At 41.8% G+C, this 71,166-nt stretch overlaps 4 protein-coding genes across 16 annotated transcripts; 2 read left to right on the top strand and 2 right to left on the bottom strand.

The window, feature by feature from the left end:
- Positions 1 to 1,677: 1,677 nt before the first annotated feature.
- LOC108047860 (sodium/calcium exchanger 3) lies at positions 1,678 to 37,274 on the bottom strand. 8 transcript variants are annotated; one of them, XM_017128248.2, is made up of 11 exons: positions 36,569 to 37,274; positions 21,544 to 23,732; positions 7,437 to 7,528; positions 6,093 to 6,131; positions 4,873 to 4,902; positions 4,089 to 4,237; positions 3,466 to 3,565; positions 3,281 to 3,403; positions 3,066 to 3,224; positions 2,830 to 3,001; positions 1,678 to 2,364 (listed from the first exon to the last, which is right to left on the bottom strand). In XM_017128248.2, exons 2-11 carry the CDS (start codon positions 23,400 to 23,402, stop codon positions 2,160 to 2,162), a joined length of 2,928 nt encoding a protein of 975 aa, XP_016983737.1. In that variant the 5' UTR covers positions 23,403 to 23,732; positions 36,569 to 37,274; the 3' UTR covers positions 1,678 to 2,159. The 8 variants fall into 8 exon arrangements, with proteins under 8 accessions (XP_016983737.1, XP_016983740.1, XP_016983738.1 ...); XM_017128251.2 differs by having other exon boundaries at positions 37,216 to 37,234; XM_017128249.2 differs by lacking the exon at positions 36,569 to 37,274 and adding an exon at positions 29,701 to 29,981.
- LOC108047862 (membrane-bound alkaline phosphatase) lies at positions 8,688 to 10,457 on the top strand. The gene is made up of 2 exons (XM_017128256.2): positions 8,688 to 9,917; positions 10,006 to 10,457. The coding sequence occupies exons 1-2, from the start codon at positions 8,688 to 8,690 to the stop codon at positions 10,342 to 10,344; spliced, it is 1,569 nt and encodes a 522-aa protein (XP_016983745.2). The 3' UTR covers positions 10,345 to 10,457.
- LOC108047835 lies at positions 28,347 to 29,302 on the top strand. The gene has a single exon (XM_017128196.2). It carries the CDS (start codon positions 28,550 to 28,552, stop codon positions 29,300 to 29,302), a length of 753 nt encoding a protein of 250 aa, XP_016983685.2. The 5' UTR covers positions 28,347 to 28,549.
- A 2,147-nt stretch (positions 37,275 to 39,421) lies between the features above and the next one.
- On the bottom strand, positions 39,422 to 68,129 carry LOC108047852 (sodium/potassium-transporting ATPase subunit alpha). 6 transcript variants are annotated; one of them, XM_017128216.2, is made up of 10 exons: positions 68,031 to 68,129; positions 53,718 to 53,798; positions 52,241 to 52,372; positions 51,910 to 52,176; positions 50,061 to 51,842; positions 49,420 to 49,635; positions 47,544 to 47,638; positions 42,706 to 42,880; positions 41,889 to 42,121; positions 39,422 to 41,819 (listed from the first exon to the last, which is right to left on the bottom strand). In XM_017128216.2, the coding sequence occupies exons 1-10, from the start codon at positions 68,052 to 68,054 to the stop codon at positions 41,699 to 41,701; spliced, it is 3,126 nt and encodes a 1,041-aa protein (XP_016983705.1). In that variant the 5' UTR covers positions 68,055 to 68,129; the 3' UTR covers positions 39,422 to 41,698. The 6 variants fall into 6 exon arrangements, with proteins under 6 accessions (XP_016983705.1, XP_016983706.1, XP_016983704.1 ...); XM_017128217.2 differs by lacking the exon at positions 47,544 to 47,638 and adding an exon at positions 45,066 to 45,160; XM_017128215.2 differs by lacking the exon at positions 47,544 to 47,638 and adding an exon at positions 48,837 to 48,931 and having other exon boundaries at positions 68,031 to 68,128.
- Between the last annotated feature and the right edge of the window lie 3,037 nt (positions 68,130 to 71,166).

Raw genomic sequence — 71,166 nt, 5'->3', positions numbered from 1 at the left:
GTATTCGATCTATACGATTATTTGCATACTTTATCGGTTTAGTTCTTGAATACATTTAAATGGGCCTCTGGATGTACGAGTATATGTTTGTTGTTTATTTGGTTTTTGGGTAAAATCACATTCATAAGTATACATTTAAAAATGCAGGTATAATTTGAATTCGAAAAAACACGATAACAAACAGCAAATGATTAATATTGTACAATACACATACATATTAACTGTTTGGTTTGCCCATCAAAACATACAGATTCGAATCCTATCCTATCAACTATCGTACATCTATAGAACTGAATTTCAAATTGATCAGGCCAATCAAAAACTATAAAAACCATAAGGTAAATAAGGGAAAAGTGGAACCAATAAGTTGATAAAAAAAACTGCTCACGCTTTTTATCCAGTTACGCTTTCTACTCCTAGTTCTTTAGAAGTACCTACATCCTAAGTCGGAAGCACTTTAATCGTTTTATTTGCCCTTGCCATTATAGATAATCGTCTATGGGTAATTGGTTGTATGTCTGGTTATCCTCTGTATCGTATTGTTTCATGCACTGCCCCCGTCACTTCTATTTCGTTCACTATTCGCTTTATTCCTACGCTCCGCGGTAATATATTGATTTCCTTGCCATGGATATATTAGTATGGCTACAAGCTTACCCTGACCCCTGGTCGATTTCTTCGAATCGTTTGTTAACTGCATTAATATTTCTTGACTGTTCTTGACTGCTTGAATCCATCAAAAACTTAGGCATACTCTGATATCGTCTTAATTTCGGCTTAAAAAGGGAAATAAAAAGACATTAATTGAAATAAATTTAAAATGAAATTTAATGATAATATCTAGCAGTAAACATTGACAATATAATTAAATACATTATTTATTCATATTTGTATATTTATTCAATTGTTTCATATGTCGTATATGTATGCGGTAATTAATTATCAATTACGTCTAAATTTGGCGCAGTTTTCTCAACGAGTTCCCCGAAAAGTTGTGTGACCCCAAATATATAATACAAATTTATGCATGTGGCTATAAATATTATTAGGCTGTTCCTCTTCCATTAATTTGCTAGAATTTTGCTATATGAAAAATAGTACAACATTATACAAAAAATATGTAGCTGCTCATTACATTTGGATTACAATCAATTTTAGTTATTTTCGGTATTGTTTTGGTGTTTGTCTTAATATCCAGTTTTTCTACTTCGATCACTGCCAGCGACGTAAGCGAATAGAAAGTCTTTTGTAAGTAAATTGATTAGTGCTCTCTTGAAGTTCTCGTAGTGATGGTCTTTCTTGCTAATCTCTAGTAAGTAGTACCGCCATTTGCTTGGTCAGAGTTAATGAAAATGTTACTAGTTGGACTTGTGTCGATAGTGTGAAGTGACTAGAACTAGTTGTCGAGGAGGCTCCTATTTGTTAATAGTAGTTGTAGTAGTATTTGTAGTAGATGGCTAAGAGGGATTGCGTTTCTTGTTGGCTAAAACCTTTAGATTTTTCCTAAAACTTACACATGTATTAAATTAACAATGGTATTCGGCAGATGGAGAGACAATATCGAATTTGGAATGCGGGACCCAATGGAAACTCTATTTCAAGTCCCAGCCGATCCCGAATTTCCACTTTGTTTTTTGGGGTGGAGTAAGTACAGCATTAACAAACAACAACAGTGACTTAAGTTGTACACAGAATGATATAATAAATATAATCGTATTTTAGAAGGTAAATTAAGTATATATGGCGTAACAATAAATGATCTCGTTACAGTTACAAGATTGCTGAGCCGTGGCAGCCTTTCTGTATTTACAATTTATATATGAATAGAGACAATAATAGTAAAAATGGTTTTTGTATATAAGCCTCACTTAAACCTAGTTAAACATTAAAATTTTACTTTTAGTATTAACATAAATTTTACACAAGAAATATTTATATATAGCGCAGAGCACATTTCATATATATAAATAAATTTCATAAGTTTACATATAAAAACTGCATCTACAGCATCTTTCGACAGCTTCATAATATCGGTTAGCTCTTCTGTCTTCTGTCCTCCGTATTCTCGTCTAACTTTACGGACTCTGCCAAAAATCCAACGCCAATGCGAATAACAAAGCCAACGGCAAAGTCAAATCAATGATGCAGTTGCTGGCACCTTAGACCACGATGACGTCGTAGGCCTCCAGAATGCAGATAACCACATAGAAGACCCAGAGGAAAACCAAAATCGCTGCGCTGATATATTTGGAGACCTTCGGGCCGCCCAGTTCGGCGCCAATGCCCTTGTGCCAGCGCCGGAACATAATGATGAAGATGGCAATCAGGGCCTCACCGCAGAAGAGTGCCACGGCAAATCCAATCCTTAAAGAAAATAATAATTAGAACGAGTTATGTATAAGATATGAGTCAAAATTCTACAAATCTTACAAGGTGATAATACTAAGTAATAAATAATACAAATATATATAGTTTCAGTATAACTAGATAAGAAATAATATACTTGCAGCATTTCTATTCGAGTAGTTAAAATGTTTAGTTTTAAAAAGTGACACCAAATTAATAACAAAATTACTTATTTAGATTAATAGTAATAACAATATGAAACCCTGGTCTAGTGACGCGACTATCAAATAATCGTTATGCCTTATATAAAAAACAATTATGCCCCTCTTGTAAGTATATTATTTACCACTAGTAGTGGGTATACAAATTGAAACGTTTTAAAATTAATTGTCTATCTAAACGAGAGAATAATAAAAAGCTTTAAAAATCATTTCAAGTCTAAGCAATGTTCTAAGGACTTATTGGTATGAATGGGCTACTTACGTTCCCGGCTCCACGAAGAAGGCATTGCCATGGGAGCTGTGGTAGACGGCGGCAATGGTCCAGGCCAGGCCGATTCCCAGAAACACGTTGACCGCATTGCTGCCCGTGACATTGCCGATACAATTATCGGCGCCCTCGTCGTGCTTGGCCGCAATCATGCTGGCGAAAGTGTCTGAAGGGCAGAGGGAGTCCGGTGTTTGAGATGGATACTTCGACCGGCGTTTCGAATCACTCACCTGGTATGCTGGTGCCCAGGGCGACAAAAAGAATGGCCGTTACCGAGTCCTTGATGTTGAGGGCGCAGCCGAAATAGGAGGCGGCATCTCCGATGATGGCCGTGATGACGCCAATCACGAATATGGATACCACAAAGGTCACATAGCCGCCGCAAATGTCTGTGGGCGAGAATGTGATAAGAGATTGGCCACCGAGGACTCCAAGGGGTGCTTACCTGTGGGCGGCACAAATGCAAAGAGAACCTTCCAGAAGAGGCAGACGAAGTGGCTCACATAGCTGAAGCAGCTGGGCACCTCCTCCTCCGCATCATCGTCGTTATCGAACTCACTTTCCTCGGCTGCAAGTGTTTGTTTGCATAGAAAGGGCTATCTTGAAATTGAAAAAATTAAGCAAGTCTACCTGGGATAACGGTGAGGGCATCTTTAAACTGTTCCTTCCAGGACGAAGTGCCAAGGACGGCAGAAACGTTCGCTTTGGCCACCAGTTTGTCCACTGTAGCCTGTTGAATTTAAAAATACCAAATGATAAGAAATTTAAGTAGGTGAAAATCACATCAGTTTCACAACTCTTGAAAAACTATAAAAACCGCTTGGAAACGGCAATGTCAAAAAAACCGTAATGACTACTAACTTTTTCCTGCTCATATTGCATTACGTATACGCCACCGACAGACAACGAATTCAAGCTTATAAAACACACACAGACAGGGTCACAGACGGAGAGTAAACAGAGCACTTAAAGTGTCATTTGGAGATTTGCACACAATTAGGTGCTTATTTGGCTTACACCTGAGCGGTTGACGGTAACTCGATCTGGCGCGTGGATAAAGATGGCTTTCCAACTGGGAATCATTAGGGGTGTGAATGTCTCGCCCACGCATTCACTTAGCTAAATGTAAATGTGTGCTGGGGGATTTGGACTTGTTGTTTCGGTCGTCAAGTGAATGGAATTGCTTTTCATTAACATTGTAAAACTATTTGCGGATGTATCCGGTGTCGAAGGCAATCAAAGCGATTACTTACCTTGAATTCCTGGCTCTCGCGGATGCGCACGATCGCGGTGGTCAGCTCTCCATTTCTTGGCTTGCTCAGCAGCAGGATGCGATCCAGTTCGGTCAGGTCCTGAACTGCCTTTTTTTCGACCTCCTTGATTTTGGCTGCCATTTCATCGTCTTATAAGGGAGTAAACACTGAATTAGTTATCCGTTTCGATGGCGAGTTAAATAACACCGTGTTGCATGCAGCCACACCCCCACAAACAAAGTATCTCGTAATTACATGGTATTATAAAGTATAACTAGACAGACATAGGGTGTGTGTTGGCATACAAACGAAATGGTGATAGGAAATAGATTCAGAACAGAGATTAAAGCAGTGATTCGCACTAAAATATATACTTGGACTGAAACAGAAACTAAAGCACACATACGCCCCCAATTAGTGGGACACTAATTAGAAGCATATGGTGATAATAGGATGCGGGCTTCATTTGAAAAGGGGAAGTCAACCAAAGAGGGGAAAAGCGGAAACAAATCGAAACTCATTGAAATGCCAAGGCATCGCCTTTAAAGCCAATCCTCTTATTGGAATACATTTCAATTTAAAGCTTTTCGGCTTGAACCAGCAACTTTAATGAGCTTGCAAAATGTTTATGGTAAAGTGCCATCAGGATGCAATTGAGTGGAAAATGGAAATAGATAAACTGCATATTAGACAGACAGATACAAAGGCAGGGACAGAGCACAGAAGAACCAGGCATGCATAAGGTCACAGATTGACATTAGGTCCCCCGATATTGATGACTCACGAGTGGGATCTCCGGAGTGTTCGTGTTTTTCTATAGACATCGACAACCGACATTCGACAATCGACAACATGACAAGTACGTGGATGGGGTGGTTGGGGGTAGAGTTCAGAGAATCGTTGTTAAATGGTCTCAAACATGTTGGATATTGCTTCAACAATCACTTTCTAAATATTCAGTTAACGAATATGCGATGCCTACAATGACTGTGGTGATTTGTCTTTGAACCTTGCTACATTTTGGATGTTCTTTAGTCGGGTTATTACATTTAGCTTTGGTTTTTAATTCTTGTTTTTTTTATTTTAATCCAGAGGATCAAAGCACGCACACATATAGATACTTGACAGCAGAACAACACAGAACTGAATACATCGACAATGTCTTAAGTTAAATCAGAAGCCGTTCACGATTAAATTATATATTGCCTTACGTCTAGAACACACAGATAATACACGGTAAGTGGTAATAAAAAAAAAAGAGGAAAAGAGGAAACACAAATTACGGAAAAACAAAAGCCAAGTATCAGGTACTCATCAGCGTTTACGTTTATTACTTACAAATCGATTTGGCGATGCAGAGGCATGTTTGAGTAATACCGATGATATCGGAACGGTGCGAGATCGGGTGTTCGAGTTCGAGCAGCAAGTCGGGGCACAGGCACACAACAATGTGGGAGGAGCGGGCACAAGCGCGTTTTACAAATGTCCGCCGAGCATAGAGATAACCAAAATATTACCAAAAACTGTGACCCTGGTCTAACTTTATTTCAATTGAAGACGAAACCCGATTCGCTTGCTTGCTCTGGGAATTGCTTGGTTTTGCTTTTTTTCTTTTCTGTTTTTCTTACTTTACAGGAAGCTTGAAGCTTGCATTTATCAAGTGCGTGGCTGCTGCGTCGAAAAAAGCGCAATTGTTCGGGATAAATGCAGATGCAGTTGCACACACACACACATATACGCAACGCCTAAACATTTAGATACAGATACGGATACGGATACGACACTAAAACGCACATTTAGCTGATATTATGTATACGACATGTGGGTTAATGGCCAATCGAATTAACAAAACAATAAGACACATGAAATGATAATGCCGACCGCTTGCTTTCATCTTTCTCCATCGTTCTCATTTTGTGGCATATTCACTATTAACTGAACACTTGAAATGGTCGATCGATCGCGCAATATGCAAATATATGGCAAAGACAGATGTTTACATACCAAAAAATCGATTGAAAAATGATTCCTTATTAGTGTCATCTGCGTGAGGATTGAACGTGTGTCATTTGGCAATTACGGAGGCAAGTGGATCGATTGGATTAGAGAGACAAGTATGGACAATGGTGGTGTTAAGTCTAGTTTATGTTATGGCCACAAGCAAATGTCGATGGTTAGTACTTGGGATCTGGGTGCACAGTGCTGTGGGTGGTTGAGGACATGGTGGTGCTGGGGGACATGGAAGGGGAGGATCTGATAGCTAATCTTTCTCGGTGGGCTAGGACTAGCATTCGACATGGGGTTACAGAAATGGGAGTGAGCTACGCTAATGGCTAACTTCCATGAAGAATCACATACAGAACATAAAACCTTTCTGTTCATCGCCAGTAAATAAATACCCATAGTACATACAGAAAAGGAATGGGAAATAAATATTTAACAAAAAACATTAACAGGAAATGGTATCATATCTAAGGTGGGAGCATACACAACACCTAAGCGAAATACGCAATTAAATTATGTTTATTGCTTATTCTCGTGGAATGGCAGATTTGGGTTCAACCAAAAAAGGGAAAGAATAAAATGAATTTGCACTTTTTTGCCCGCAATTTCCGCACTCGGTGAAGGAAATAAATGGAGCAGAAACTAAATGTTACTGTCAAGAAACCCAAAACCCGAAAGTGTTGGCCAATCGCAATTGGACTCTCACTTTTCCCATTTTCCGTTTCACGTTTCAGCGCTTGGCGCTTCCACGCTCTACGCTTTCGTGTTCAATTAAAATAAAATTAATTAATGCACAATTCATGGCTTACGGTAGTGAGTGGAATCTAGAAGCATAAAGAACACAAATTAAAAGACCAAAAAGTATAAAAGAACCCATGAGTCGATAGGATGCGAAAAGACATACGAAACCAAATAACAATTTTTATCAAATCAAATTGGAATTTCCAATTTACAAAGTTTTCATGTTTCGGGTTTTTTCTCAGCTGGCCTTTTCCACCTGTTTGTAATATTTTTGGGGTCAAAGCGAAAGAGTCATAAGGGTACAAGGGATATTTTTGGGTGTGGAATGGTGGGGGGGAGGGGGGAGATTGGGTTTTAAGTTGGAGTGCTGAATTTCCCCAAAGTGTTGGTGTCCCGGGTGTGTCGCAGGCTGAACTTCTGACCAGGACAGAGATACGAGTGTGTGCCATCTTCGGTGCACTGCTAGCCGGGCTGCTTCACGTAATTTGGTTAGCATTTTCAGTTGGGTTTCGGGTGGTATTCATGGGTCTTTTGGGTTTTCGGGGTGGGGTTTTGGTTTCGGGTTCTGGTGCTGGTCACTGCCGCAGTGTGGCCAAAACTCACCTGGCGCCAAACGAGGTTCTCCGATGTGCACCTTGAAGCTGACGTCCTTCTCATAGCTGCTCTCCTCCAGGATATACAGATCGATGAATTTCCTGCAAGGGATTAGGACGCAGGGATTAGTGCTTAGCCAGGACATAAAAATGGGCGTGGTTTTGTCGGGTGTGAAGTGTGTAATCGACTGCATATAAGCCAAGAGCCTTCGGCTGTTTGATTAATGCTCTTTACCTTGGGTAAATGGTCGCAATCTTGACACTCGAAACGGAGCTCCGAATTTATTAGGCAGCATTAAGTGCGCAGCTTTCTGCTGCGACATTGCCACCTTGTCCCGCCCAATTATTCCCAATGCTGGGATGGTGTGTTGTGTAAATAAAAAAATATTACGTATACGCCCGGTGGGCCTTGTGAGAACATAAATATTTGCATTATTCATGTGTGCTGTAGTAGATACTTGTGACTCAAGTGGCTCAAATTATAATTGCTTCAAAGAATTTATTATTTTTAGCCATGAAATCGGTATTTTGGTTTGCTTTCAATGCGAATGCCCAAACATTAATTGGCCACAGCAATAGCGATAAGTTTAAGTGGGCAAACACGATGGTAAAAACTTTAAGATTTGCGTATTTAACCGTTTCAGCTTAGCTGACTACCACTCACAATCTTTTGGCTAATTTTCTCGCTGCCAAGTGCAAACCAAGGTCAGCACTCGCCCGCCGGCTCAACTTTAACCTTTCCCGCGGTTGGCAGCTGCCTTTCTTCCATTCCAATGCCTTTGCATTTCTCAGCTTGATATTAAAAAGGAAAACCACGGGGCGAAAAACAGTCACCTGTTTATGACCCGCTTTTTATGGCAGAAAATAAATGTGAAATGTGGCCCACCCCCCGCCCTAACTGGTTATACTGCCCATCAACTCATTCACGTGCCTCCGCCAGATTTTCCATCCTGATTACGTGATGGCCAATGGCTTTCCCGGCCATTTCATTGGAACTCGGTCCGCAACAAGTCTCACTACTCACGTGCCCGACTATTATTCGAATCCCACCAAACCCCCGTACAATAAATCTATAAAATTTGTCGCTGGCCATTGTAAATAAAAGCATGCTTGGGACTAAGGGAATTAGTTGGCGTATTAGATTTGATGCGATTTGGAATTTACGTCTCCGCCTTATCGTATCTTATCGCAATCGATTCGACCGAATCTTTCGATAGGCCGAAGTCGGAGTAACCGCCAACCAGGGTCAGTCTTGAGCAAGATGTTCCGCAGGTTGAACGCACTTCTGATCGCCATTGCCCTGCTGGCCCCACCCATTTGGTCGGCCCCGGAATGTGGCCGTAATGAGGAGCAGTGTAAGGAGCACAGGATGCATCCGGATATGCCGGAGCCGGAGTTGAATGGACGGGCATTCCGAGTGGTTGAGGGCGAGGAGACCAGCGCCTACTGGCGCGAACAGGGCGTTCAGTTTGTCCAGAAGAAGCTGGCCACCGAGTTGAACAAACGCCAGGCCAAGAACGTGATTCTCTTCCTGGGTGACGGCATGGGTGTGACCACCACCTCGACGGCTCGAAATCTTCTGGGTGGCGAGGAGAAGACCCTCTCCTTCGAGAACTTTCCCTATACGGGTTTCTCGAAAACCTATTCCGTGGATAAGACTGTTCCGGACTCGGCCTGCACGGCCACCGCTTACTTGTGTGGCGTGAAAGGTCAGGAGGGCACCATCGGCGTCAATGGGCAGGTGCCCCGAACCGACTGCAAGGTCATGCTGGACGAGAGCACCCACGTCGACTCCATTGCCAAGTGGGCCATGGAGGCGGGCAAATGGGCGGGTCTGGTGACCACCACCCGCGTGACCCACGCCTCGCCCTCCGGCGTCTACGCCCACATTGCGGAGCGGGACTGGGAAAACGATGCGGAGGTGACCAGCGACTGCGGAGCCAACTCTGGAATCCAGGACATTGCCTACCAGTTGTCCCGCGGCGAGGTGGGCAGCAAACTCAAGGTCATCATGGGCGGCGGACGCAAGAACTTTGTGGACTCCAGCCTGGAATCGTGGGGTAAACGTACCGACGGTCTGAATCTCCTCGACGAGTTCAAGGCGGCCAGCGAAAGGAATGTCTATGTGACCACCGCCGAGGAGCTGGCGTCTGTGGATGTGACCAAGACCGATCGCCTGCTGGGTCTCTTCAACGACGACCATCTGCAGTACCTGATGGAGACCACGGCGGAGAGTAGCCAGCCCACGCTGGAGCAGATGACCCGCAAGGCCATCGAGTACATGAGCCAGAGCGACCAGGGCTACTTCCTCTTCATCGAGGGCGGTCGCATCGACCAGGCCCACCACATCAACCAGGCGCGGATGGCTCTGAATGAGACCATTGAGTTCTCCAAGGCCATTGCCGCCGCCCAGGAGCTGACCAGCGAGGACGACACCCTACTGGTGGTCACCGCCGACCACTCGCATGTGTTCACTTACGCCGGATACTCGGTAAGTGCGGAAGTTTCATTAAAATATGAAATATCGCCCCTTTGTTAAATGAATTTTAAGTAATACAATTACTTTCCTTTATTGTTAGTACCGTGGTTCGGATATATTCGGAATGGCCCCAGTAAATGGACAGGATGGTCTGCCCTATACAGTCCTGAGCTACGCCAACGGACCGAGTTACGAGAACTTCTATGACGAGAAGACAAAGGAGCGCATCGATCCCACCACCGTGGTGACTGGTGCCCACGATGATGAGTTTCCCTCGGGAGTGCCAATCGACATGGACTCCCACGGTGGCGATGATGTGCCCGTCTATGCCCTGGGTCCCTGGGCGCACCTGTTCACCGGAGTCTACGAGCAGAGCACCATCCCCAGCCTGATGGCCTACGCATCCTGTTTGGGCGCGGGCCAGACCATGTGCAAGTAGGATGCCATGCCGCCTCGCCATAACAATTAAGTTTGAAGCTCATTAAATATAGCCAGCGAACGGCATTTGCATTCGCCTGCACTCGAGTTTATTATGCGAACGCAAACTGCAAATTGAATTAAAGTGAGTTTGCAGGGAAATTCTTAACTGGGTTACTCTGCCCCGAGTTTGCCGTTTCGCGGTGGTGGTGGCGGGGATTGACTTCCCATCATCGCCCTCGTAATTCACAGTTTGAAACTCATCAGGGCTTTGAAGTGAGAGTTGCTCCTTGCCCGACTTCTTGGCTCTGGCATTGTTGGGTTCCCTTGCGTGCGCACGCCAAAAGTTTGGAACCCATGCAAAAGTGCAAATGGGCACGTTTTAGCTCGTGCTGCGGAGCGATTAGGGAGATTAGCGGGCAGACTCCGTGTATTGCGAGTTTTGTAATTGCATATTTGCAATCCCAATTTTCCATACGCCATCAAAGGGTAATTAAAACCATTAAAAGACATGCGTCATCGCCGGGCTGACTAATTTGAAAAATTGCACGCAAATTGCCTGCTGAAAAGGGTTCCAATAACTTTATGCCGTGCGAGAACGAGAGCGTTTCCACCTCTATTTCCGATTCGATTGCACGCCAAATTATATCCGCCGCCCAACGAATGGATGTGTGTGTGGCGAAGACCTCATTTCCCCCATATGACAGCTATTAAACCAACAACGGCAAAGCGCCAACCTCAAAACAAGAACCCCCCCCACCAGTCGCTTACCCTGACATTCAATGCTAATTCTCTTGTATTGCCTATGCCTGAACCACTTCCGCCGTTTGATTTCAATGGCAACGACCATGTCGTTGTCGCCCTTTGTTAACCATACCCATAACCCATACCCACACCCGTTCCTAATCCATTCGAGGGGGTATGTAATGGGTCTATTGATTTTGCAAAACTAGCAAGTGAGCTTCTGACCAGAAGCAGACAAGTGGGCCCACGCTGTGGCCACCGAAAGCGACATGGTCAAAGAGCAGCTGTCGTGGGCTCAACCAGAAGGCCGGACGACTTGGCCAGCGGTCGTGGTTGTGGTCGTGGTCGATCTGGTCTGGACTGGATTGCCAACAAGTGTTCGAGAAGGTTCTTACCACAGAAAAGATAATTTGCAGTGGCCGATACACTGGGTGGGGGACATAGAAGTTTCAACCCTCCCCACTTAAATACGAAGTCCAATTCGGAAATTAATGTGCTCAAAAGAACTCTCCTAGTCTGCATAATCTTTTAATTAAAGATTTTTTGATGCAAGTTTAACTTTCAGCAAGAGTAGTGCCAAAATATATCTCTACCTCTCATGATTTTAATCTAAATTAATTACAGCACTGACTAGACTCTTAATAGCGAATTTGTCACAATAAAATAAAAAAAGATTTCCACCAAAAACTTTTACGACTTAGCAAAAAGTTAAAATTTGTTTCGTATACTTATGTTTTCAGCTGAAACCCAAACACTAGCTTTAATCATAATAAAAATGTTTAAAATACTCGAGAGAACTAGGCAATGGTTTCGAGCCATCAGGAAAGTGTGGAAAAAGTTGGACAAAGGGGGAGCGACTCACATTCCCACTTGGCCAAGACAAAAATCAGACAATTTGGTTAGATAAGCCTTGTAAGCCGACGATTACAGTCCGCACCTCCGCATTCCGGATCTGTTTCAGCTTCCGGCAGCTGCCGCATGTCCCACACACAACGACAACGTCCAGTAGCGTCTCAACTGATTGATGCCACAGCTCAGGCTAATAATCCGTCCGAGAGGTCCTGCCCCTCGTGCCTGCCACTCCGATTTCACAGCTCCTGCTAAGCGCCTCAATTACCTGCCCACTGGCTCCTGGCTCATCGGCATGCAAACCCACTGTTGTGTTGTCCCCCCATCCAATCCCATCCCCAGGAATACCCGTATGGTCAGGCACACATAATAGCATTACTTAGTCAACGCAAGGGCGAGGCCACCCCTCAGAAAACTGGGAATCGAAAAGGGAAATGGCGGTGGCGGTTGCGGAGTGGGGTGGTAAAACTTGTGCTTGAAAATAAAATTAAAGAAAAATACAGCAATTTGCATAGCAATGAGCGGTGCACAAGTTCCAAGCCGAAAAGGGCGGTGAGGGGACTGCCTTTGGGCGGGACTAACCATTGCATTGGCTAACTTTTACCTTTGGTTGGCTGTGTATCCTATCTGCCCACTTGGCAATTCCAGCTGAGCCACCCAAAAGAATCATCCACCCAGCGGGGAAACGTCGCTTTTGGTTGGAAGTTTTTGCGAATGACGTTGCGACTGCATATCATATTATTGGGGACGCAGTGTGGCTTTTGAGGTTTTGAATTTTAAATTCCCATTCAAGGTGAAATGTCTAAGTCACCTGGGTGCGGAATTCATTTCACCTCCACCACCGGTCACACTGAGCGAAATTAAAAAAGGCTCAGAGAAAGGTGACCGAGCGGAAAAGCCTTGGCAGCCAAACTATCCAGTGGTGTTGATTGCAATATGCATCCATTAGATTGCCAGCGTCCGGCCAGTCGGTCAATTAATAATGCCCTCTCGATAATTATTAATGTGTTTGCCAGGCGTCGTTTTAATGGAATTTCCAGGAAGAACTGCAGGATGTGCGGGTGGAAATTCGACAAGAAATTTCAGCGTCAGATTGATTGCCACTTCGGGGAATTCAATTAAGAGCGACTGCCGGTCGTCCTTGAGTTGTCGTCCATTCCAAATTAAAGGGGAATTAAATGACCATAAATTGTTTGGCACGTAGAAATTATCGCCAATCTGTTTGAAGTTGAATAAATGCGGATATTCCCTAGAGTTTTTCTTTTCAACAGGTGGACTCTGCGGTCAGTTGTGGTGAGCTCAAATTGAATGCGCCTTAATTGATTTTAATATTACAAATCGTAAAAAATTGTATGCTTAATAATTTTATGTACCATTAATACTCTAGTTAAAAGATATATAAAACCAAACCAACATATATATTTTCATTAATAACAAGTGGTCATTAATATGTAACTGGTAACTTAAAACTTATTTTTTATGGAATTAAAAGTTTCAGATTTCATATAATTTCGTTATAGACCATGGGATTTTAAGTTTAAAACAAACAAGAATTAATAAATTTCGGGAAAACAGAACATTGTTTTACGAAAATCAAAATGGGTATTCAAGTTACTTGGTAATGACAATCACTGAATTTTGCTCAAGCCTCTTGGCCATTAATTCAATAATTTTGCATATCAAACATGCATACTTAATGTCCGTGTGGCCTAAAGTGGCGTGCCACTGCATGTGAGGTATCAAGTGCAGATTGGATGGCAGCAAGGGCCGGCAGAGGGCAGAGGGCAAAGGTCAAGGGTGTTAATTTAATAAATTGAAAACTGAAAACGAAAAAGTGGCTATTCTTCGAAAGTCCATCAGAGGGTCATAGTTGTTGTTTCAGCGATCTATCAAGCTGTCAAATATTGACGAAGTAACGAGATTCATTAAAAATTTATCGAAATTTTCTGAGTTGCCTGAAATGTTGTCCGTTGGTTTAGTGCCCCAGTTCAGCAGGATTGCGAGAGTCCGTAATGACTTCTATGGACTTTAGACTGGCAGTAAAATTGAGCCGTAATTTGGCGAGTCTATCAAAACGTCAAGATTCACTGACTTGCGCAAACATTTCATTGAAACCAAGCTGGTTTACCTTTAAACTTTCTCTATTCTCCTCAAAAAGTAGATTAATTAGTAGAATGTTCTAATTTATTTTAATTATTTCCTGGGATTATATATACATATAAGCTCAATCCAAAATATTTCCGTCATTTTAAAACCTCAACAGAAATGTCTTTTAAATTGCTAAAAACAGGTCTTATCTGTGGTTTGTCACATGAAACGCAAAGGGGTGATCTAAACGTTCCGATAGCGACAAATTGAATGCATGTTCGACAAGTGAGCGTGACCGGAGTGCAGAACAAAGAGTTGCCTTCTGCCTTTGAGCGGGTGTCGCTGCAAAGACAACAAATTACACTTGTTGAGGCGCGAAATTAACAACAACACACTATCTCTGGGCCGACAATCGGATCCGGTAAATAATAACCCACCAGCTAAATGCGGGCCAGTCGAGCCATGTCACATGCAGGCGGTGTGGGTGGTGCTGGGTGGTGGAGGGTGGTGTGGTCCCAGGGGGAGGTAAATGGTTGAAGGTAAAAGGTTGGGGATACCCAGCGGTGTAGTCACGTTTCGTATGTCCTGGTTGGAGAACTAAATAATTCCATGTTGCGCTTCTTTGTTCTCAACTTAAACTAAACGGTTTTCAGCTGCACCGAGAAAAAATGCCGAGGAATTTCAAAAGTAACATAGTTCAAAAATAAATTGGTATTTATTTATTTTAATCTTTAATGTCAGGTAATTTAATTTAAACACAAACATCGTGTTCAGTTATTCATACTTATTTAAACTATCTTCTATGCAAAACAAATGTGAAAATAAGTTAACAAAATTTAATTTATTTATATAACTAATGGATTAAGCAATTTTAAGTTAAAGAAAATACAGTTTTTATGTAAAGCTTTAAAGTAACCAAAATGTACAAAACAAATGTACATGGAAAAAAAATAAACAATTTATAAAAAAGAATGGACTTTCCAACTTTCTCGTTATTTAATTGAATCAATCTCGGAAATGGTCTCCAGTAAAATCACAAATTAATTCTGTGGTTGTTGTTTCCCCCGTTTTTTCCTTTTTACAAGGATCTGAAGAAATTGCGGCTGACCATGACAAAAGTTTCCACACAGTAAATAAACGTGAGATGTTTTTCTGGAATTTTAGATTACCGTTTAATTGGCCACAGCCCCCCAGGTTTTTTCCCCCATTGTCGGCACGTGTGGTCGTGCCCAGATCTGGCTGTAAAACCACTGAGCAAACTCGCATTTCGTATTTATTTTTTTTATGTTTTTGTTTAGACAATTTCGTTTTTCTGTTGGCGCTGCCATGTCGTATGAGTAATAGTTCATTCATTAAAAGGCCGTAAAAATACAGAGCTCGGGGGAAAATATTCGGCGGAAATGTCGGAAAATGAAAGAGACCAATTCACGTCGCGTTGACCGTCGTAATCACCTACTTATTGAGTTGTAATTGCAAAAGTTGGAGTAATTGCTGAACTGAACTGAGCATTCGCCAGCCAAAAAGCCCAAGGATCCCTATTCATTAGCTTCCTGACTTTGTGTGGCCACAGGACGTTGGAAACTTTTTTCATTCGCCTGGGCGAACGCAAAACAAAGACGACCACTCAAGGAACAATTAATTAAAAAGAAGCTAGCAAATTCCTGATAACGAAGGAAACCCGATTCTTTTGTTGGGAAACTCTCGGGAAATGAATTGAATGCAAATCGAGTGGAAGCCAACAAATCCCTCAATCAAATTTGAAAAGCTCGAATAAAGTGATGTGCAGGCAATGGTTTTATTGCAGCGCATTTTCATCGAAACAGAGTACATAAATATATTTTCCAATTCATTATTCAATGCGATGGTATATACATACATATGAATATTAACTATCTAAGTACTTCTTGCATTCCAGCATATTTTTAATGGCAAAATAAATATACATAATGATTAAAAATGTCATATTTTAACTTAACATTAGTTTTTACTTTTACAAAAGGCTAAGCATTTTAAATGATTAAAGCTTTTGGATTTGAGTTCAATGTAATGAAATGATCTTTCTTCCTTTGTAGGCAACGCTTCTTTTACATTCTTTTCATAATTAAAACAAATGTATTTCCCTACCCATCACTGGTAATAAGTTGCACTTGGAAAGGAGCAGCGTTAATTGAGTTCTTCCCGAAAAGATACTCCTTTTAAAGGTTGTCGGGTAATTTTTAATGACCCCTCGGTGCTTGTGACTCATAATTAGCTGCGAGTCGGGTCACTTTGGGTCCTTACCTTGCCTTTCTCTTACCCAATTTCCCCGCAATTTCCTTGGTTTTCCTGCCGTGAGTCACACTGTGGTAACGTTTTAATGAAGAAGCCAACGAGAAAGAGATCAAAGTGCCTGTAAACAAAACTCGCTACCGTTTCTGACATGTGTGGGTGAGTATCTGCGGTTTGGCGCCTCTGCGTTTGTTTGAGTGGGAGGCGGGGGTGTGACCTTTGACATAGCTGGGTGCTTTGTGCGCTTTTATCATTTGTCAAAGCTGCTCTGTCACTTTCAGCTGGCTGCCGGTTTATTGAGTTGTAAGTTGACATACATAAATCAGCCGCAAACTGAGATGTCGCAAACTGAGATGCCACAAACACAGTGCCTTCTATGCACCTGTTTCACTTGACATTGGCAAATGTAAAGCTTCAGAATCGATAATCAAGATTTACAAAAATATATTTCTTACTCGAAAGTATTTTAATTGTGCTCTAAAATAAAAGGGCGGTAACCTGGCATTTGGCAAGAATAAACATCTTATAATTGACGCTGCCGAAAGTACTTAAGCCAGCGAAATTGCTTTCCAAATTTAATGCTGCTTCAGCAGCACTTTTGCTTATTAGAAAACTTTCCCTAGGTGCGAGATGGTTTCATTCAATTTGTGTTGCAATTACAGGAGCAAATCGCAATTTTATTACTTTTACTTGGCAGTTCAACGAGTTTTAAAGAGCCCTAAATCGAACTCAGAGCCGTTGGCAAGGTGAGTGGTTAGCTTGGGAAACCAGGACCTCCTTTTTGGGGTAACCGTAAACCTAAACCCCTTTGAGCAACAGATGCCGGCAGTTCCCGAGAGGATGTTCATCTCGGTGCCAGCACCAATGGTGATGATTAAGTTCGCCAGCCCTTGTTTTTCCTGTTGATGTCATAATAATAATAACAACAAGCAGAAGTAACCAAAATAAAGGGACCTGATGAACCAGGGAAACAGGGGCGAACCCAGAAAGAACAGTTCATGCTAACGACATCCAGATAAACATGAGATGCCCCAGAATCAGCGGCAACAACAGCACAAACAACCGATTGACATTGGCTAGGAGGAGCGGACGGACAATTTGCCGCCTGTTGCCGACCGTCTGTAATTTATATACCGTTCCAAGAACTGGGACCCCAGCTCAGCCCCAAAGCAAATTGAATCGCAAATAAGAAACTTTGGCCTACCATCGCAATCGGTCCGATCGAATTGTAGATACCCCTTGTGTAATCCACAGGAATGTAACTCGACTTGGAAAATTATGTAAGCCGTAAATAACTTTGTGTGTTTGTGGGCGGTTTAAAAGGCACACAAACTCAACCCAAATCCTGTGTTTGTTCTTTGTCCTATCAGTAAGTGGCGCAGTGCTGCCATCTTAGATATTTTACAGTCAAATGTGGATATATAATAATATATTCTCTATTTAAATTGCAGGCCATTAATACTCTATTAAACATTTTTTGTTTTTGTAGTAATTAGCATGATTAGAAAGACAAATTCAAAGCAAGTTTTAGACTACTGAAGTTGACTACTACTATTTATCAATGCAAGAGAGGTATTCTTCAAATGTATCTATTCATTGTTACTAACTTTGTTCTTAAAATTAAAAAATAATATTTGTTATATTTTGACTGAATTTTAGATGTTATAGATTTCAGTAAACAAGAATAAAATGTGTTTTAGGGCTAAAGCCTTTGTTTTTACTATTAATACATTGCTGAGCATATTTAAAGTAGCATATCTAATGTTTGCGACCCAACTCTGGCATCACTGTCCAGTAATATTCCCACAAGGAATTGGCTCCTTGCGGATCGGGTTCTCAGGTTGGCAGACTCCTGACAACCGAGTCGGGATTCAGGGAGTAGTGCCTGAGTGCCTTGCAAACGGGCTTACTGGAGGCCATTGCGGTTGTGTGCTCCTCTTCACGCTCACATGGATGGGAAACGGCTGGCAGTTAGGCAGCTTGCCGCAAAACAGATACGGGGATGGATGTATGGGAGGATGGGAGGATGGACCAGGACAAGCACTTGGAGGCAGACTCCGCTTACTTGTCAGTCAGTTAAGCAGCTGGCCTGTTCCGGGAAATTCCCCGCCGGCCACAGGAAATGCTACACGGAAAGTGAAAGCAAAAGCCGCACGCACACCACGATGATATCTTGTAAGTTGGTTGGATTTCACAAATACTTCGTCGGAAATAGCATAAATTTCAATTTTAGATTATGTGTGCTTAATAAAATATTTGCTCTTATCTGTACTTTTTCTCTCCGGTGCTTTTTGCATATTTTATGCTTGACTTTTATGTGCTCAAAGCTTCCAATTTGCGGTGCTCACACGGGATTGTCTATGAAAACCTGGACAAGTCGGGGGAAACGGAATGTCTTTAAGGCGCCCAAAAGAGAATCTTATATTTGCCAGTCTCTCTCTTTCTAAGTTCCTCTCTAGGGAACAGCATTTAGGCCATGTGGCAAGCCACCTAAATTGTGGCTAATTAACAAATGCCAGGCACAGTAAAGTTGCTGAAAAACCTGTCTGGTTTAACTAATGGAAACGTTGCTCCTCCCCGTGGGGCTTATCTTAAATGCGGCCCAGAAAAGTAGGCTATGGATTTTGGCCTCTTTTTAATTCACGTAGCACGCTGCAAGAGTCGGTTATTTAAGGTCCTATAACTCAATCCGAATGTGCCCACTCCGGCCCCAGCAGATTATACAAATTTATGCATCAGTGTTGGCATTTTGTAGCCCAACCGCTCAGCCCACTTCTTTTTCTCTTTATATTTTTTGCCAGTTTCGTTGAGGAATTTTATGGCATTACCGACTACTGCTGCTGGTGCTGTTTTTTATGACGGCATGACTACATGGCTGCTGCTGTTGCGCATTTCCGCCATATCTATATGTGAGTGGCAGAGGCGGGTTTTGATTTTCATTAAAGAGAAGAGCGCAGAAAGTGGTTGCCACAGCCGCACGCATCGACTTCAAAGTGGATTTGCCAGCAATTTTATTTTGCTCACCGCTTTCTTATATTTTCTTTTCTCGTGTCTCCTTAAAGAGGCCACTCTTTAAGAGCCATTTAAAAATACATCAAAACTCGCTTAATTGTGGTAGCTAGTTTATGGCATTTCCGTCGGGGGACAGGGCCAAGATGCCCCCGAGATCGTCATCGATGTGTGGGAGTAGGGCCGTGGTTACTTGGCTGGCAGTTCGCCAGCGAAACTGGCAACATTAAAACAAACATTATTACCAACGGCACCGCAAGGCATTCAACTTGAGTGGCTGTAAATGCCACAAAAGGCCTGCAAGGATCGCTACGGACGTGCACTTACTCAGCGGAGAGGCAGGAAATTTATTCGGGCACTGGCGACAATGAAACGTTTCAAAAGTTGGCAAATAATTGCGAGACAAATAGGGCAAAGGCAGCAAAGGCAGCAATTGCATCCATCCGGACGGAACACAAACATTAAAAAGTATTCCAACTGTCGTGGCAAATGGGTGAACGGCTTAAGCACTGACTTAACGAGCACTTTGGGAGCGTTTCACCCGGACACATCGCCATCGCCATTGCCATCGCATTGCCATGGCACGACATCTTCACATGCCGCAAGTTGCCACTTTATTCCTGTAAGTTTTCCCCCGTTGACGTTCACGCCGGCAGCCCAACAACAACGTGCCGTCCTCTAATTGCCCGCTCCGCTTTCGTTACCACTTAATAATGCAGAAATCCTCAAAAATTCATGTTATGTCTGTGGCGACGTGTTTGAAACAATTTTACGCGAAACTGCCTTGGGGAGTCACAAAAAAACCAGGGCGGGTCGCCCATTAATGAGGCTTTGTGCAGTGGAGTCTCAGGAATAATATACAGACAAAATTCCCAGAAAAACTGCTTACATTATAAACAACATTTAATACAGTGGCATTGAAATGTCTTCTAAAATAAAGAATATCTTTTATTGCTTGTATCGCAATATGACGCTTTCAGTTGATATTGTAGATCTGGCTGGTATTCATAATTAATTTTGTTATTATATTTGTCTGTACTATATGCGGTTAATAACATTATACTTAATATAAAGGAACCTGGTTTCTCTTTTTTTCTCCCAGTGTAAGAGGTCCTGTCTATGCGCTAATTAAGTCAGTAAGTAAATCATGATTAGTGCCCATCAAATTGAAGCCATTTCCCAGATTTTCGACCGCCTAATTCCCGGCATATGCTGGGCATTTTCTCGGGCCATAAATCATCTTAAAAAGCCGGCCTATAACCGGGCCAACCACACCCCTTATATACATATATGTGGCCACGTTGCGTGTCGCCCGACATTTCGGACATGGCCATGAAAGCCACAAAAACATATGCAAACGCAGTTAACTGAGTGCGGCTGTCGTCTGCCAAATGTTTGTCAAAATGAATAAATTTTGCAAAATTAATTACAGCCAGCCTTGTTTCGAGCTGTTCTCGCCGGCAGGGTGTTAATGTCTGGAAGGGATGTCTGGATGTCTGTTGTCGCCGAGCACGCGGCCAGAAAAATTGGGCCACGGGCACCCAGCAGGATATACCCACACACACACGCTTGGCCATAATGGATTTGCGGTGGGAGTTGGGGGTCAGGTGCTGCTCGGGAAAAGAAGCCAATGCGATGACTACGCAGAGTTTGCCATTTTTCAGAGTGGCACACAAAAACCCCGCTCCCGGCCACTGCCACTGCCATCTGGCAGCTGGTGTGGCAATTAAAAGTCCCAATTATTCCAACTTTAATCGATTCGCAGCGCTCTGCCTCACGCACATACCGCCTATCTATTCCCAAAACGGAAATTGCGAGTTTTGCTGAAATACTCCGTCGGGAGTCGCACATTGCGTGACATCGGGCGTCGGTATATATCGCCGGAATCGGGGGGACGGAGCAAAGTCCCGGGACTTTGGGCATGCATGTGTAGGAACAACTTAACCCGCTGTTTCCCAGGTTTAGACTTATGTAGGTCAAACGAAATATTCAAACACGAAAGAAACTTTAGTTTACAAGTTCCCCATACGACACAGCTATACAATCTCATTGCTTAGTTCTAATAAACGGATAAGTATTTGCTGGATTTATCTTTCCCTTGTATCGCTGCTTTAAATCAGGCTATGAAAATCAAGATAATATATATTTAACATTTAATCTGAAATATTTAAGGGAATGCATGTAATGACAGTTTTGGTAGCTTAACTGGCTGGTGCAGTAAGTAAATGACGTGGTAAAGGGTTAATTAAAAAGAGAAACTCACTCAGATTCATTGTTTTCGAAGATGAGTTCGCCGCGTGTCTCCTCGTAGTCCTTGGAGTCCTTGGCCGTCTCGTTCTCCGTCCAGTAGGGCACGATAACGGTGCCGCGGGCGCCGGAGTAGCGCATTACCTTCAGCTCAAATTTGCCAACGGACTCGGTGATCTCGAAGACCGAGTCCGTGAAGGCAAAGATGCCCGCGTGGTCGTCGTCCAGGATCATGACGGTGGCTATCATCGGCACGGCCAGCTTGACGCCCTCCGAAGGATTGAAGAGTCGGATGTAGAAGCACTCGTCCTCCTCGAAGACGTCGTCGTCGATCACCTCGATGCGGAAGCGCTGCTCGTCGACGCCCGGCGGGAAGCTGAGCAGGCCCTTGCGGCCCACGAAATCGGTTCCGGCGGAGGCGGTCCCATCCTGCGTCTCGTACTCGACGCTCGCGTACGTGGAGATGTCGCCGCGCCGCACCACCCGCACCTCGAACTCGCCGCAGTTCTCCATGACGGTGTAGTGGCCCGGCTCGAAGTACATCCGGATGGGATCGTCCGTCTCCTCATCGTCGCCGGCGTGCAGCTGGGCCTTCACCTCGGTGAGATCGCTGTGGGCACGTTCCTGGATCTTGCGCATCAGGTTGCCGCTGCCGACCATCTTGCGAGTGGCCTGGATGCGGTAGAAGGCGCGCGACTTGCTGCTCCGCGCCAGCACCTGCTCCTGGGCCATCATCTCCAGCTGCTCGAGATCGGCGTCGGGGTACTTCTGGCGCAGCTCCGTCAGCACAGTGATGTACTCGCGACGGGCCTCGTCGAAGGCCTCGGCGTCGTTGCCGCGCGCAGATGTGACCATCGGGTGTTTGGGGCCCTTCTCCGCATCCATTTCCACCTGGTCGTGCTCGCCGGCCACCACGGTGCCGCGCTTGTTCACCCGGTAGTTCTTGTCCATGTACTTGTAGACCAGCATCCGCCGCTCGGCGATGTATGCCCACAGCACGGTCAGCGGGAAGAAGAGCAGAGTCACGATCGCCTCCCATACCTGGATCACGCCTGGCGTGAACACGGACAGGATGAGCCACAGCCACACGTAGGCGAAGATCGAGAAGAGGGCGGTCACGAAGAAGACGCGCAGGTGCCGGATCCGGCGCACCTCGCCCGCCGGTATCCAGATCATGCACACGGCGATGATCATGAAGAGGTTGTAGGCGGCGGATCCCACGATGGTGCCCGGTCCCAGATCGCCGCTCTCAAAGTCCTTCGCGTATATCTCGATCACCGAGAGCAGGATCTCGGGGGCACTCGATCCGAGGGCCATCAGCGTGAGATTGGCCACCGTCTCGTTCCAGATGCGCACGTGCATCACCTGCTTAACGTTGTTGGGTCCCTTCACCACCACCGCCCGTTCGATGGACGTGATGGCCTCGATGGCGGCCATGAAGCGGTCCGCAATGATGGACACGCCCACAAACAGGTAGATTAGCAGGACGAAGTAGACAAAGCCGCGGATGAGTCGGTCGCCCATGGATATGTTGTACTCCGGCGTCCACACGGGCAGGACCAGACCGACGCTGCACTTGCGCAGCTCCTCCTTGTCCGGTGCGTCCACATTGCTCTTCATCAGCTGGCTTAGGTCGTCCTCCATTTGGGAGGGCGCCCCCTCCTCGCCCTCCTCGCCGTGCACCACCTGCCTCAGTCGCCGGCTGAGGAAGTGGCCATCCTGGCTGAGATTACTACTGCCCAGGGCGGGGGAGGTGCCATTGAGGTACGCCCGCCGCGCCTCGCTCTCCTGGACTTTGGCCAGCGACTGGGCGGTGGCGTACACAAAGATCACTAGTAGTGCGCAGGTGAAGATCGACTTGAGGAGCAACTGCATGGCTGGTGGTTACTGGTTATCCTTGTTCTGGAAGTGATTGGGTGGACACACTGCCCTCTCCTCTTGGTCTGTCTCTGGAAGCTTTGTTGCGTTCGATTTGGCTGTGATTTGTGCTGCTAGTTGCTAGTTTGATAATTGCTGGTTGCTGGTTTGCTGGATGCTGCTGCAGATGCAATTGGTGTTGCTGCTGGGAGTGTTGCTAGTTGCTAGTTGCCAGTTGCTAGTTGCCGCTGTCGCCCGGTGCTAATGATGGTGACTATGACGTGGGACCGCGAGAAGGCATTCTCGCAATGGCACGTTCAACACTCTGGCGCAGTTGGGCCGCTGCACCTGCGGAGAGGGAAGGGGAGAGGAATGGGAAGAGCGTTAGTTAGTTGACTTGCGTCCATTACGAGTGCGAGTGCAAGTGCGGTTCCTATTCTTGGGCGCCTATTTCGGGTGCATTGCATCACGAGTGTGTCGCCAAGCACAATGCCACTGCGAAGGTTGCGAAAGCCCGCAAATAGTCGCTAGAACTGCCCGCCCAGATCGCCACACGGGTGTCATGGATATGCATCAGCAGTAGGGTGGTTCAATGGATTGACAAAGAAATTTGGAAAACAAAACCATACAATATTAAATGGCATAATTTATTTATTTCGAACTAACGATTTTTCTATTCCCATATTTTCCACAGTTCCAAGAATACCTAGATGGGTTAATCACCACAAATTAACCTCACAAAAAGTTTCTAATAAAAATAAAACCAGGAATAATTTAGATTCCAATTTTCTAAATTACAATTCGACATATTTTTGCAATTCCCCTATAGCAACTCAAAAAACCACACCATCCATTTTCCTGGTTAGTCACGAAATAATATTGCCAAAAGTTGAGCAATGCCCTTATACCAATAAACAAAAACTACCTTACACCAATCACGCAATAATTTCAACAAAAATGTATTGCTTTCTCTATCATTTTAAAAATGTTTGAGAAATGATGACTACACTAATGCAGATATGTAAGCCAAAAACTTCATTAAGTTGGTAGATTGGCATGCTCTTATATTGACAAAAGCATTTCCTAAAAATGCTGGAAATTAAATTTAAATTCAGTCCGTATTTCCCCCTGTGTGGAGGTGGGCGTTTGGGGATGCAGCTTTTCTTTGAGCTTTGCCAGGCAGTCGTTCAGCTGTTTTGTGTATTTACACGAAAACGAAATTAAATGCGTAAATAGACAGCATAAAACATAAACAAAAGTGCAACTATAAATTTACCAGAGCAGACGGAAAACTAGAGGCAAACAAAATTCATTTTCTGAGAAAATGAGAAAGCCAACGTTGAGATGAAATTCGGCTGCAGAAAGTTTGTTTCAAATTGAATTGTAAACCCACGGAGAGAAAAATAAACCGAAATGGGCGTGCTTGAACTAGGTCGATAATATATAAATATGTACATAATTCTCCAATGTCAATAACGGGAACTAAAAGCGGAACCAAAAACATTAACGTCGGACGGCAACAAAAAGCCAACAAGTGATTGACAAGACAAATACAAGATAAATGCAGGGAATAAAGCAATGGGAATGCGAGGGAACTGCACACATGCAGATAAAAACTGTTGACAACTGGCAAAAACAGAGGGGCTAAAGACATGGGGACCCAACTTTGAAAACTGCAAACAACACCAAGTCAAGAAAAGCTCTGCACCGAAAAATATGGAACTCCATAAAACAAAGTACATTAACATTAAAAAGAAAAACATTTCTTGAGTAAGAGAGTCTTCTTAATTATTAGAATAAAATTAATGAGACAATATTGTTATTAATTCGTATAATAAAGAAGCATTTCCTGTCAAATAACTCCCTGATTCCAATCAACATATGCATAAGTACAAAGCACTATAATTTCAGTAGACTGTCCAATTATTCAATATTTGTTTAATTGATTTAATGTTTGCTTGGGGTAATGAATATTAATTATCCATCATATATTATGTTTGTCCAAGCCGATTCTTTATATTTACAGTAGTTATAGTTAATTATTTTTCTTCAGTGTTTCACAGAACTGAATTTATTCTGTATTTGGCATTCCTTAGAGCTTAGAAACTGACACTAGAAACCTGTCGTTCACAGTTCGACGAGTTAAACTTTCTGCTTAAACGTTTGCATTCAGACTTCTGGCGTATTTATAGTCGAGTTTTTTTTTTAATATGCACATTTGGATCACCAGCACACACATTCGGATGGCACAACACTTTGGCACTGGCTTCGAAATCCAATAAATCAATATGCCCCATGGTTTATGGCGAAGGGGCTAAGATAATCATCAACGTTTGCATTAATTTAGCAATTACAAAAAGAGCCGACAGCAGCGCCAATGTAGATAGATAGACAAAGAGCGGGACAGGCTGATGCCGAGCGAGGGAGATGGAAGGCAGCTGGGAAATGGGGGGAGAAAGCGGAGAAAGTAAATGAAGATGAGACAGGCGGACGCCCCTGGGAGCACCGAACATATGCTGGGCAAGCGTTCCCATTTCTCTTCTCCGCCATCCGTTTTCCATTCCAGCGGTAAATTGCATTTGGCCATTATTGGAAAATGGTTGCACGTCGGGTTAAGAGATTGCAAATTAATTAAAAAGCTTTGCCCCCGGGGCAAAAAAAAAATATGTAGCTCCCACGTTGCTTACACTGCTGCTCTGCTTATTATATTTATCGAACTGATTTTTCAGCCAGCCTTTGAACTCGTTAGTAACCGTAAAACTAAAATAAACGCGGATTTTTAAATTTAGCACAAACAAAAAATAATATAATCGTCTGGCGATCGAACGCGCCGCGTTTCACCAAGGACTGCGACTGTGAATGCGACTGAGCGAATATGAAAGAGTATGAACGTGGGAACGGGAATAGAAATACAGACAGAGAAACAATCTAACATTTCTTTATTTATTTATTAAACTGCGAAAAGGATTTTATAATTTTGAAATAATATTTTTAATATGATTAGGTAAAGATTTAAAACACGAATCAATTTTGGGCTTTGTAAATGTGTAAATGTATAAAAAAAATTTAAAAGTGAAAGATAGCTGACACCAAATCAGATTACATTTTTAAATCGAAAATCTCAGGATGGGTTCAATTGGTTATCAATTCTTTAAACTCTATCTAAGGGCAGTTTGTCTGAAATCTTTGGGTTGTCGTGTATTTTGATCAGAATTTATCTAAATTTCTTCGAATGTTTTTAATAAATATTGATATGCATTGTTCTCTGTGTAAAAATGGGAAATAGATGAGTGAGCCAAACGAACGAATGGCATATTGTTTACGTTGCGCTGGCGCTGTTACGTTGGAACAACTCGCTTACATACGTTTTTCGACGCGTTGAAGTCGATCCAATTTTTCGGTTTGGTCCCAAGTTCAAGGATCATTCCCATTCGAAATCGTCTAGTAAATCAAAAACACAACGACTAATTGGCTGTATAGTAATTCCCCGTACAGATGTTTCTATGTGTAACCCGAAAAGTTCGGCTATTTGTCGGCTGGCACTGATTTGGGATTTCATTTTTTTCCGATTCGAAATCGCACTTGGCAGCCTGCGCACGACTAAACCCACCGCCAGATTCCCCATATTACCACCTGTCTGTCTGCCTCTGCTTTTTCTCTTTATCTGTCGGTATTTCTCTGTCATGTCTCTGTCCCCGGTTCATAATTATTTGGTGTGCACGGCTTTTGCTTTTGTTCTGTGCTCGGTGTTTTTTCGGTTTTTGCCAGCCACCAACGATGGGAAATCGGGGGAGCTCAGGCACTATGGCAAAAAATGGGGTGGAAAAGAGCTATCATCCCAGATTTGTTGTATTCTGAATGGTACCCACTAAATAGAATTCATTTTTCTCCAAGAACATAAAAATGTATTTACAAACATTGAGTAAATATTTTTTTTAGCCCATAATGCGTGCTCATTTAAACATATAAAAGCTATCGTTTGTTTACCAGTTCCCCTTCTGACTGAGTACTTTTTATTTGCCATTACTTACATAGAAGAAAAAATCAAATCTTAATTCAATTTGATTCAGACTAACATATCAAGAAGGAAAACTTTCGATTTCAATTCTTTTCAAGAGTATACGATGAATTTTAATAATAAATTTTAATTCATATTGTTGGACTATAGTATATAATATGAAGTAACCTTCAACAAGAAAAGTGATTGAGTTATGTATTTTTAAGTATCACATGAATGTGACAGTTCCCCATATTTATTATAAACCATTTGCTCTGCCCTGCGCTCTCTATCGTCTGACTCTCAACTTTTCACTCTTTGCCCGATAATTTTGATTTCTTTTTTTTCTGGTTTTTTTTATTATTGTCTGTGCTCTTCTGCTAAGTTTAACAAAATGCAAGCAATCATTTTGGTAGCTATGCAATAGCTGTGCTAATTTTGTTTGACCCTGTGGTTCTTCATTTCGAAAACACTTTCATCGCGAACAAAAGATGCTTGCATAGACATAGAACCAATATGCCGGGCAGACTTGTGGGGATTAGCGAAACTTATGTGGGTATATGCTAGGTGGCCACACATAATTTATTCGCATATTTTCTGTCTCCCAGCTAAGCGGCTTTCCGTGCGCATTTCATTTCGATTCCACCCACGCCACGTCCTGAAGACACAGATGTGATCAAACTACTAGCACAACTAATGCAAATATACAATTGTAACATTTCAGGTGTACGATTTAAAGTGTAATAAAATTATCATTTTGATGGTCATTTCATTCACTCAACCTGGTTGATTTAGCTAAGATTGTAGAAATAATTATTATCATGCTTTGGCGATAGACTTTTTCATAGTCAAGAGCTCTTTGGCTATATTTACAAATAAATCTAATCTCAAACACAACTCGTCATTCGTCATTCAAAATTCGAAGCAGCTTGACGCACTTTATCTTTTCTTCCGAGTATTTAAAGTACAAATTATTATAAAACCTTAGAAGGATTGCTTTCGTTCAAATAAATATTTGGATTAATATTTGATCTAAAACAAAGAGATATTTAAACACAAAAAAAATAATACATTTCTGCGTTTCCCTTAAATTTTGTAATATTGTCGTTTTGTGTAACTAACCTTAACTGTCTGACTGCTTTTTACACTTGCCAACATAACTCTAGAAATGCTGACCTGCTGTATGGAAACGTGCGAGTTCAACAACTTGATCACTTCTGATCAGAGTGTTCAGTGCTGGTTATGCGACAAACATGCCCATTTCAAGTGTGCTGGACTATCTGATCGTGTCCTAGGCTTAATCGAAATGAAAAATGGGCTCAAATGGTCCTGTAAGGACTGCAGAATGATTAAATCTGAAATGGGAACTTTTATTCGTCAAACACGTATGGAAATAAATGAGCTCTTTAGAGAATTTCGAGTCGTTCATGATAAGTGTTTGAAGCTGGAATCAGCCTTTTCATCTATTAAGATGCTTAGTGATCCTGCATTTGGAGAAGTACCGTGTGCAAACAAAAGTATTTGTGATGGGAATCCCATTACTAAAAGGGTGTCATTGGATATAAGCCAGAATGTTCCTGCCACTTTGCCGGTCTCCTCAGTGAAAAAAAAGCCCCATGCTGCTTTACCTATACCAGAAATCCTAACTGCGGTTCCTCCGATGAAGGCTGTGTTCGTATCTAGACTTATACCCTCAACTACTGAAGATGCCCTTAAACATTACGTAGTTAGCAAACTTTCTCATCCCGATTCAGATGACATCCATATCAGAAAAATTTATAACAAGCAAAGGCGAAAGATCTCATCGTTTAAAATCCTTTTACCTGATCCGCTATATAGCCAGATATTAAGTCCTGATTTTTGGCCTGAACATATCGTTGTCCACGAGTTCATAAACAAAAATGATGTTAATACCAAATAACTTTTAAACCAGTCGATGTAAGCATGGACATATCTTTTGCAATTGTAAATAAATTTCATAAATTAAAAATTAAAAAAATATATTTACAAACAAGAATTACGTTTTTACTTAGTCAATGCAGATTAAATAACTATAAGTGCACAATGGTGAGTAAATTTAATCACTATGCTTGCTAAATATCAAATCATTGGACATTAATACGCTACACGCCATAAGTTATACAATAAATAGATAAAGTCTTGGAAGTCGCAAGAAATTTGTAACTTTGTACAAAATGATTCTATTTCCTGGTTCTATTTTCTCGACCGTCTCTGTAAATAGTCTTAGACATCTCATTCACGACTCAATCATACATAAGTGAGTGGGACGCTGTGGGATTTGTGTCCAGGGATACTCACTCCGGGATGGGATTGACGCTGCGGCTGGTGGGGATGGGTACACAGGACTCAGGAGTCGGGACTCGATGGCAAACGGAACGCTGGAGACTCAAGAGTGGATAGTGGAACGCCCTGCAGTTCGCCTCAGTGGTGACAACTCATAGTTTCTCCCGCCCGTCGGTTGCCTGGGTGGGTGGCCTTCGCTCGCTTCCTGGCAAGCAACTGAGCCGCCGCTCAGCCAGGTGCGCAGTACTGCTGGGAACTGGGGTCCGGTTTCGGTCCTTTCGGTGTTTGACTCTTGGGGAAATCGTTAGCTCTGTCTCGATTTTGATTTTCATGAAGTATAAATCAGAGCATTCGCACTCGCATTCGGATCGCGTGTCGTCTAATCAAATCGCCACTTTGGCAGCCGCAGATATCACCTGGCCCTCCCCTCTCCCCCTGTTGCGATCATTCGTATATATACTAGTAAATATGACGCACGAAGAGGCCTTAGATACTGCAACTCGATAGGGAGATATACAATAGTGGGTCCGAACAACTGATGATAAGTCGGGGCAATTACGTTTGTGCGACCACACCTGATAGCTGCCCTACATCTTGATATTCTCGCTTTCTGGTTTGCTGTGTTATACGATCCAGTTTAAATAAGGCCTGCCCGATAGCTATTATCACGTCATAGACTTAAAGATACTATCCGCAATTGTGTAATCAACCATTGGCCAACTGTTAGAAGCAAGCAGATAATGAGACACAATAAGCTCCTCGTTAAGTGCTTGGAAAAATAGCTATGTGGCCCCAACAAGGTAACTGAATTAAATATTTAGCAAAAGCAAAGGGTAGCCACAACATGCAAACGCATGAATAGCAGAGAAAAACCTGACACTTTTACCGAGATTTAAAGTCCTTGGGTAAAATCTGCCAGTAAACGTTTCGGCACACTCTACTTAAGCCATAAATCGCTTTCCACAAACCCCCTTTGAACGGCGGTGATTCCATTTCACTGGCAGATAAGGATCGCTGTAGTTTATTATATCCTTTGTGGGGGCTTTGTTTCAGGGACTAGATTTGTCAGGCTTCCGTGACAGAGGTATTTAGATTCGTTATGCTAACAAGCGAATGTCTGACAGGTTTCGGTGTTCAGTGTTCGGTGTTCGGTGTTCGAATCCAGGGACGTCAAATGACATGTTTAATACGGGACCGAGTGGGAACAGTTGGCGATGTCAGCATATTTTATCCACAACCCCCCCCACCCGGTTATTGGCGACATTTTGATATTGTCCTTGTTGCTGTAGCTGCGACGTTATAACAACAAGTTTGATGACGGTCGTTATTCGAATCGTCGATTTGAAATGCCTTCTTGTCACAAAACTTGCGAGTGGAGTGGTGTGGTGTTTTGTATGTGTGAGTGGGTCCTTATCTGGTGCGAATGTGTGTGTGTGACTGTGCAGATGTGTATCATTTTGTGTTGACAGTTGAACGGCCACGCCCCCTCCGCCCTTAATTTTCACGCCTGTTGTGTGTTGTCAGAGCGTAAACTGTTTATTATTTAACAATATCCTTTTTTCATGTCTGTCGCCCTAAGAATGTGTGAGTTTTGAGCATTCTTATTTATTTATATCTGTATTTCTCACTTCTACAAGGATACGCACACAAAGAATAAAGCTCTGGGTAAAGATTTAAATAGTAAAGCGTTAAGCGAAAGTTACGATTACAATTATTAATATTTTATTTTATCATATTCCACTACATTCTCCTAATGTTGCATTTCGATTTATTGAAGTACAAAATATTATTTTATTAATTCAATTAATAAAACCTTAGTATTCACTAAGAGTTCTTTATATTACTACGTTATTTGTTTATCTGCACGACTTTCTGAAAGTATTTGGGCGTGTGCCTGCCCCTTGACTGCGGAATGGACGCAACAAGCAGCGAATTATCGTATCACCGGAAACTGGCTTTCAGCCAGCCTGCCTGAAAGTAGACTACACATTCCCGGGCGTTTGAGTTTGTGGGCGACGGATAGATGCCTGCTGGCCTGTCAATTATGCGTTTCCATATCTGCCTTGGTGGACTCACATCACTGGTCAATGGCAATCAGGCAGCGCAATCAAGGCCAGTATCGCATCCATCGCATCGCACCACATCGCGAGCAGCAATCAACTATGGCTGGCATTGACATTGATTTGATTTTCAAATGGAACTTAAATGTCAGCATACCACAGAGGATGCCATTCGCCAGGGTACTGCACTATAAAATGGCACTGAGCTTCAGAGCAAATACCAGCAGTAAAGGTCATTAGGGGACTTTCTGCTATCTGCAGATATACTGCTTGAAAAACAACTCGAGGACCTTGCCTTTGTATACATTAGTCACGTCTCGCTTTGACTAATAGTATTTTCTTGTAGGACATCCTTTGTCCCGAACAACATGCAGTCATCTAGCTAAAGTTAATGCTAGTTGTCAAGCAAATACACACAGTTATATTTTTATCAGTACAGCGAGTCTGAGCAAAAAAATGCTATCATAAATAATAATTAACAGTGCTTTCCAAACAAGCCCCCAGGCCATTAAGTTCCAAAATATATGGGCATGTTATACTATACAAACTACTTGCCGTAGTTTTCTGTATTGCTTTTTAAGTTTAAAACAATATTCTGTGAGATAAGTACATAGCTCGCGAACAGTGTCAAATAGTCGAGATTTCGTGCACGATATTATCACTTCTGGCCATGATTTACGGACTAGAGCAAAAACAGATGGAGTTGGCAGTATGAACATAGGAGAAGTGGGGGAAATGGAGTTTGGGGACAGCAGCTGCGTGCCGCATAAATATATGCGTGTGTATGTCGCAAGGCTGCTATTGATTTTCCAGCCCCAAACCAGTTTTCTCTCTAAGCGGGGGTTGCTGAATGCGGAGAAGTCGGGTCCCGACATGCCAAAGTTGGTTTAGATAGCGTTGTTAAAGTTGAGCGCCATTGCCATATCAAGTGGGCGAGTGGCAAAAACTATTTGCTGCGGTTGGGTTTCCGCAGGGGTTTTCCCAACTCAACAAACTCCCACACCCACCGCCTGGAAAAACTTTAACTGAAACAAGAATGCCAATTGTGTTTGCCAAAGAGTTGCGACTGGACTCGACAATTTGCCGTGTGTGTCAGCAGCAGGTTCCGCTGCTCCTCAATGATGGCTGATTGATGGTTGACCAGATGTTTGCCCAGGGGCGGCAAAAAACTGGCAATCGGTCAGTGCATCAATCAATCTTTCAATGAATGAAAACGCTGACGCAGAGCTTGATTAAGCCGTGACCAATCAGCAAAGCAAACATTTTGCCAAGTGATTTTAGCTTTTTTTCTCTGCCCCAACGTTTGCCGCTGGTTTGTGGGACGTTTTCGCCTCATAGGCGATAAACACTGTACATCTCTTGCCATTGTCATGTAATTTGTATGTTCGCCTTGGCATGAAAACGGCAACGATATTACGGGCTGCCTCAAAATCGCTGGGAAAAATCACATTATCCCAGAGCCATCACCATCATCATCGTCCTCGCCGTTATCATCGTAATAATCATTGTGGCAGACTTCCCGGCCGGAGCAACAGTTTCGGCCCACAAACAAATTGTTATGCTCCGCCTTGGAAATCCATTAGAGGCGGCAAACAGAGCCAAAATGGCGCCCCCTAGCTTACTAAATAGTATACTGAGCAAAATCTATTTAGGAAATAAGTTCGTTCAAAAATTTATTTCAATAGTTTTTAATTTTAAACATAGTAATTATTTTAATTTATTACATGAAAGCACGGATTATAATTATCATCCTTAAAACATTTTATAAAAATTGTTGAAAAAAATAGTTTTTGGGAGTTAATACATATATATATATATCAAACTTTGTTCAACTGTTCTCTTAAAACCATAAGAAGATTGCGATATTTTTAAGGCTTATTTGCTTAATAAAATTAAATAGATACAAGTTTCAGTTAATTTTACTTTAAAGAGATTTCCTGCAATTAATTTTATTTTCCAGTGTATACATGTAGTTTTGGCCCGAAACGAATAGGGTCAGGGGGCAAGGCTTTGGCAGGGGCAGAGACAGGAAAAGGACCTCAATGAATGGGGAAAATTGAAATGGAAATTAAGTTCGAACGGGGCCAGATGAAGATTCCCCTGGCATGTGTGTTATCCGGCTTGTATCTCTGAGATACTCCCCTACACTTTTAAATTATTCACCTTAACGCACCTGATTATGCCCTTTGCCTCCCTGGCCCTTGATAAATATTGCAGACACGCGTCACTTCGACTTAATTAAAACCAGAATGTGAGTTCGAGCTAATGTGACAAGGATTAAGTACTACCCAATGTGAAGAGTTAATTGAAAACATTTCAATTTCAATTCTTGGCAATTTATTTCGACAACCAAATCCACACACACACACACATGCACGAGTGTGTTTGTTAAGCGGAAAATTATCATTTCCTTGGTCTTTGTTCGCACAGTCAATGAAACTCGACCATCTGAAAGGACGGGGAAAAAGAAATGAAAGGTTTTCACTTTGGTTTCCGTGCTGACACAATGCCGACATTTCTATGTGTACGTGCTGCGAATGTGTGTGTGCTTAGGTGCGTGACAACGGTAATTTAGATATCCCAATATCTTGTTCTTTTCGCGCGTCTTTTGTTTTGCCACAAAAGCTGACTTAAGGCTCGCCTGTCAACGCCACAGCCGCCATTTTGTGATTCCGCCCTTTCCCATCCCTCTTTCCGCTGTTTTTCCGTTATTTATTGCCTCTGCCTTTCTCTCGTTCTTTTTGATTTTTTGTCATCTTTATGGAGTTTTTATCTCTTTTAATTTATATATTCTCCGCCGTTACCATCATGGCAGTCACAATTTAATTGCCGCTCTCGGTTTATGAAGAAGCAAACTGGGGAATCAAGTCCTTCGCGTATTTTTCCCAGGATGCTGCTTGCATTTTATGCTCGACTTGGCTGGCTTAGAAATAAGCCTTATTTCAGCATTTCTCTACATTTTTTATGGCTCGCTGGCCCTAATCAAATTGCCTGCAGATCTGGCCATCTCGACGGCTTACGGGGCGTATGCGCAATTTGATGCCACATACACGGTAAATCTAGCAGGAAAATATGAAGAGGGAAGCGTGCTTTTTTTAGCCCCATAGCTGGCGATTTTTTACTGTCAGACGTATGATTAACTCTGCTGCAGCGGTATTCTGCATAAACTTTACACTCGCATGGATGCTTTTTTCGGGTTTTATATTTCCCGGGCAGATCTGCATCTGCTGAAGCTGCTGATTCTGCGGCATTGTGTAAAATGTTGGCTTCCAGTTGCCATAGCCACTGCAACTGTAACTTTATTTCCCCATTGTTGTTCAATTGGGTGAGGGGCTGGAAGTTGCTGCCGGTTTCATGAATCAAACATGACCAAATCTTGTTATTTGCAGTTTTCTTCCTCTGGTTTCTTTTGTGTACACATGTGCGCGGCTTATTTTTTTGTTAGTTAGAAAAGTTGGTCTTTTCACCAAAATAAAAAAAAATAAGTTGGTATTTCGCCACTGTTTGCGGCTGCTACGTATGCATGGCATAAGCCTTTGAGTGCCTGCCACTTTGCTCTAAGCCTTTAAAGCGCTGAATTTTCATCTGGGAGTTGTGCTGCGGTTGTGCTATGGTTTGTTGCTTTTAATTGTCGGAACCATAAATTAAATTACTTTCCCCAAAATGCTGTCTCTTTTGAATTACTGTATTTGCCTCAACTTGCTGAACACTCAATTTTAAATAGCCTGAGGTATGAGTCTTATCAGATACTGAAACTCTTTCGAATGGTCATGCTGATGATTGGGTACTTGATTGATTAGCTAGTTAATTGCCGCCATTTAGATAGATAAGATATCGATATAAGATCTCGAACTCAAGTCCATTGAAAGTTCTGGGAATCCTCCCGTTTTGTCCAATTGACAAATTCTTTTGGAACGACCTTCCATTCAATTCATTGGTCAGTAAAAGGAGTCCCATTGTGAGTGAATGAATGAACGGTTTTTCATTTGTATAAAAGGACACAAAGTGAACTCTAAACTGAAATGGTAAGCAAATGTCAGGCAAACAGTTTGACTGATATTGACAAAGGCAAATGCCACTGCCCACCCTCGCAACCACCCACCTCTCTATGATGGGAACAAAACGTGACGGAAAAACTCAAGTGGCTGCCTGACTTGGGCAGGAGTCGCGAGTGCTCCGCTTTCCAATTGTTTACTTGCCCCCGCGTTGATTGTTTTCCTGGCCATTGTCTGTTAATACCCTTACTGTGAGTATGATATTTTTTTCTATAAAGCGAAACATATATATAATCTGCACTTTTTATACATATTATGCCTCACAAATATAAGAGTATTACTGTTAAGGAGGCAAATTTAAAGTTTAGTCAGACTTGGTGTTGTATTTTTTAACTGATGTATACTTGACGTTTCATCTGAGAATAGTCAGCAAGTAATCAAGCTTCGGGCCCCTGCCGAATCTAGCTAGGTTCCTCATTTCTTTTTCTCTGCGGTGCTGTTTGTCTTGAGTCGCACAAAAGACTCAATTAGGCGTTATAGATAAAAGACGGTGGACAAAGCCATATGCTGCATGGCCCAGAAGTTGTCGCTAATTCGCAGACAAAGGGCGACTGAGAAGGCGAGGGGCCTCGGTGGGCTTAATCGATAGCGAAACGAAAGGAAAACGGAAAAACAAACCGACAATTGTCACGGACTGCCCCCGTCCGTTGTCAAGGTAAGACCGCCCGCACAGACACACACACGGGCCGTATGCGTAATGTCCACGGGGCGTATGAGTGGCGTAAAGTGTGAGCCAAGCTTGAAAGCGGCTAAAACTGAATACATTACCGGCAATCAAGGATGGAGGCGCCAGTCTGGCGAGCTGCAGGATCCGCTGCCGATGCTGCTGACACAATTTTCGCCGCTGCAGAGCTGCAGCTGCAGATACAGACACACAGATACACGAAGCTGCCGCCGAATTTGCAGTTGAGCTTGCCACGAACACCCGGAGGCTGTTGAACCGTACCACTCTGAACTCTTTCGCCCGTTTTTGTAGGTTTATGCCGTTTTTGTGCACATTTTTCTTTATCCTTTTTTCCTCTTCTTCAGCGGCAGCTGCAGCTGCAGTTCGCGTTGCCAAAAGTGAAAAGAGGTGGCCGGCGCGGCGGTCGGTGGTCGGCGTTCAACGGTCAGAAAACAGGTTCAAATGTCGGCGACCGCAGGCGCAGGTCCTGCCGGCTTGTACTTGTGTGTGTGTTTGTGTGTCTGTATGTGCCGCACAACTTTCCCAAAAGTATGCAAAGATATTTAGCCTAGTTTCGGCCCTCCAACATCGTTGCTGCTTTTCTTGCTGCTGCTGCAGTTTCTTGGCATTTTCATTCAATTTATTTTCTCGAATTTATTTCAAATTTTATTTATGGAAGATCATCTCACTAGCATTTAACACTGTTTTTGTTTTTATTGTTGTTCCTAACACAACTCACAACAACAAATACCTCTCTATCTGTGTGTATCGCTGTGTAGTAAAAATAGTAAAACACTCGGCACTTAAAATAGGAGAAGCGCAGCAAAATACCGTTTGCCGCTGCTCTCTTCTATTGTTGGTGTTATTGTTTTGGTTGCTCTTGTCGTTGTTGTTGTTGCCGCTGCTGCGTGTTGAAATCACGGGAACATCGTTACACGCTCATACGCCGGATAATGAAAGACTAACCTAACCTGCGAGCCACTAACCGACTAGCCGACTGCCCGATTGCCTCTGAAAAAACCGAGTGCGAGCCGAAGGGCACACGAAGTGCAGCCGAACGGCGGGGGAGAGGGCGAAAGATAAGGATACCGAGTGCACAGGATAAGGAACGAAATGGCAATGGAACGCTGGCCAGGCGATAACAACACTGCGCCGCTCTCTCTCTGCCGCCACCGCCGTCTCACTCTCCTCGCTTCGGTCTCCCAGTTCTCTCTCGGTGCAAGGGCGCATTTCGCAAGGGGTTCGGGGGTTGGGGCCATCACCATCACCACCACCACCCCCAAACGCCACCCCCCGCTGTCTTAGACAAGCAAGCGCGTAAGTTTTTGACGCCCGTGTTAAGTCGGTTGGAAAAATGTTGCTGCTGAGTCGTCGTATACCCTGTATTGAAAACACGGTTTAGAAACAATATTCCAGACTTTTTCAAGATGGGGAAAGTGTATATTTAACTATTAATATTTACTTGACAAAGTAAAGGGTATTCATTAGTATATTAAAGAATAAATTTATTTACTTGGTACAAAACAATCACAATCTAAGCTTCACTTAAAAATTTTAAGACTGACTGGTTGCTGTCAGCATTTAAAAATAACTAAGCTAATAGGGGTATAACCGAAAAAAGCTTTCCTCTGTAAATTTGGCATGTATTTGATTACGAGATGTTTTCTCTAATCATACGTACGCAAACTTTTCTTGCTTGTTCCTATAACAACATATGTATACATGTATTTAACATATATAGAAGTATAACGAAGTTTTAAGGAAATATAAGAGAGGTATTTTGAAAAATGCATCATTCGAACTATATACCTTAAAAAAATGGCTTATCTTAAAATCAAACGTTTAAATATTGAAGAAAGCTTTATAAGATTACAATACATATATCTCACCCTTAAAGCTATAAAATTCCAATGTAAAAAAAAACGAACCTGTCCTATACTGTAAAACTCAACATATGATGAATTTAATTTTTCTTTTAGCATAAAAAAACCGTAAAAAAATAATATCTTCTGAACTTTGAAACTAATCGTCAATTTATCAATGGTTTTCGTCTTATTTGGAATACAGTGTGGCCTCTAATTTGTTGTAATACGAACTAAAATTAATATATGAATAAATCAACAATATGACAATATATTTCAGTAATCCCATTTATGAGGAATAGCACGGCTCGGTTATCGTAGAGCATCGCAGTGCCTTCAAATGTGGAATCCCGAATAAATGTTCTTTCTGCGATGGCGTTTGCGTTTTGCGTTGGGGAGCCCTACACTTCGGCGGCTGACGGGGCGCGAACTGCGAGCTGTGCGAGGCGTCGTAAAAATAAATAAGCAAAACGGAAATTAATAAGACCCAAATGTTGTCGCTGTGGCAGCGACCCCCTATTCCGCCCCTGAGAGACCTGCCTCGACAATAGGCCATATAGCCATAGGAATGGCAACATCACTAGCAGCAGCGAAAAAGAGGCAAACGCTGCATGCCATTGCTGTAAATACAGTCGTAAATACAGACACACAAACAAGTATTGCAAACATTGGGGGCTTGCAAGTATGTGCTCGCAACCTTTTTGCCTTTGTATTTGGCTTCCATTTTTTTGTGTGCGCCATTGTATTTGTATTCGTTACGGACCTGAACTCATTTCGCCGGGGTGAAGACGGGGCGTATGAGCAATATATTTATGTTTATAGCCCCGTTTTCCAGCTTGTGTGTAGACATAAAAATGTCGCGATTTTGTTGATTGAAGATGATTATTTGGCACGACAATTCAATTCAGTGGATGAATTAATGAGATCGTAAAACGATGGAACGTTTTTGAAATAATAATTTGAGTAACAATATATGCAAGCCTTTCCCATTTAAGTCCATAGTTTGTGAATCATTTCCAAAGTTTTTCAACTTAGATTTTTCTTATCTCCTTGAAAAATGCCTAAATACAAGGTTTTAGAAATAAAAGAACTCGATTTGTTTTTTTTTTAAGTTTTATTTATGTAGTTTTTTATTTTAATCATTGTTTAAATCTACAAATACATTTACAGCGGAGGGCGAAAGAACAAAAAATTAAAAATGTTTACTCATTGTTTTGTTGTTACATGCAAATTTTTACTTCTGCGTGTTGTTGACAAATTTGTTCTGGTTTTTGTTTTTGTTTCAAGTTCTTGCTTTTACCATCGAACGTTTATATAATTCTGCATTTGTTTATAAATATTTGTAGTCCATATTATGAGTTATTTATCTTTTGTTTTTGTCCTCGTTTGGTTTTTTTTTATTTTGCTTCGTTTTTTAGTTTAGTATCATATCTCTTTCACATCAGCTTCCATCGATCAATATTATTAATTACTCAATATAATTTGTTAACAACTAATAATAATAATTTTGTTTAGTTTTTCATTTTCTTTCATAACTAACATGCCATAATTATCGTTATCTCCAATGCTAATGATCATCTTTACTAAGTTAGAAAACAAGACAGTTGGAAAACAAAAACAGCAGCGAATCAAACTCGTTTGCCTGGGCGTATCTCTCTGCGTGGGTGTGACCGTCGGTCGTTCTAGCCGATCGTAATGAATATCCACATACATATATCCAAATATCGCTTTCTGATTCATTTTTCACAATTCAGAAATCTCAATTAGCCAGCGGCCGCTTTGTCAGACCCACTCATTTGATAACGACAATACCAAGCTGTGTAATTCGTTGAATTTCAATGTGGGTGGCCAACAATTTGACCGCTCAACCGTTCGTTACTGCCTCTGCGCGAGTGTGTGTGTTTGTATTTGTTTTTGTTTTTGGGGGCGTGTGTGGGCGGGGAAAGCGATAAAAAACAATCAAAGAAAAAGTAAACACAATACTGCCTTGGGCTTGCCCCATTTTGGGGCGCTGTGCCGTGTAAAAATTACAAACATTTATTTTGTGGGCGCTTTTTTGTTTGGTTTTGTTTTTGTTTTCGTTTTGTTTTTTGTTCTGGGGCTAGGTTTCGGTAACGGTATCTGTATCTCGATATCGATATCGGGGGACTTAACCCCACCGTATTCTCTGCATCGGTTCTTTTGGGCTTAAATGCACACAAAGCATAATATTGCATGTCAATTGGTTTAAGGAGTTTATTTATAAACATTTAGTTGGTTTCTTTAGATTTTAACAAACTCTTTTCTGCAGATTCTCCGCGAATCGCCGGCGGGCCTCCAAATATCGCTCAGATACCCATCTCCGGCGCAGATCTGTCGTTTTCGTTTGGATTCAATTTTGTTTTTCGTTTGCTTTTTTTTTTGGTGTATTGTATAGCTCCATTTATATAATCAAATTTTTCCATATAATATATGTGTGTATATATATAAACAATTATATTCCTCGTGTCGGTTCACATTTTTTGTTGTGGTTTTTTTCTGTTTATATATATATTTCGTTCTTCTGCGCTAAGCTGCGTTTACACACACAAGTTTGCAAATTAATTTCTGTTCTTTTTGTTTTTGGTTGTTGTTGTGGTTTTTATTGGGGTTTACTCTTCACGGCTTAATTGGTAACTACGCTAAGGTTTTTCATTGTTTTGTTTTCCTCTTTTACTTTTTTATTTACTTCGTTTTATAATTTCTCTAAACTTCTTATATACTTTGTCTCGTCATGCGTTGTGTATCGGTGTGTGTAGGTGTTTGTGAGTGTGCCTGTGCGAGTGTGTATGTGTGAATGCCTTTAGCTTTTCTTTTGGGATCTTGTTATTGTTCGATAAGCTTCGGCTTAAATAATCGTTTTCCAGTTCGTTACGTTAATAATTTTACTAAAAACATGGTGTTGTTACTGTTTGCTTAGTTACTGGTTGTTCTTGTCTGGTTGTGATTGGTGTTTGTTTCGAAATTGTTGTTCGTTTTTGTTTTATTTTCATTTATACTTTATTTAAATCTTATTTTTAGCTTTAATTTATAATTTAAATTTACTTAACGTTTAAAATAATTATCGCTTGCATTTTTGTTTCTCCTCGTTTACTTTAAATAATTAAATTAAAAAAATAAAATATATTGTAATATGTTTTTGCTGTAGCTATCTTTAGCTGTTGTTCTTGCCGTTGCTGCTGCTGCTGTTGCTATTACTGTGGTTGTGTGGATTTTGTGGTTCATAAACATTACTATTTGTTGCTCTCCATGGTTTTTAGGTGTTTTCCCATGTGGGTGTGGGTGTGGGCGTGTTTCTGTGTGTGTGTGTGGGGGCATGTGGCTATGTGTGTGGGAGTGTAGCAGTGTGGGTGTTTAATAGTATGTCTCCTGCTCCAACCAGCCTCCGGGGTTGCGACGCAAGTAGAAGCGACGGGTCTCGTCATAGATGAAGATGGCCAGCGCAAATGGAATAGCCGGGAACCACCAGACGAGTCTAGGTTTGCGGAAGAAAAAATGCATTATTTAGACGCCTTTAAAGGGATTTCACTGCAGGTCCACTTACTTCAGGGGGTACATACGCAGACCCTTCTCCATGCCCGGGCAGTACGAGAGGAACGCGGCCAGCACGGTTTCAAAGATCAGGCCAAAGTTCAAAGCCCAGTTACGCATGCCCTGCTGGAAGATGGAGTTACGACGCGTCTTACAGATGATCAGATCGGCCCATTGCACAACCACAATCGAGATAAAGAAGGCCGTGTGGCAGGTGTACTCCAAGGTCTTGCGGTCGCGGTAGGTCTATTGAAATATAAGAAATGAAATCAGAATTGTCTCATTTGTTAACTACTCTATTAACTATTTGTTAACTATACTATTTGACTTCCTCGCTATTCAAAGTGAACAAAGTAACTCCTTGCTCACAATCATTAATTTCTACCTTGCTATCATATCAAAAAACTTTAAAAGTCTTATTGCAGGTAGTATAAAGGGAGTAACAAAAAAGCATAACTTGGTGTTTTAAAGATAAAGTTGGTTTTTTTTGGTTTTTTTTTTGGCCAATCAATCCGACAACAAATTTCATAAGGATCGGCCTATATCTAACGCCATAAAATATCATAACTGTAAAGCGATTTCAAAATCAAGCAAATCTGTTGGGGATTTTTATTTTTTTTTAAATTTTTTATTTTTTTTTTTTTTTTTTTTTTATAAAAAAAATATTTTTTTTTTATTATTTTTTTTTTTTCCCCCCGAAATTTTTTTTTTTTTCTTGTTTTTAACTAATATTGTTTATTGTTAGCAAGTTAAAAGCAAAATTCAAAGATAATTTAATCGAACAGTTATAATAATGTGTATTAGTGTAAGAAGTTGGAATGACAACTTACCCATTCTTGTCCGTAGGAGTCAGTTAGATCGTTGACTGCCTTCGAGTCCCACATCTTACGAATGCCAAACAGTTTCATGGGCAAGAAGCCGTTCTCAGCCATGATGACGAAGTACACAAAGAAGCCGGCGGCGGCTTGGATCATACCGATCTGTCCATAAGCCATCGAAATCAACCTGCGTTAGTTAAAGGGGCGGGGTAAGGTGGAAGTGGGGAGAAATAAGCAAACCTCGTTAGACAACTCTCAAAAGCAGGCTGCACTTTTTTTTTATTTTGTGTGGGGTTTTGGTTTGTTTTTCAGGACGCAAGACACTTCTCGTTACTGGTTGGCTAGCGGTAAAGTTTCGGGCATCGGACAGTGACAGGAACATGCGCGGCTTGGCCAAGGTTTTTGTTTGTCGTCGAACATTGAAGGCGGTAAACTTAGGGTAGGAAGGCAACAAATGCTTGAAATTAAGCGGTAAACATTTGCTCACAAGAAGATAGAACGGAAAAACACGTACAACAAACACAAAACACTTAGGGAGGAACAAAAACCCTGCCCAAGGACCGCAACTGTCCGTAGAGTCCTCGATCCGAGTACTAATCCGTACTCGGGGTTAGTTAGTTAGATTGTTGTTAGTGCCACTTTACCTTGAAGCTCTTTTATGGATTGTTTTAGCAAATGAATGTTTATCGTTTAGTTTTAATGGTGTTAGACTTTACTCTATATAGCGTGGATAGTGTCTGAGCAAATCTCATTTGAATCTGTAGTAATTTTTTCATCTTAGAGGCGCGTAAAAGCAAATCGTACTATTTATACTTGACAAAAAGCGTGAGGGCGCAGAATCGTTTGAATTTCTTTGTTTTGTTTGGCTTTCTTACATTTTGCATTGGATGTGGATGTGAAAAGCATAGTAATTGTTAATGCTAATTGAACATGCGGCTAAATACAGGACATACAGTACTAAACATGCAAGACATAAAAGCGTGCCATTATAACTACAATAAGCGAATGCAGCTCTACAACCTTTTCGTTTACTTACGTTTAAGGAAGTTTCGATTGAAATCAACATAAAACATAAACGCAATAATAAACTTACACTTAAACACAAACTTAAGAATATTAAACACGTAAGAGTTTTGCACACAAAAAATTATAACAAATCTTCGTTGCCATTGTTGTAAAGTTTTACCTACTTTCAGGACAACCTCCCGAACATTCAGACTTACCGCGACTTGGCACTTGGAACCAGATTTCGGAACGAGTCTAAGTATAGATTTTGTATATAACGATCATATGGTGTATCTAGAACACAACTTAAGCGATTTTCGTTTTGTTTTGTCGTTGGCTCGAACAAACTCATCTACAAGTAACGCACTAACTGGTCTAAGAATAACGGCAGAAGCTTCGTTTTCGTGGAGTTTTTGGTTAAGTTTTTGTTCAGTCTTTTGCTTGTTTCTGAGCTTGTGGACATACATAGATCCACATAATAATTCTCAGTTGTTTGAATGTTTGATGTGTGGGCTGTGTGTTTTCAGTGTTTATTGTCTTTGTTTATGCAGGTGAGCGTTAGAGCGAGCGAGCGTTTTTCTTTGAACTAACTTCGTCAAATACTCTAGAAGCAGCTGTTGGGCGTTTATTCTTTGTGACACTACAGTTTGCAAAACAGACACTTTTAGATTGTATTCGAATTTTGTTCCTGAATATTTTTAGCACACACATTAAATCTGTGTAAGGATCGAAGTTTTTTGTGCGAGTAACACGCCACAAATGTAACACTTAGAGTTAAGGATTTAAGTGAGGGATACATAAAGGGATTATTCCATATCAAATTAAATGTAATAAAAGTATTCTGAATCAGAAAATATAAAAAATTGTTTCGGGAAAGTAATTTTTAAACGGTTTTTTGTTTTGGTACCAGAATATATGAAAGATAATTTCATTCCACATTGAGAGTTTCAAAACAGAAACTGAAATAATAAGAAGAAACAGTGGTCACATAGAAACAGGAACGAAAGAAAACTATTATTTTAATGTTCAAGAGTGTGGAATTTAAATTTAAACAAAGAAAAACGCAGGAACGCATCAGCAAACGAACAAACAGTCGCAAAAGTTTCAGGGTGAAATTTGGAATTTAGCATTCGATTTATTGAATGTTATAGACTGATTAATGATCGCTTCATCTGTTGGTAATTGTTGGCCAAATTGTGATGCAAGAAACGCGACCACAACACATCAAACAAAAATCAAAGTTGGTAAAGTGAAAGATGGTTGCATGTTTGTTCATTTTCTAGTCCTTAACTAATCAACTAAAAGACGGTTAACACTTGGATAATGGAGTTTTTTTTTTTAAGCCTTAGCGTTAAGTTTGTCCTGACCTGCGGTTCACCAAGTTGTCGCGATACGGATCTCTCGGCTGACGCTTCATAATATCGCTCTCGGCTTGCTCGTAAGCGAGTGAAATGGCCGGAATCTTGCGGTATATGGCAATTAATGGTTATTGATTGTTCAGTTATCGGTATTTGTGCAAGTTGCAATTTTGTTAGTTGGTTGTTTGATAATCAAAAGAAAGACATAACAAGAGTTGAAAGAATGTAGGGAAATACAAAGGAAAATCTGATTAAAGTTTACAAATATATATAAAAATATTTGTATAAAAGATTTATATAAATATGCTTGCGGGCGAGTAGTAAATACTTGTACTTTATACGCTAATTAATATTCACTAATAGATCATAATAGATAGACAGAGTTCTGTGGGGAGGACGGGAGGCAGTGACAAGTACCATCATGGGGTATCTGTTGTTGCATGTTGAATGTAAAATAGTATCTCAGTGTTTTATTTGTTTAGCTCCCACGTACTTACGAAGCTAAAACTAATCTAGGGCAGAAAGAGCATAGAGCACCCAGTAACAGTATAGTAAACAGTAGGTAGGTAGTTAAATGCGCAGTTGTATGGTGTATAAAAATGACTTAGAGCTTTAATTGGGCTAAATCGTTTTAAATGTATCATTATTTCTAAAGGACAATTTTAGCCTGGTTTTTGATTGACATCGATTGGGTTTGAAGGAGGTTTGTGTGAGTGTCGGTCAACTACAACTCAAAAGACGTTTTTATGAATGACTGATAGAGAGTTGGTAGAGAAAGATATGGGGCAAACTTTAACTGACTGATTGACTGAAAGAATGTGCTGAATGATTCGAGTTGACTCCAAGTTAAGAGAGAGTCGGGAATGAATTGATGTCTAGTTCGAAGTATTCTACCGATAATTATAGAGTAGCATAGGTAGAAACGTACAAATTACAGACTCACTAAGTTAACAATAGTCCTGCTCTAGCGTAGAGGAAAATACTAAGATTGAAAATATCTGTGTTCGAATGGTAAAACTCTATCGTTTCTCCCACGGTAAAATAACTCAGAGGAATGGAGAAAATACTCTGAGCTGAGCCCTCAACATGATCACCACTTACCTTCGCACCGCAAAAATAGGGTCTTCAAATAAAACATAGAAACAAAAACCTGTACAGCTTGTACAGTATAACATAAATTGAAATCAATAAACCGGGTTATCAAAGAATACAAATTAAAGAACATTTCCGATGGCGGAAACGATAAATTCAGAGGTCACACGAAAGGTTTTTAGGCCCAAATGTTGTATTTCAAAGCACCTTAAGAATCATTGTAGAAAAAGAGAGTAAGTGAAAGATAGAGAGCGAAAGTTGACCAAAATTAAGCGGAAAAGTGAAAGGCAAACTAACTGACTTTATGACTAACAGGGATGTATTCAGAAATACTCCTAGTCGAGTGAAAATTTTCTAAATATTTCAAGTGCAAAATTTTCGAGGTTTTTGGCCGAATGGCATCCGAAATATTTGTTATTCAGTGTGTCTTCATTGTTAAGAACTGATAAAAAGTTTGAAAAAGTCTATTGAGATTGTATAATTAATATGTATCTAAATATATGTTGATAAGATTACAAATACATTTATCAGCGAATAATTATAGGATATATTGCAATGTTGCAAAAACAAATGAAAAATCTTACAAGATGCCATACATATGAAGAAAATACAAAAATAAAACATACTTAAGGATTTTTATAAAATTCTTTCTAAAAAAAATATTTTATATGATAACCGCTGGACCTCAAGTCCAGATTTAAGTGTGCTTAGGAAATAGCTTATAGGAAATGTTGGCGAATTCTCTAAGAACACTCCTTGAACCAAGTACAATATTATATTTATGTATCAAATAAATATTACTAATCGTTTTGAACTTTACTTTTTACTATCTGAACGGAAATATCAGAGACTAGAAGAATCTGTAGAATAATCAAGTAAATAAGGGAACATTAAACAGAAACTGAATGAAAAGCTACCAAATCAAACATTTAACATAAAACATGGAAAACATTGTGGAGTTAATCCAAATAATCAACATTCAACCGAGGAGTACTTAAGCTATTTTAAAATATTTTAGTTAGTATATAGAAAGACAGAGATATAGCGGATAATATAAAGATAAATAGAGTAAAATGATTTAAATTTTCTTCGACTTGTAGATAGAAAGAAAGCGTACTTTGATTTTGGCTTGCTTTTAAGACTTTAGCCTTTCAAAGTACAAATTTAGTTCTATGGTACTCAATTTGCTTTTCATTGCGTGACATAAAAGAATTATTTGGTGGTTGATAGAGTTGTAAAAAATGCAAAATCTTGATTTGCGTTCGGATATGTGTCTTTTACTTTAATTCGAAATTCGGTTCTTGCAGTTGTTTGATTGCTTTGTTGATAGTTGTTGGTTGATTGTTCTGGTAATTGTTGTAATTGATTGTAGATCAGCACAGAGCGAAACTTTACCTTTCGTTGACCAGTTTATCTTGGAATGGATTCCTCGGCTGGCGTTTCATAATATCGGATTCAGCCGTCTCATAAGCTAAGGAAATGGCTGGCACCTAAGCGTGCAAACGATCGTTTGTTGTGGGTTGGTTTATCGGTTGGTAGTTGGTTGAAGTGGAAAAAATAAATGAAAATAAATACGATAAATTATGGAAACTCAAACTCATTTGTCTGCTTCTGCTTGATCATCTGCCTGGGTGGTCTTACAAAAACCCTGAAAAATCCGCTGAGCTTAGGGAACGACCGCTGGTTCAATGGGGTAGGTATATCTTACAGGCTAAATTGCATAACTTAAAACTCTCCTTAAAACAAACTTAGGTTGCAGAAACTTATTGGACAATGGTTGATGTGTGGAGTGACGAACAGAGTTAAACATAAGGTAATGAAAATTCTCGAGTCAAATTATATAATTAAATTAAATATTTTTGGTTGGGTTAGTTGCTACGGATCGTGTGCAATTGATAATTTTGATATTGAAATTTTTGCCAAATTTTACAAACTTAAAATCCATTACAAATGCCAATCAATTTGTCTAATTTCAATAACGTCGAGGGGTGAATCTTACGGTTAACTCAGTGTTAGTTACACCACAAAACGAAAATCGTGAGCGATATGTTTCTGACTTTATATTTTTGTGAGAGAATAACGAAATACGACGCACACCAATTAACATTTAGAGCAATTAGAGTATGGCAGATGAAGTCGGTATTCGTTTTGGCTAGATATTAAAAGTAGGGATAAATGAATTGTACATGTGGGAACAGTTATATGCGTATGATGTATACATTTTATATATAACTCTTTGAGAGGAACTTAAGAACGGTGGGGAATAAACTTGTACATGAAATGTACATAGCGGATGTTTTTATGTATAAATGGTTATATGCATGACGAGCGATCTGCCACCAAATGAACATATGCACAGATATGAGAATTGAGAGGAAAGCGGTTGGGTGTGGGTTTCATGTACGAGTGATAACATTCTTAAGAGTAAGTTGGGTATTTAGTAAACCATAAACGTGTCAACGGCTTGGTTAGATGTTTGCGCTGCTTTTCGTTTAGGCCAACTTATTCTAGTACAATCCAGCCACATACACATAAGACATATGCTATATTTATATGGTTTTCTTTTGATTTACGCTTTTCTTTACTTCAGACATGTTTTTTTTTCTTTTTTAGTAGTTGAGATTAGTGGGTTGGTGAGTGTGTGTGGTGTGTGTATTAGTGTGGGGTAGAAATTGACTTGATTGGCACCTTGAGTTCACTAATTTATCGTTGAAGGGGTCACGTGGCGGACGCTTCATAATATCGGCTTCGGCGTGTTCGTAGGCCAATGAAATGGCTGGCACCTAGGTATTGGATTATGGCAGGTAGTTACATTAGCAACGGTTTACACAATTTCAAGTCCATTAATTCAATTCAGTTTGGTTTTGGCCTAGATCTGTGGGTAGCTAGAGGTCGGGTCATGGAAAGAGCACTTAAACTACTCGATAGCCTAGCACTGGCGTTTTTCTCAAGCTGGAGCTTCAACTGGATCGGAGGCTAGCGCGGTTACCTCTCGTTGACCAGGTTATCGATTTCCGGATTGCGGGGCCGGCGCTTCATGATGTCCGCCTCGGGTCCCTCGTAGGCCAGCGATATGGCAGGAATCTGATTGCCAGTGCAGTCAGCCGCACAATTCACGTTCAGAGTGAGTGTTAAAGACGCTAGTTCTTAACAATTAACTGGGGTGGACTACAACTGTTACATTTAACTTGCCCGAATGGCACTGACTTAATCGCAACATTAACTTTAATCTTCAACTGGGATCGGGTTTGGGACGGAGGTCAAAACTCACCATGTCAGTGCCCAAATCGATGCACAGAATCGTCACGGTTCCCAGTGGCAGTGGTATGTCGCAGAGGATGAAGGCCAGGAAAGGCGAGATTTCGGGAATGTTGGAGGTCAGGGTGTAGGCGATGGACTTCTTCAGGTTATCGAAGATCAGGCGACCCTCCTCCACACCAGTCACAATGGAGGCGAAGTTGTCGTCGAGCAGAATCATGTCAGCAGCCTGCACAGGATAACATAATTAATTTAGGCTTTTGGGACAACAAAAGAACATCAAATCCATATTGCGCCATCTCTCACTTACTACAAGTCTGTCATAAACCAAAAACATGAAACTTGATGTACTTGATGCAGAACGGAAAATAAGACTGTATTTTCCCATGCTTTAAAACATTAAACGAGCTTTCAACATAATTCCTTGTTTGGTTATAATAATAAATATTGCCTATCACTTTGATAAAAAACCATATTAAATGTTAACAGGAAATCACAAGTATATGGATCAGTAAAATATCACGCTCATTGGTTCAATTTAATTTTAAACATTTTTAAATGTCATGTTCGTGCGAAAATCTTCCTAATTGCTGAACAATTTTGGTGATATTTTTACTCCGTGTCATTATGTTCTATTGTGAAGTGATCTCTTACCTGTTTGGACACATCAGAGCCGGCGATACCCATGGCAACACCAATATCAGCCTTCTTCAGAGCTGGAGAATCGTTGACACCATCACCAGTCACGGCCACAATAGCACCCATGCGCTGGCAACCTTCGACAATGATCAGTTTCTGCTGGGGTGAGGTACGGGCAAAGACGATCTCGGTGTGGTAGCGCAGGATCTCATCCAACTGATCGCTGGACACATCACGCAGCTCGGCGCCGTGGACGACGGCGGCCTTGGCCTCGCGGGGATTCACTTCCGAGATGGGGATGTTCAGTCGCTGGGCAATGTCCTCGACGGTCTCGTTGCCCTCGGAGATGATGCCGACGGACTTGGCGATGGCCTTGGCAGTGATAGGGTGATCGCCGGTAACCATGATGACCTTGATACCGGCCGAACGGCACTTGGCCACGGCATCGGGCACGGCGGCACGGGGAGGATCAATCATGGACATGAGGCCGACGAAGCGCAGGTTATCGATGGGGAAGTTAATGTCGTCGGTGTTGAATTTGAAGCCGGAGGGATATTTGTCGGAGGGCAGCATAAAGTCACAGAAGCCGAGCACACGCTCACCCAGTCCTCCGAGTTCCATATAGGCATTGTTGAAAGCCTCCTTCATTTCCTCATCCAGTACCTTCTCCTTGCCGTTGATGAAGATGGTGGAGCAGCGCTCTAGGATACGCTCAGGAGCTCCCTTCATTACGAGCAAGTAGCGAGGGTCGTTGGCATCCTCGCATTCGTGAATAGATACCTGGTACTTGTTGGTGGAGTTGAACGGCACCTCGGCAATCTTCTTGTTGCGCTTGCGAATATTCATTACGTCGCCAAGGGCCAGTTCCATGCACTTGAGCAGAGCGGCCTCGGAGGCATCTCCACTGACCTCCTTCTTGAGGATGGGCACACCATCTTGGCCTCCCTTGAACTCGGCACGGTTACAGAGAGTGGCAATGCGAGAGAGCGCCTTGAATCCAGGGCTGGTTCTATCGTATTGAACACCCGACTGATCCTCAGTGGTGTCGGCCTCGATGATCTGGTTGTCGAACCACATGTGAGCGACCGTCATGCGGTTCTGGGTGAGGGTGCCGGTCTTATCGGAGCAGATGGTCGATGTGGAACCTAGGGTCTCCACGGCCTCCAGATTCTTTACCAGACAATTCTTGGAGGCCATACGTTTGGCGGTGAGGGTCAGGCACACGGTGACGGTGGCCAGCAGGCCCTCGGGCACGTTGGCGACGATGATGCCAATCAAGAAGATGACAGCGTCCAGCCAGTGGTAGCCCAAGATAAAGGCAATCACGAAGAAGGTGACGCCAAGGAACACGGCCACGCCGGTAATCAGGTGGATGAAATGGTGGATCTCCTTGGCAATGGGCGTCTCACCAGTGTCCAGGCCGGAGGCAAGGCCAGCAATGCGGCCCATGACAGTGTGATCACCGCAGCTGATGACCACACCCTTGGCAGTGCCCTCGACGGCGTTGGTGGAGAAGAAGGCCAGATTCTTGGTCTCCAGCGGATTCTCATGGGTGAACTCTGCGCCGCGGGATTGCGGCTCCGACTCGCCGGTCAGCGAGGAGTTGTCCACCTTGAAGGTGCGCGCCTCGATGATGCGGATGTCAGCGGGGATACGGTCGCCGAACTTCACCTCAACGACATCGCCCAGGACGAGATCCTCAGCGCGCAGCGTGAGTTTCTCGCCCTCGCGGATGACGGTGGCGAACTGGGGTACCATGTTCTTGAACGATTCCATGATCTTAGAACTTTTCGATTCCTGCGGGACACACACATTACCGTTAGTAACCCGTTCTTTAGTTGCCCAGATTAAAGGAGTTACCCACCTGATAGTATGAGAAAATGCCCGTCACAATGACGACAGCGGAAAGTACAATACCCAGATACAAATTATCGTCGGCCGGCTCCTCGCTGGTGCTGGCCTGGATAGAATAGGCCACGAAGCAGAGAATAGCACCGATCCACAGCAACATGGCAAAGCCACCGAACAGGTTCTTACAGAACTTCACCCATTCGGGTGTCTGCTTGGGTGGCGTCAGCGCATTGGGACCATCGCGCTCCAAGTTCTCCTTGGCCTTGGCGTGACTTAGACCCTGCAGGAGATCAGAGACGGTTCAGTTCACATATCTAATACCACCTACCGCAGGCTAAACTCACATTCTCGGGATGTGTCTGAAAGCGCTGATACAATTCCTCAGGAGAGATTTTATGAAAATCGATATCCAACTCCTGTTTGAGATCATCTAAATTCTCCTTTTTGTTTACTTTGGCCGGCATCTTGCGTCTTGACTGTTCAATGCAAATAAAATATATTAGTGGGCGAAGTTTATGATGTACTGCAGTGATAGACCCACAAACCGACACCAAATTCGATTTACTTCATGCCTTTGTTAAGCCTTGGAAAAGGCGAAGGGTGTTTAATATTACTCAAAGTGTTTGGGATTGGTTAAAGAGTGAAGAAGAGAGAAGTTTACTGGAAGGATTAGGATTCAAGAAACCTTCAAAATGTACTCTGTACACCTTATACCATAAGAGTTAGGAACAAATTTTACCTGAAACCGTAGAAAATTACTTACCCATGATCATTTAACGTTATTACCTCTCAAATTTTTTCTGAACCTGTTAGGGATGTTATCGAATGGGGGCGAACCCATTTCGAAATGAGTTCGAGCGTGAGAATATTCAAAACGACTGCTCTATACGTAAAGCTCTAGTAATCTAAGGCATGCAAAATGCGCGCTAAATGACGCTCTCGATCGAAATGAGAAGAGCACGTAAATGAATTGAGGTGCACAAAACAAAACGACAGGCAATTATACAAACATTCGTTTTGTACATACGTATATTACATATACAAACAAAAAGAAATACAAAAAATGAATGAAAATTAACTTTTCCTATAATGCAACTATAAATATATATTTACTATGCTTTAGATGACCTCGAAAACTTTAGATTTAGCCAAAAAAGAAAAACCGTCGAAATAAAATAAAATTGATTCGAATATTATATTATATATAGTCTTAGCAGCTGTTTAGTGTCTGGCATTCTATCTTTAACAGAGTCTATAAGTGTTTCTCTTTTTCGAAAAGCACGCGCAACGTTTTTTGGCTCTCTGACGTCATTGTTGGGGTTGCCATGTAATCAAGGCAAAAAAACAAACAAATTAAAGTACTGGTAATTTGGAAAATTTCTGAAAGCCGGCCGAAAAACTGTATCGATACTACAAAATTCCAGAAAATATTTCCTTTAATAAAAAACTATATTTGAGTGGCTAGCAAATTGAGGATGGAAAATATTTTGAGAAAATTAGAAATGGCCATATTTATGGCATTATTATTGGCTACCGTTATACATAGCAAAACATAGCTATTTATAGCTGCTGTAAACATTTCGCCAGTTCTCTCTAAATGTCAACCGTACTCGGTAAATGCCATTGGAAAAATGCCCAAGTTTAACAAATATAATAAATAATAAGTGCAATTATAGACCGGGAAAAGGGAAATCGATGGGAACGAAATGGGTTAGTAAAGCGCACAAAATCGAAAGGAAAGCAGAGTATGTAAAAAGTGAAAAACATAAATAGGGCTGATGAGAGATACATATGTGTGTGAGTAAGGAAAATTCGATTTACCTTGTACTGGCCATCGGCTGTGCGATTGTCGTCATCGGTGGCTATAACCGTGGCGACTCGATAAGAGTCCGCTCTCCCATGCTTCGCGCATGAAGGTTTGGGTTTTTTTGGGTTGGTGGGTCGATTGGTTGTTGGGTGGTGTTTGATTGATGATGTCGATGATGGGCGAACAAAATAACGTATTTGAGGAGGAAGAGATCAAAATCAAAAATCGAACAAAACGAAAAACGAGCATAGACAAATGCAAGACGTACACTATGTATATGACTACAGTATAAATTAAAGATGAATATTAACCACCTCTGATAAAGTGATAAAGATATATGCACTTATATAATAGAAACAATTTTTTCACTAGAAAATGTCAGTATAACAATGTACTTTAACGGAAGGTGGAATAGTTTTAGCTCTGATTCATAAGGGCAGTCAAGAACTTAAATATTTTCTGACCAAAACGTATCCTTAAAACTTTATATTTATATTAAGATTTTACGATACTCCTTTCTAATTATCATTTTGTGGTTTTCACTTTATCAGGGTTAGCCGATACCCAAGCTTTACCCTTAGCATTCTGTTAGGTATACATTATAATACGCAAGGGTCTAAAAACAGAATATGATATTTTGGATGAACCAGATATACTAAAAATATACTTATGATAACAATTAAAATTATAGGTTATGATGCATACAGTAATTCTGAACTAAAACTTTAGGCGTTTCAATGGTTTTCGGTTTTGTTGGCCTGGCAACACCCGATTTGTTTTGATGATTCAGCAAATGGGAAACTTTTGTGGGGTTGCCAAAGGACAATGAATCATGTGTTATGCATAGATTTCCAGTAGAAAGACTTTCCAGCAAGTGGTAGCCAAAATTCGACCCCATCGACGATCATTGAGCGTTATTTGCAGTGCGTCATGACTCATTCATGGTGCGCTCCATTATTAATTTTTAAAAAACAAACAAAAGAGGCGAAGAGCGCACCCGTCAGCGAAAAAGAACTCAAATGATATGCAATATAAACACAAGACTACGGTTTGTTTGGCCATGCAAACTGAGGGGTCGAAAGAAATCAAATCAAATCAAATTAATTAAAAATACAAATGTCTCGAGAGAAAAGTATGTATACACTAATAAATGCTATGGCGAGGGGAGAGGCGAGAACGCAAACCTGTCGCACTCACATGGCAGCCAACTTACGAGTATATTCGACTATATTCGAAAATCTTACGCTTTGTTTGGCTTTGCCTTTTCGGCATGGCGTGTCTTGATTTATTTATTTTCATTATATGTGCTTTTGCTTTCAGGTTTTTTGGTTCAATTGAGGACGCGACGCCAGCATGAAATAAATCGAATCGAGAATCGTGCCTACTGGGAAATGGCACTGAAAGGTTTCTCTACTTTTTGGCTTACGCACTGTGGCAAGTGTTCAAAAAACTATCGATCTGCCTGCTCGGCGGCGTTCGTATCTTTTATCTCTGCGTCGCTGGTTTCCCTCGTTCTAAGATTCCCTCTCTACTTCTAGACAATCTGGTAGGTGAATTAAAGTTTAGATATTAAAATGGGTTAGAAGGCGCCTTAAAGATAACTTAAGCTTACATGCTAGACCTACATAGGAAGTGCAAAACAATTGTTAGCCGTGACTTTGGTGGGCGGAACGCGCCCGGTTTCCCCACAATGGCGCTAATTCCGATTTTCCTATACAAATTAATTCAACTTAATCGCGCTTTTCATGCTTCAATTGATCCGAAACAATGCCAAGTTGCACAGCATGTGGAAACAAGGGTCTGGTTTTGGATTTGATTTTGGGTTTGGGGTCCAGGATGGAGATCGAGGCGATAAATGTATATATAAATCAAAATGCGACAATGGCCGGCCAGCCACAGAAAAGCTTACATAAGCCAGCGAAATGGAAAATAGCAAAATGAAAATTGAGAACTGCGAACTGCGAACTGGCAACTGCCAGCGAGCCAATTAGGCGAACAGATACAAATGTATCTGTGGCTGCGCTCCAGCTGCTTCCCCGCCAGAACAGAACGGTTTGCGCACATTTCGCCGCAAACCATTTGGCATTTGAACTTGAATATCAATTTACAACAAGTCGTCGGGGAAGTGGGGAAAGAGCGGTGCACCGAATTGACGCGCTAATTGTTCAATCAATGCAAAAGTATCTGGGAAACGTGTAAAGCTGCGGGCGTAGCCGAAAACGGGTGAATTAAGCCGAACAAATTGTCGCCATCGCACATCGGCACATTGCTTTCGATTCGTTTCGAAGGTGCATTTGCCGGCAGGTGAGTGCAAGTCTCAGCTTTAACCAGTTTCAAACCAGATTGAAGCGGCTCAGGCGAGCAGGTGTAAGGGGTAGGTGTCCGGTTGGCATTAATAGAATACAATGCATTCGACTCGGAAATCGAAACTGTTTTCCTAGGCTTGATTTCCCCGAGCACCCGAAAACGAAACCAAAACCAGTTTCAGGGCATGATAACAGATCGTGCCTGGTATCTAGCCTCTGAGAAATGCATTTTCACTCGCCAGTTATCTGTTAACTCGACTTGTTTTTGTGAACCTTATATACTGCTCCTCGCTGTTAAGGCAGATGAGCTTGACTCGCTGATAATTATATCTATTCCCGGATTTTTAAATTGAAACATTATTAACACTTCCCCGCTAATTGTCTGCTTAATTTTCGCACGTTGTTCATGCTCTGTTTTTAAAAAACAAGCCCCTGTTTCTTTTTTCAAGACCTTTTGGGTTCAATTTCTTATCTTATCTTTCTCTCTTATAAGACAGAAGACAGGTTATATAACCCCGACCTCGAGATAATGGGAACTTAAGGTAAAATTTAACTTAAATTAATGATGCCCACAACGGTCAATATAAATTATAAATGATTGAAGTAAATACGTAAATATGGGGAGGGGGAATGTTTTTGAGCTCGTCAGCTTTGATTACCCACCTGAGCACTCATAATGGCTGCGGATTCTTGTTTAAACTTATTAGAGGTGAGACAGTTAAGCGATCAACAAACAAAAATGCAAACGACGAAGGGCAAATAAAAAACGAGTAACAAATAAAAACGGGAAAATAAAATAAAACAACTGAAATGAGAAAAGTTAGAAAAGGGCAATATTAAAAAGAAGCGAAAAAATGGTTAAAACGAATCATGCTTATGCAACAATCCACAGGATACGCGGGCGCTGGAAGGACGAGGCGGTGGAGCAGCAAGTGGACCGCTGGAAGGCCACGGAGTCACGGGAAGATATTGGAAGTGAGCAATGGAAGTGTGGAAATGCAGTCGGGTTGCAGTTTCCAGGATGCCGAATAACGGCACATGGCAAATAGAAAGACAGAGAGAAAGAAATCGAATTCCGAAAGTGAGCGAGCTTAATGGTAAACAGCGCAGAGAGAGAAACCCGTTAGGGGCGCAAGTTCGTAGAGTGGCAGGAAAATACTCGAAATATTCCAAGACTTTTTTCTGCCCCTCTTTTATGCTGTGTGTGCGGAATTATGAAATCGCCAGCGGGGGCCCAAAGCTTTATATTGCTATATCCACTCGTCCGTGTGGGGTGGCCAGGAAATTACTGCTATTCCAAAATGTAAATCGCGTCAATTGAATCTAAACGATTTCATTGCCACAATAGTACGTCAGACGAAAGCGACGCGGAGGAAACGGACAGACGGGCGGACAAAAAAAGACGGACGGACATGCGTTTGGCTTGCCATGAACGCCAAATTGAATGCCAAATCAAAAAGAAGGCAAAACATTATTTCTGCATTCTCTCTCTCTACCACTTATATTAAATCACTCTAGATCACTTGCACACAGTCAAATCCGTTTGAAATATGCATTTTTCCCATTGCCCAGAGAAAATGCCTCAACATACAGTTCTTTTCGATCTGTGCTCTCTTCAGATGGTTACAAATGTATATATCCATTACGGCAGGCATGAAGTTTTGGAAAAATCGATTTCGTACAAGGACGTTGTCGTTTTCTCGACGCCCCTAATGGGGTGTTAGGCGGTTCGGTGGGTCGGTGGGCGCTGCAGTTGAGCAGACATGGAAAGTTCTTGGTTTCTTTTTTTCGTTTTTTCTACCTTTTACACGTTTGGGTGCTATTACACAATTTTTGCGCTTGGCGTTGCGAATTCTGTTTTGGGGGCTTTCGCAGAAAACTACCCCGTTTAGCAGTATTGAACTTGTTTTCAGCACTAAAAAACCGATTCGATTCGCGTTGGAACGAGACAAAGACAACAAATACTGATCACACACGTTTGCTTTCTAAACGTAATCCTTTTGTCGAACGAGAGTTAGTCCTGCTGCTTCCTCTTCTTGCTGGACTCAATCGATGCACAGTTATTGTGTAAGCAGAGCAGCGGAGCACACACCAGCGCCGAGGGGGCGGGCGGGCGGCGGGGAGCTAAGCTGTACTGTACCACCCGACAAAGAGACGAGATAGCTGCTGCCACAGTTGGACCTTCCCAGTTCGGATTCGACGTTCGACTGAAACTTTTCGGCGCGCCGCGAGTGGTTAAGCTTTCTCGATTCTCGGATAGAACGTTCTGCCGACTGCGACGTCGGCGTATGTCGGCGTCGCGGTGAGAGCTTTCGCCAGCGCCAGCAGATGTTACGCTGCGGCCCCACTGCTCTCCCACACTTGGAGAAAATTATGCCCTAGAGAATTTCATAGCTTTGAGCTCAGTTTCAGAGCAATCGTCACACTTGATAATTTATTTGTACCCATTTTGTTTTGAATTATTACATAAATGAAAGTAGAGAAGCGAAAAAAGAGAACTCATTTCTCAATATTCTTATCAGCAAGTTCTGAAATATCACTAATATTTCCGCTGAAGCCCCTAGCTATGAAGCAATTGAGAGCAGCTCCGTAAGACTGAATCTGAGACACATTTTGGAAACTAATCTTACAATGATCTGTACATTGTTTTAGGTCTATTTAACTTATAATAAAATATTTATTTTATTTAAAGGCGTTAAAGTCAATTTATAAAAATTAAATTATTATGGTGAGTTGCTGAAATGTGGTGCTATTTTTTTGCAAGTGTTGCCTCTCGTGCGAAAAGTGCACAGTGGCGGAGAGCTTTCCAGCCGAAAAATCTATGGCAGTGTGACAAGTGAAGCAGGCAATGGGCGGGAAGAGCGGAATGGAGAGCGGGCACTTCGAAACTGGAGCAGCGGAATGGAGAGGGGGTTGGTTGCCTAGGGGTTGGCTGCGCAGCTCGGAGATTCAGCGAGCAACGGAATGTGTGTCAGTTGGAGAAAGAGCAACGGAGATAGGAAGGCACAAAAGGGGGGTGGCAAGAGAAAAAAGGAGCCCCAGAGAGTGAGAGAGAAAGAGCGAGCGAAAATCTACATAAATTGTATAACGAAAACAAAGCGTTTGATAAAAAGGGCATGCCAACAACTTTTGGCATTTTGGAAATGCCGTCTTATCGAGCCCTTGCATGACGTCACTCCAGCAGAACACATCCCCAAAATTTATTGACTATTATTCAGCATCCAGTCATATGGACAACCCCCGAGGCTAAGTTAAAAAACCTCTCCGAAGCAGAGTAAACTAATGTGGCCCACTAGAGAAACTATATTCTCATATTAAATAATCCATATTCAAACTAAGAAACCGGGGTTCCATACACTATTCCAAGCAAGAATGTGTCTACCCAAGACTTCAAGCTTTTCCTATTCTTTCTTAACACATTTATAGGAAAAGTGGCAGGGAATGGGGGTAAAATGACACCACGACTGGCTTAAGAACTCAAGTAATTTCCTTTTCGGGCCTTGAGTCTATTTCGGGTCCCTCGTAACTCGAGTTTAATTACACGTAATGGTGCCAACACAGATACAAAAAAAAACACATGGATACGCACTTGGTCAGTAAGTAGTAAACTGAGAGAAAAATGCTGCATAGAACTTAATTAAAGTTTATCAGTAATCAATAGTTTGAAGTGCAGATAATACAGATCATAATATTGGCATTCCCAAATTCCCAGACACTTTAGCACTACTAAGACTGATAAGAAGACAGCTTTCGATTTCAAATAATCAACACAAAAATAAATGGGTATATAGCATGTGTACAAGATTAATCGTAAAAGATTATACTAAAAACACAAATAGTAAAACATTTTCTTACTTTAAAGTTCAAAGCAATATTTAAAAGCTTGGACTACATTTTCTACTAGAGGAAATTTGGCTGATTTTTTCGGTGTGCATATAATCCAACGGAAAATCAATATAAAACATCGTGCCAGCAAAAGGCAGCGGAAAAAGTTTCAGACTCTGGTTTTAGGAGCGGAGGGGGTGGCAAAATTGCTCCCCTATCGATCCACTGGGGCCATCCAGATTTCTGCTCGGAATCGTTCACGTTTTATCAACTTATCGAATCGCGTGTGATATCCGCTGAAGGAGTGTCTCGGCCAGATGAACTCCAACTCAATTTGTGGGTCATCCACTTGGCTACAGGCTCAGCAGTTGGGAGTCGGGGAGGGGGCCCCAAAATAAATAAACAAATGCCGAGTTAAGTGACCGTGTTGGCCAGTTGTGTCCGCCAAAAGTTCTGCCACCAAGTTATGTAATGACACGACAAAAAACACTTGGCAACCGGAATGAAAGTTGAGATACATAGATAAAGTTATAAACTTTAAGCAGATATCGCCGGGGTGACCCATAGAAATATATGTATCCATGTGAATCGACTCGTGAGCATGTACTTATGTAAAATGAGAGTACGTCAGAGCTCGTCAATGAGTTCAGCTGACAAATGGTCAACTGACGAGGGTTCCACAGCCAAGCCTATGGCCAATCGGTCAGATTGACGTGTCCAGGCGGCGTCCTATATCGCAGTCATTGCATATCAAGCCAGCCATCGATCAGTCACCCCCAAATATTCCCCGGAACAACTCAATTTGGCGTTTCACCTGCCACGGCCACGCCCCCGCCACGTGTCGCCTCCTTTTCTGGGAAACTGAAAAATCAATATGCAAATTATGGCTGCGGCCAAGGATTTTGGTTACGGCGGGTTTCCTACACAAAAAGGGTCTGTTCCACTGCCAATTATGACTTTTAGTCAAAATCAATAAGCGGAGCAGCGCTGATGACTTTACCACTTTGCATGGTGTCAAAGTCAACTTGCCACTGTGGGTGCTGAGACCCCGATACAAGTCCAAATCCGAGTCAGGGATCTGCAAGTTGGCGATAACTCTACTCCAAGCTTAGTGTAATTTATTTCAAATAGAACAATTGGGTTCTTATCTTGAAAGGGTCAAAAGGGTCAGGGTCAAAAGTTGTAAAAATATTAAATTTAAGGTCTCATAATTCTAGATTACAAGATTACAAGAAAATCGCAAATTATTTCGATTAAAACGAAATATTAAAAAACTAAATTTTCACCAAATAAACGTAGAGTGCAGATTATAAAAGACAAATATATAACTATATGGTTAAAAAAGCCCTGCAAAAGAGTGAATTGTTAAATGTGGTTCAAGTTCAGTTCTGTATTATTGGCATATAAAAGTCCGAGCTCGGGAAGTTTCACTATAGTCTGTAGGAGTTGCACTCGCGTTTTGCATTTCAAAAGGGGATGAACGTGCAAGTTGATTTGGCAGCCAGCAGCTAAAACTTTGGCCAGTTCGCTAATTGCCATTGGCAAGTGCAATCCCCCAGGGCGGTGTTAGTGAGGGGGCGTGGCGGGGAAGGAGCGTTAGTGGGCGGACGAGTGGGCTGCAGACCTCGATTCGGTTGCATAATGGCGTTCATGACCTGGGCCCTGGCAAAACGGACAAAACGGCGACAGAAATCAGAGTCGGCGACAGAAAGTCCGAGACCGAGTGCAGCATAATCACTCGCATCACGAGTGCCCCGATATGCGAGCGAATGAGCCATAAAGCTGACAGCGGGCTGTTGTACTTGAGCATTGATTAAAATGTGTGACCCCCTGCCATCCCCTTTGACCCCGGGGGGTCTTTTCTCGCCATGAATGGCAGTCTGCCTACAATGGTCATGCGACGAAAAGGTATCGTGATAAATTGCATATATTCCAAGGTAAGGGAAATAGTTGCCAATTATTACATTACTACATAGATAATAATACATAGAAAGGTCATCAACATATTAAAATCATATAATTAGGTCCTTAGGTCTTTAGATTTTTGTACCATAAAAGGAAAAATATTAATATAGTATAAACCCGCATTATGAGCTAAAGAAGAAAATTCTAGTCACGATAAGCCATCGTATAAACTCGGTCCGAACCCAAGTCGGAGTCCGCGGCTCTAGTTAGTCTATGATGCCATTCGAAGCAATTTGCTCGTCGCTTTTCGTAGGCGTTTATGACAATAGATTTACGAGCATAGCGCGTCTAATTTACGCCATTCCCATTGTAAAGAAGCAACCATCCATCCAGCTCATATAGTAGTTAAAAAGATGAGAAAAACCTTAGACGGCAACAACGATGAAGGAAAGTCACTGGCATCTCTCGGCGGGCAGCATTGAATGAAATGCCCCGGAAAAAACCAATTGTTATTCCACGTTTAATTTAGTAGAGCAATGGAAAGCATAAGCCTCTGCCATCGCCTCCTCCCACCAACCACCGCCTACCGCCCACCGCCCACCACCCACCTTGTGAATCCGATTTCACGGTTTGCGGGAACGGACAGCAGCTGACTGGGCTGCATCGTTGTGGGCGGGCAGATCTTGGATTCATATTCATCCTATTCCATCCCATCCCATCTCAGCTCATCTCATCACAACACATCTCATAGATACAGATACAGACACAGGCATCGCTTGGCTTTGAGTTTCAGTTGGGTAATGCGAACCGGCGGAGACCGTCCGTCCGAAAATGGAGCAATAAATTCTAATCAAAATTAAAATATACATAATAATAAAGTAAGCAAAGCAGCTATCTAGTATGGCACAAGCATTTTCTATAGCCCATTCAGCGCGTGTGTGCACTTGTCATTGCCTGGAAACTAACTGGACGGAAGGGGCTGTCACGGGGTTGAGGGGGCGGTCCAATATGTTGGCCAAATGAGTTCGCGCAGCGGGGGCTGCTGCTTTATTCAGAATGACTTTTCTCGTTCTCTTGGCGAAATAATATGTATGCATGAAAATACACTTTAGTTCGGAGTGTCCTCCGAGGGCCCCTAAAACCGAGAACAAGTTGCCTTTTCATCTCCATAAAGCCAACTGATAACATAGATATTGTCAAAGATTTATTTTTAAGAAATCTGAGGCTGTGAAAAGAGTCTAATGGCGGTTAGGCAACTTTGCATATCTAATCAGGAAGAAGACTTCATATATGTAATAGTTACATATTTAAAATAATCTTAAAGGTATTTTAAGAACAAAATGAGAATTTAAATCTTTAAATAAAAAAGCGTGTGACAAATGTACTTTATCACATTAATGATAGGAATACAATAAATTACATTAAACCGGTTAGGAACTGGGTATTAAAATGAGTAAAGCAAGCTAAAAATACATTATAATTACACTACTGGGAAGTTTATTTCATTTAAGTAGTCTGCGGACATTTGTATATTAATTTCCAGTTTGTGGTATAAAAAATTTTAATAAAGAAAATGTTGTGATTTTGTAAAGTACGGTTGGAAATTAAAAAATTATAAGTTTTCACAAATTGTAATCTAATAGTCTTCTAATCATCTGATATAATGGCTACATTATTTTTCTGGGAATTTAATGGGTGTTGTGTTACAGTGTTCTTCACGTGTCATGATGTGCTCCCTTCATCGGGGACACCCAGAAATCGATAGGAACCACTTTTTTTCCAAAGTCTTGGAGTGGACGAGGTGGGTGCATCGGGCTGACACGCGCCACCGCTCAATGAACCGCTTTGCACTAAATCAGCCTCAATTGAGAGCGTGCTGGCTAACCTACTTAAGCGGCAGCAGTCAAAGCCAGCGATTTGTGGCACGTTGGCACGTCTAATTGGAAGACAGTGGGAACACATATAAGGGATCCGAGCAGCGATTACTTGGAGGTAATGCCACCCAGATCCCCACACCAAGGTTGCCCGGCAACCTGAAATACCTATACGTATGTACGCCACCAATGACAATCAGGAATCAGGTGGACCTTATCAGCTATCCGCGATATCTGTCGGAACCATCGGCCATCCACTGACGCACTTCACCTGGTCACGACGCAAACCAGTTCGGCTCAAGTGCCGCGGAACCCAAAAGCAATTACAGCTGTCGACGGTTATTTGTTTACCCGACTTATTTGCCACTATTATTTGTCATTATCGAGGAGTGCGATAATTTGAATGGACTCCAAAAACCCGGTTATTTTCGGCTACCAGCAAAATGCCGGCCAAACATCGCCCATTGGCATTGGCCTGCTACTTATAGTAATTTGTTTGCATTTGCATTTCGGAGCGATCGTGAATGCGAAAGCCAGTGGAAGAGCAACGTCAGCAACGTGTATTAAATTGTATTTAAATTAAAACAAATTACGGACAGGCCGTGCATTGTGCGAGTGTGTGTAAGTGGCGGCAATTGTTGATATTGTCGTCACATATGAGGCATTAAATTAAATAAAAATTTATTATGACGATTTAAGGAGCGACAAGCAACAAGCAAAGTGCGAATCAAAAGAAACAAGCACAGATTCACACACAATTGAGTTACATATCATCCACATTCTGCGAGTATTCGAACAATCTTTCAATTGTCTGCAACGTTTGGAAAACATTTTCATTTCCATTTTCATTTCAATTTCGAAATGCTAACATTTTCGCATTAATGGCAGGTATGCGAATGGATATACTTGTCGATATGGGCAAGTATGATTCCATGCCTCGAAATTTTTTATGGATATCCAGTGCCAGAAATCTCACGGCCCAGTGGCGGCCAAATCCGATTTCAACGAGTTCGTGCGGGATATATATATTTATTTACTTGATCCGGAATAGTTGGCTAGAGCTGCTGGGCTTCTGTGTTTATTCAGTATTTATGCCTTCCCCATTTACCCGGCAATTGAATCAAAGAATATGCGGAGTTGAGTGCCCAAATGAATATTTGACAGTTATGTCATTTCCTTCGGCGTTACAGATTGCCCAGACGAACCGGCTTAATCTCGGCCCAGCTCGTTTACTTCCTCCCACAATGCGTTCGGGTAATTGCGGTAATTGTTGTCGCTCAGACAATATTAAGTGCGTGACACAAGGCGGGTTCAGAAGATCTCGTCTCACCGCTCAAAACTCGTTTCAACCGGTGGGGAAGAATAGTGCCATTGTTGAGCTTTGGCACTCCAATGGTCTGTTCTAGACCTTGTTTTCAGGTAGCCGGACATAAACCACCCCTTCAAGTTTTAGCTACCCCTTCGAAGGGTATTGATCGATGGACCCTGAGAATCATAAATACAAACTCAAAAACAAACGAAAATGAAAATAAATCAACGTTTCGTTTTAAAACTTAATCTACAAGTGTTGGGGTCGAGCGCTATCTGATAACCAGACGAAAGGTAAATATAGCGGCAGCTCGCAGATACAGATACGGATACCTGGGGAAACTGAAGCCCAGACCCCTGGCTGTGGGTTATGCAATGCCGGTAATTAAAACCCTCTCCATTGACGCAAGCTCGGCCGGCTAGTGCCAAATTTCACACCGTATCGAAACAAATCGGAGTCCTTGTCAAGTGCAATCTTTGGATGTGACAGCAAACAGTCAATAGACGAGGTGCTAATTCTCCACGTCTTGCCACGACTGCCAATGGATACCGGGGCACGATGCCTCTTTAGCCCCCTGCTCTCGAGAACACCCCAAACGGTTCGCCATTGTCAGTTGATTAGATTTTTATTGGCGTGTAATTGAATTAAAATGGGCAATACTATTTTGTTGGCACGCTTTGATTGCCGAAAGCAAGTCGCCCAGCCGCCTCTGTTTTTCTGGTATTTTCCAGTTGTAATTATTATCGCTGTCGCTTTTTATATGGCCCTCAGCAATCTGTTTAACTGAAATTAAAATCTTTCAACGAAACCAGAAGCCGGATAAAACTGGTCAGAAAGACGGAGGCCTGTCCCATTCGAGTGCCGAAAATACCTTGGCCATATTAAATATATAACCCCATGTATTAATGTTCAACAATGTGATGCATGCCAATGGTGATAACTGCTGATAATAATTAAATGCTGGGGGTTAGAATAGAACCTGCCACTATCCACGTTGGCAAAGCGTTCTTCTGTTTGTTGTCTGGCCATAAACTCTTAATTGCTTTATCTCCATTTTTGAACTGATAAACGTATAGATACAGACATATACCAACTAGTTCTGGATGCGGCTGGCCCTCAATTACATATCATTTACCCATGGAGCGCACATCAAGAGCAAGAAAACTTCATTATTGCGATGTCGGTGTGATTGTTCTTGAAGCATCGTCGGATTGTAGTTTCTGGATTTTTGCTGTGCTTTTTTAAATTGACTTAAATTGAAAGCGCATGACTCAGCATACACAAAACGAAGATACGGCGATTGTGGGAGTGTGGGTTTCGGCGGGGAGTGGGGCTCATAACTCAGCTCTATGCGGATTTTGTGCGTGAAATTATAATAGAATTTCCACAAAGCACAGTGCTTTTGAATACAACAAATCGTATTTCGTTTGGAAGAGAAAAACAGGGAATCAAATGATTCTAAGCTTTTAGCATCCCTAATAAAAATGTTTTCGTAGAGGTTCTTATCTGCATATGCGGTGTGACACACAGACATCTTTGCGGTTGAAATGTACATGGCGAATGACTTAAAGCTTCAAATTTAATGATGGATGATAGGCCTAATGCCAAAGTATTGTTGGAAGTTAAATTCGGTTAGTGCTAAAAGCTTCAGATGATTATAGAAAACAATCATAATCAAAAAAAAAACAATTTTTTTGGCGCTTATATAAGATGTGTGTTTCAAAACACTCTTCATTTTGTAAAGTAATTTTTCCAAAATATATATTTAAGTTTTTAAAATATTTAAATATCTATTCGGAAAAAAACGATTTTTGGAATACCAATATCTCGGACCACTGTGCGTTTTGGATGAAGGTGGGTTGTTCGCAGATAGTTTTGCATACTTTCAGGCTGCCGTCGCACAGTGGTTGTGTGAGTGCCCTGCCCCAGACTTGCCCCAAAATCAATAGAGCTGAGAATACGGGCCTCAGATGTCTAGCCCTAGGAATAAACCCAAAACCTTCTGGTTTCTGCGTAGAAACAGCAGCCCTGAGAATAGCTCATTAACGTCTGCGGTGTAATTAAGTGGCGTCATCGGTGGGGCATTTAGTTAGTAATCGGCGGGAAGAGCGGGTATAAAGAAATACGGAAAAAGTACGCCGATTTACGCTAATGTGCGAGTGTGTGTAATTAGCAGCGCACGACTCGGCCCAATGACACCAATTCCGGAAGGGGAAAAGGGGGAAAGCACAGAAAATGGAAAAATAAACGTTGAATGCAGGGTAGTTTCATCTAGGGCTCGAGATTCCAATAATGAAATCTGCGAGACGCGGCGGAATGGGGCGTGGTTCGGAAGGGGGCGGCAGTACCGGTTATGTAAGCCGAAAACTGGAAAATTTCCAGGCACAGAAAAGCGAAAAGCTTTCTCGCCTGGAAAGTGGAAATTGGAAAACGGGATTGCGCATGCCAGCTAAGGGCTAAGAGGCGAGTTTCAGAAGCACGACCGAAATATAAAACGAAGCACACCTGGAAAGTGGAAGAGAGTGAGAGAGATAGAGTGGAGGAGAGCGTTTGGGAAAGAGGGGGAGAACGTTTTGGAGAGAGAGGCTCAAGGAAAGAGAATCGCATTAGAAGTAAATCCGAATACGAATCCGAAAATAAAACACAAAAACCAGGCCTAAACCCAGGCCTATTTTTATAGATCAGCAGGTAAGCAGCTTAAATCCGAACCAGATCCAATAGGATTACAAACTCCACCCATTCTCCACCTTTGTTTCAGTTCCAGTTTTTCGTAAGCCCACAACAAATTAATAAACTTCTTAGGGCGTCGCCTCAGCTTTGTTGTTGCTGCTTTTTTACGACAACAAAACAAATAGAAGCAGCAACCAACAACAACGACAGTAACGTACACAACACACAGATACACGCACACACCCTCGCCAGCGCAAACGGGCTTCGATTTTTCCCACTAAAAACAACGCCCGCTCTGCGCTTAACTATAGCTGTCTATTTTGGAGCTGTTTTTTTTGGCCCTTTAGCGTCACGGTCTAACAATCTTTTGCACCTCACTGTTTTAGCACTTAATTAACTTAGTTTTTCATCGTTAATTCTGGCTTAATTTCAGCTCACCTCGTAATCCGACCTTAACGCCATGTTATTTTAATTTAACTCGATTACAGCACTATCGATTTCCTTCTTTGGGAACATCTTCTTCTTACCTGCAGATCGAATGTCTGGCAATGCAGGCGTGGATGGAAACACCGCTAAAAAAAAAAAGTCTGGCAGCTCTGTTGTACAGGGTAACCCGGCTAAATAGGTGCGGGCACTTTTTCACAATTTGAATGTGCCTGGATTTTATGGTACACAATTTAAATGTACTTTCTATACCGACATGTGAGCGGTTGTTTTAAATTTAAATTTAAAAAATGTGTTGCAATTCGGCACCCTTAAGAACAACAAATTTCAATGTCAAAGATCAACTCCCATCAAATTATATAAAGCTGCATTCAAAATTTGTCATTTAAACGTTGATTTATTTTTTGACCCATTCTTATGTTAGTTTTTTTTAAGTTTCCGCTGACTTGTAAAAACGTGACAAAATTAGTCCTCTGGAGTCCATAACTTAACAAAATTTAAGCCGATTTCAAAGTGCCCAACCTCTTAGAACTTCTGTGTTGATTCTCTAAATATCTGCAATCAAATTTTTCAGTTAAACAATGATTAATTTTTTAAAACATTTTGATGTTAGTTATTTTTAAGTTTCCGATGGTTTGGTAAAAGGTGGCCCTTAATTGAACTTTCAGAGTCCATAACTTAAATTTAATACAAAGACTTATGGTTTTTTCTCTACAAATCTGCATTTCAATTTCCTTATCGTTGATAAATTGTTTAACCCATTTTTTTTTTAAGTTTCTGATGACTTAAAAACAATTGGACCTCTGGAGTCTGTTACTTTACCAAATTTAAGTTGATTTCAAAGTGACACACATGTTAATTTTTGTGGTTTTATTTATTTCTAAGCATTTTGTACTTTGTAGTTGTTTAATAATTAACTCTTTAATAACAAATGTATTAATAAATTAAATACAAATTTGAAGTTCAGATCTCGAATTTCAGATCTATTTTTCCATCCCTGGTTGCTTATGCTAAACCTATTTAACAAAGTCCAGGTGTAAACGTGTCCTAAATATTTAAGTTCGATAAATTTTAATCGGCAGTCTGCTCTCGATAAATAAAATGGTGGCTGTATTGGATGGAGGGTGCAATTGCTCATCAAAATGTCATGTACAATTTTGTGGTTTCGAAAATCAGTGCTAGATGGCGTGATATATTCTGTGTAGAATTACTTTACCAATGGTGCCCATTTGTTTTAGCTTACGGAAATGAACTTTATAATGGCAACGCCGGGATGGGGAGGCTGGCAACGCCGGGATTGGGAGGGTCGTCTTGAGGGTCGATTTCGGGTCGGGAGGCTTGGGAGCGTTTCCTACGCTTTTCTGAGGGTCTCCCAGGGTCGTGGCGGGTGTGGGGGAGCAGGGCGCAACTTTTGGGGGGCCTCACGCTGGCGGCCGAGTTCGGAAAACTGAGAAATTGGGGAAAAACCGGTAAAGTTCAGTTTGACGGTCTGGCAGCACTGTATTTTGCACATGGGTTACACACGCGATGGGAAAACTGGTGTATTCGATCACTTTCCACGGAAAACTGATCGCGGGGACCTGCCCCCCACCCCGGGCTTCCGTCGACTTCACTTTTTTCTCGCGGAAAATGCGGCGGAACGGAGAATTTCGCGACACACAGATTTCAGGTCCAGGCAGTGTGACCACCTTTCTGGCCACTTTCGCATGGCGTTACGAGACATTTTGCTGTTTCTCCAAGGTGGTCATACAGTTTTGGCGCCGTTGTTCCAACTTTTTAAGTGACAATACTTGCGATTTTATATAATGGACCTCTTCAGGCTTAAATTCTTTGCCATGCCGCACCTGCGCGCCCAGGTGGACAAGCACCTCCCACAGGTGGATGATCCGCGCCGGCCAAGCGAGATCCTTAAAAACTTGGACGGCGTATTCGGTTAAAGGATCACGGCAGGTGTTTCTACCTGATGGTAGACGTCATACACCTGACTGGGGTGGGTTCCAAGTCTTGTGTATTTTTTTTATCAATTTAATTAAAGAATTTACGCACCCAGCCGACGCCGGGACACACGCTAATAATGATAGGAACTTCAGATAAGTCATTCGGCTCAAAATGTTAGTTTCCATAATTACTTTATTAAATTTAACTAAATAACTGTAAAGATTTGTTTTTCTTGAGAATTTAAAAGTTCCAAAAAAAGCATTAAAAAACGTTCACAAAATTAAAAAAAAATTTTATTCAAAACTTTACAAGTAGTTCATTAAAAAGTATATATATATATAATTGTATTTTATATGTTTGACACCAGATAGTAATATTGCCTTCGAGTCGTCTCTTATTGCTAAATACCTTCCCTCGTTCTCGGTCCCATTATGTGGAAGTGCCGAATTTGTATCCCTTTATAGGTACCAGTTTTATTTGCCCTTTTCCTGCCATTTGCCCTCTCAGCAAACTTCAATTGGGTTTATCCGGTTAATTAATATTTTGAAATCAATTGTTGTCGACACGGGCATCAACAAGGAAGTAACTCCAAACAGTCTGCGGCTGCTAGGGCCAAATGACTTTTCCCACAGCCTCAGAGCTTACCTATGCCCTCCCCCACCTTTTCCCCCTGTCAATCGATTCAATATCCCATGGCCATTAGAAGGAACCGGCTCGACTACAAAATTGAGCCCACATAAGCTGAAAGGAAATCGCCTTGTTGCCGATGCCTTCGGCTTTGGCTCGAGCAACCAGAAAGGTCCAATCAACAGGTGTCTCTCTCTGTGTTTGTGTGGCTGTGGTTCAACAACCGGGCCGACGGCAAGAAGTCAGCTCCCAAGGATGTGCCCAGCCAAATGGCGAGAAATACAACTGGAATAATTCAATAGGAGGCGTGGCCGGCCCTCTCAACCCCCCCCAAAGAAGGGGGGTGGATGTTGAGGAAAAAGGCAGCTTCATTGCTTGCGTAATGAATGTCCTTAGCAGGCAGGGCACGTTTCATGTTTTTTCGTTCATGTTTGCTCGGGCAAGCTCCTGGAATCCCACCCCCTCCTCCACCTCATGGGCGCCAATTTGGAGCCAAGCGGAAAGACCAGAATGCTGGCCATTAAAGCTGCTCCAATTCTGCCCTCCGACACCTCCACCCCCTCCC

Source organism: Drosophila rhopaloa, unplaced genomic scaffold, assembly GCF_018152115.1.
Source record: "Drosophila rhopaloa isolate 14029-0021.01 unplaced genomic scaffold, ASM1815211v1 contig_178, whole genome shotgun sequence".
Classification (NCBI taxonomy): domain Eukaryota; kingdom Metazoa; phylum Arthropoda; class Insecta; order Diptera; family Drosophilidae; genus Drosophila; species Drosophila rhopaloa.
This window is presented reverse-complemented; position numbering and strand designations above follow the sequence as displayed.

What these genes read in the sequence shown, in the direction of transcription:
- LOC108047862 (XM_017128256.2), top strand. Translation starts at nt 8,688, where the DNA reads ATGTTCCGCAGGTTGAACGCACTTCTGATCGCCATTGCCCTGCTGGCC. An exon ending in TCACTTACGCCGGATACTCG is followed by an intron (nt 9,918 to 10,005) that starts GTAAGTGCGGAA and finishes CTTTATTGTTAG; the next exon opens with TACCGTGGTTCGGATATATT.
- LOC108047860 (XM_017128248.2), bottom strand. Translation starts at nt 23,402, where the DNA reads ATGCAGTTGCTCCTCAAGTCGATCTTCACCTGCGCACTACTAGTGATC. An exon ending in TTCGAAAACAATGAATCTGA is followed by an intron (nt 7,529 to 21,543) that starts GTGAGTTTCTCT and finishes AATCCCTTGCAG; the next exon opens with GAAATTCATCGATCTGTATA. An exon ending in GCGAGAGCCAGGAATTCAAG is followed by an intron (nt 3,566 to 4,088) that starts GTAAGTAATCGC and finishes TAAATTCAACAG; the next exon opens with GCTACAGTGGACAAACTGGT.
- LOC108047835 (XM_017128196.2), top strand. Translation starts at nt 28,550, where the DNA reads ATGCTGACCTGCTGTATGGAAACGTGCGAGTTCAACAACTTGATCACT.
- LOC108047852 (XM_017128216.2), bottom strand. Translation starts at nt 68,054, where the DNA reads ATGGCGTTAAGGTCGGATTACGAG. An exon ending in TTCAGACACATCCCGAGAAT is followed by an intron (nt 52,177 to 52,240) that starts GTGAGTTTAGCC and finishes GATCTCCTGCAG; the next exon opens with GGTCTAAGTCACGCCAAGGC. An exon ending in TCGATTTGGGCACTGACATG is followed by an intron (nt 47,639 to 49,419) that starts GTGAGTTTTGAC and finishes TTGCACGCTTAG; the next exon opens with GTGCCAGCCATTTCCTTAGC.